This window comes from Anser cygnoides, chromosome 33, assembly GCF_040182565.1.
Source record: "Anser cygnoides isolate HZ-2024a breed goose chromosome 33, Taihu_goose_T2T_genome, whole genome shotgun sequence".
Lineage (NCBI taxonomy): Eukaryota > Metazoa > Chordata > Aves > Anseriformes > Anatidae > Anser > Anser cygnoides.
Genome location: NC_089905.1, coordinates 1,727,966 through 1,791,314, shown reverse-complemented (window position 1 = coordinate 1,791,314; position 63,349 = coordinate 1,727,966). Strand labels below are relative to the sequence as shown.

General features: G+C 68.8%; 7 protein-coding genes across 14 annotated transcripts; 3 read left to right on the top strand and 4 right to left on the bottom strand.

The window, feature by feature from the left end:
• Positions 1 to 2,863: 2,863 nt before the first annotated feature.
• Positions 2,864 to 6,290, top strand: CRABP2 (cellular retinoic acid binding protein 2). The gene is made up of 4 exons (XM_066986188.1): positions 2,864 to 2,964; positions 5,202 to 5,380; positions 5,601 to 5,717; positions 5,809 to 6,290. The coding sequence occupies exons 1-4, from the start codon at positions 2,895 to 2,897 to the stop codon at positions 5,857 to 5,859; spliced, it is 417 nt and encodes a 138-aa protein (XP_066842289.1). The 5' UTR covers positions 2,864 to 2,894; the 3' UTR covers positions 5,860 to 6,290.
• A 3,360-nt stretch (positions 6,291 to 9,650) lies between these two features.
• Positions 9,651 to 10,697, bottom strand: LOC136788073 (basic salivary proline-rich protein 3-like). The gene is made up of 2 exons (XM_066985871.1): positions 10,660 to 10,697; positions 9,651 to 10,344 (listed from the first exon to the last, which is right to left on the bottom strand). Exons 1-2 carry the CDS (start codon positions 10,695 to 10,697, stop codon positions 9,651 to 9,653), a joined length of 732 nt encoding a protein of 243 aa, XP_066841972.1.
• A 574-nt stretch (positions 10,698 to 11,271) lies between these two features.
• LOC136788154 (dnaJ homolog subfamily A member 1-like) lies at positions 11,272 to 17,426 on the bottom strand. Its single transcript, XM_066986183.1, is given in 9 exon segments — positions 11,272 to 12,195; positions 12,763 to 12,863; positions 13,015 to 13,245; positions 14,203 to 14,430; positions 14,515 to 14,619; positions 15,796 to 15,892; positions 15,894 to 16,001; positions 16,081 to 16,228; positions 17,316 to 17,426. Coding segments are annotated over 8 exon segments (1,230 nt in total). The 5' UTR covers positions 16,213 to 16,228; positions 17,316 to 17,426; the 3' UTR covers positions 11,272 to 11,967.
• A 6,077-nt stretch (positions 17,427 to 23,503) lies between these two features.
• Positions 23,504 to 30,834, bottom strand: NES (nestin). Its single transcript, XM_066986147.1, is given in 5 exon segments — positions 23,504 to 24,050; positions 24,052 to 27,443; positions 28,107 to 28,180; positions 28,785 to 28,909; positions 29,912 to 30,834. Coding segments are annotated over 5 exon segments (4,662 nt in total). The 5' UTR covers positions 30,788 to 30,834; the 3' UTR covers positions 23,504 to 23,855.
• A 3,856-nt stretch (positions 30,835 to 34,690) lies between these two features.
• On the top strand, positions 34,691 to 48,412 carry BCAN (brevican). 4 transcript variants are annotated; one of them, XM_066986156.1, is made up of 15 exons: positions 34,691 to 34,893; positions 39,373 to 39,465; positions 39,575 to 39,967; positions 40,155 to 40,329; positions 40,442 to 40,569; positions 41,304 to 41,597; positions 42,667 to 43,110; positions 43,635 to 43,808; positions 43,989 to 44,465; positions 46,251 to 46,358; positions 46,521 to 46,679; positions 47,246 to 47,328; positions 47,619 to 47,763; positions 47,936 to 48,118; positions 48,225 to 48,412. In XM_066986156.1, exons 2-15 carry the CDS (start codon positions 39,381 to 39,383, stop codon positions 48,248 to 48,250), a joined length of 2,874 nt encoding a protein of 957 aa, XP_066842257.1. In that variant the 5' UTR covers positions 34,691 to 34,893; positions 39,373 to 39,380; the 3' UTR covers positions 48,251 to 48,412. The 4 variants fall into 4 exon arrangements, with proteins under 4 accessions (XP_066842257.1, XP_066842256.1, XP_066842258.1 ...); XM_066986155.1 differs by having other exon boundaries at positions 43,635 to 44,465; XM_066986157.1 differs by lacking the exon at positions 41,304 to 41,597 and having other exon boundaries at positions 43,635 to 44,465.
• Positions 48,413 to 49,187: 775 nt separating this feature from the next.
• HAPLN2 (hyaluronan and proteoglycan link protein 2) lies at positions 49,188 to 51,958 on the bottom strand. Of its 2 annotated transcripts, none has more exons than XM_048054307.2 (6): positions 51,603 to 51,958; positions 51,281 to 51,516; positions 50,752 to 51,102; positions 50,467 to 50,583; positions 50,113 to 50,298; positions 49,188 to 50,014 (listed from the first exon to the last, which is right to left on the bottom strand). In XM_048054307.2, the coding sequence occupies exons 2-6, from the start codon at positions 51,483 to 51,485 to the stop codon at positions 49,731 to 49,733; spliced, it is 1,143 nt and encodes a 380-aa protein (XP_047910264.1). In that variant the 5' UTR covers positions 51,486 to 51,516; positions 51,603 to 51,958; the 3' UTR covers positions 49,188 to 49,730. The 2 variants fall into 2 exon arrangements, with proteins under 2 accessions (XP_047910264.1, XP_047910263.1); XM_048054306.2 differs by having other exon boundaries at positions 51,281 to 51,501; positions 51,603 to 51,957.
• Positions 51,959 to 53,234: 1,276 nt separating this feature from the next.
• RHBG (Rh family B glycoprotein) lies at positions 53,235 to 60,356 on the top strand. 4 transcript variants are annotated; one of them, XM_066986120.1, is made up of 10 exons: positions 53,235 to 53,552; positions 54,705 to 54,891; positions 55,464 to 55,614; positions 55,724 to 55,871; positions 56,157 to 56,323; positions 56,511 to 56,648; positions 56,801 to 56,934; positions 57,047 to 57,168; positions 57,339 to 57,400; positions 59,839 to 60,356. In XM_066986120.1, exons 1-10 carry the CDS (start codon positions 53,369 to 53,371, stop codon positions 59,902 to 59,904), a joined length of 1,359 nt encoding a protein of 452 aa, XP_066842221.1. In that variant the 5' UTR covers positions 53,235 to 53,368; the 3' UTR covers positions 59,905 to 60,356. The 4 variants fall into 4 exon arrangements, with proteins under 4 accessions (XP_066842221.1, XP_066842220.1, XP_066842223.1 ...); XM_066986119.1 differs by having other exon boundaries at positions 57,339 to 57,412; XM_066986122.1 differs by having other exon boundaries at positions 57,358 to 57,412; positions 59,839 to 59,858.
• The last annotated feature ends 2,993 nt before the right edge of the window (positions 60,357 to 63,349 follow it).

Sequence of the window (63,349 nt, the reverse complement as noted above, 5' to 3'; positions counted from 1 at the left end):
GGGGACAAGGCTCCTGTTACGCGGGGACGAAGGGGCTCAGGCCCCCCCAACCCCCCCCCCCAGCTCTGCCCGGTCCCCAAAAATGGGGGGCTCGGCCCCCTGCCAGCAGCCCGCGGAGCATCGGCGCGGCTGTAGGTAAGGTTTTGTCAGCGCCTTTGTTACAAATCCTGTTCGCCGGGGGATTAGAGGCTCGCTGCAAGCCGGGGCTTGGCTCCTGGAAATCACGGCCCAGAAATTTTGGGGGCGAGGGGGACGCGGCCGGGAGGCCGGGGGGGGGCAGGGGGGCGGCGGCGGCCCCTCGGAGGGGCAGGAGGGGAGGTGGGAGGCCGCCTTTCGGGCTGCACGAAGCGAGCTCCTCGTTCTTCTCCTCCTCGTTTTTCAGGCGGGCCTGAGCACCGGCGAGGCCTCCGGCGCCCGGAGGTGTTGGGGACACCCCCGCTGCCCCCCAGCACCCCAAATTTACCAACCCCCCCGGGAGCCGGCAGCGACCCGCGGGGCTCGGAGACAGCAGCGGGGGGGCCGTGGCCGCGGCTTTCCCTCCGCCACCTCGCAGAAGCCTCCATTTCCACCCCAAACCGGCGCAGCGATCCGGCTCCTTCCATTTCGGGGCTGCCCATGAACCGAGCACCGGTCGGGGCTGCCGATGGGTTCGGGCTGTGATGCCCAGACGGTGCCACAGCCCCATTTACCCCTCACAGCCCGATTTGCCCCACACAGCCTGATTTACCCCACACACCCCGATTTACCCCACACAGCCCCATTTACCCCTCACAGCCCCATTCACCCCACACACCCTGATTTACCCCTCACATGGCCCCATTTACCCCACACGGCCCGATTTTCCCCACACAGCCTGATTTACCCCACACACCCCGATTTACCCCACACAGCCCAATTTACCCCACACAGCACCATTTACCCCACACAGCCCCATTTACCCACACAGCCCCATTTACCCCACATGGCCCGATTTGCCCCACACAGCCTGATTTACCCCACACAGCCCCATTTACCCCACACACCCTGATTTACCCCACACACCCCATTTACCCCACACAGCCCCATTTACCCCACACAGCCTGATTTACCCCACACAGCCTGATTTACCCCACACATCCCGATTTACCCCACACAGCCCCATTCACCCCACACAGCCCGATTCACCACACACACCCTCATTTACCACACACGCCCCGATTTACCCCACACAGCCCAATATACCCCACCCCACACCTTACTCCACGTCTCAGCGGGGAAAAAAAGAAACCCCAGAAAAAGGATCCGTCCCCCTCGAACCGTGCCCGACCCCTCGGGGCTGTAATCCCGCAGTTAATCCCCTCGCCTTCCCCCGGCCCGCAGCCAAAGCAACCTTCCCGCAGCGCCACGCGGGCCGGGGGGCTTCTTGCACGGGGGGGGGGGGGAGCACGGCCGGGACCCCCCCAGCAGGGCAGGGATTAATCCCCAGGGATGTTCGGGGGACGCGGGCAGGTTTTGGGGTGCTGGAAGGTTTGGGGGGTGCGGGCAGTTTGGGGGGGGGGTGGGAGCAGTTTGGGGGGGATGCAGACATTGGGGGGATGCGAGGGGATTAGGGGGAGGGGGCAGATTAAGGGGAGGGAGGCAGATTAGGGGGTGTGGGCAGATTAGGGGGGTGGGGGCAGATTAGGGGGATGGGGGTAGATTGTGGGGATAGGGGCGGATGAGGGGGATCAGGGCAGATTAGGGAGATGGGGGGACATTGGGGGGATGGGGGCAGATTAGGGGGGTGGGGGCAGATTAGGGGGATGGGGGTAGATTGTAGGGATAGGGGCGGATGAGGGGGATAGGGGCAGATTAGGGAGATGGGGGGATGTTGGGGGGATGGGGGCAGATTAGGGAGATGGGGGGATGTTGGGGGGTGGGGGCAGATTAGGGGGATGTGGGCAGATTAAGGGGGGATGTGGGCAGATTAAGGAGATGGGGGCAGATTAGGGAGGTGGGGGCAGATTAGGGAGGTGGGGGCAGATTGGGGGGGATGCAGGAGGTTTGGGGGGACGCGGGCAGATTGGGGGATTTCAGGTACGGGGGGATGCGGGCAGCTGGGGGGGATGTGAAAGCTTTTGGGGGGGGCAGTTTGGGGGGGGGCAGTTTGGGGGGACGTGGCAGATTAATGGGGTGGGGGAAGTTTGGGGGGAGGGGGGCAGTTTAGGGGGGTAGGAGCAGTTTGGGGGGTGGGGGCAATATGGGAAGGACGGGGGCAGTTTGGGGGGGGGGGCAGTAGGGGGGATGGGGGAACTTTGGGGGAGATGGGGACAATTTGGGGGGTGGGGACAGTTTAGGGGGGAAGGGGACAGTTTGGGGGGGACCGGGGCACTTTAGGGAAAACGGGGGCAGTTCGGGAAGATGGGGGCACCCCGGGGGGGGGTGCCATCAGCCGGCCCCCCCCCCCCCCCCCCCCCCCCTTCCCGCAGGGTGTCCCCATCCCCGGGGAGGGGGTTGCGGGGGGGGGGGGGCTCCGGGACGGCTCCCCCGGTGCTGGGCCCCGCAGGTGAGCGCGGGGCACCCCCGGCAGCGGGGCCGGGGCCGGGGGCGGAGCGGGCGGCCCGGCCCCCTCCCGGCCCCCTCCCGGCCCCCTCCCGGCCCCCTCCCGGCCCCCTCCCGGCCCCCTCCCGGCCATAAAACGGCGGCGCGGGGCCGGGACCGGGAGCAGCGGCGGTGCCGGGACCGGGGCGGCCCCGGGGTGCGGAGCGGAGCAGCCGGTGCCGGTTCCCCCCTTCCCCCCCCCCCAACCTCGTTCCCCATCGCTCCCGGTGCCGGTGCCCCCCCCCCCCCCCATACACACCCCGCCACCTGCTCTCTCCCCCCCCCCCCCCCCCCCCCGCCCCGGTGCCCCCCCCAGCCCCCCCCAGCCCGCAACGATGCCCAATTTCTCCGGGAACTGGAAAATGAAGAGCTCCGAAAACTTCGAGGAGCTGCTCAAAGCGCTGGGTGAGTGCGAGCCCCCCCCCCCCCGCCCCGCACCCCCCGGACCCCCCTTTCAGGGCCTGCCGGTGCCCCCCCCCCCCCCCCCCCCCCCGGTTTCCCCGGAGACCCCCGGTGCCCCCCCCCCCCTTTTCCCCCGGTGCCCCCCAACCCCTCCCCGCTCTGCTGGAGGCTGGGGGCAGGCAGGGGCCGGGGGGTCCTGCCCCCATCTCCCCCTCCCCAAAACCCCATTTATTTATTTTTTTTTGGGGGGGGGGGGCCGAGCCCCGCTGCCCCAAACCCTTCCGGGGGGGGGGAAACTGAGGCACGGCGGGGCCAGGCTGCCTCTCCCTCCCCGGGGGGGGGGCAGCAGCTCAGCCCCCCCCCCACCTGCACCATGCCCCCCCCCAAGTCCTGCCTGCCTCAGTTTCCCCCCCCGCAGCGGCCACCCCTGGGGCAGGGACCCCCAAACTCACCCTGGGGACCCCGCTGCCTGCGCTGTCCCCCGCACACCGACCCCCCCGCACACCGAGCCCCCCCGCACCGACACCCCAAAACACCCAGGGGGGAGGTGTGATGCCCCCAAATCCCCCCCCACACACTGGGCTGCCTCCCCCCCGCCCCAGGGCTCGTTTCTGGCCCCCTCCCGGTGCCGTGCGCCCTCAGCTCGGGGGCGCTGGGGGTCCCCAGGGTTTGGGCAGGGCCGGAGCCCCCCCAGCCCCCCCCCGGCGCTCCCCTCTCTCTGACCCCCTCCCCGCCTGCCGAGGAGCCGCAGGAGCAGAATATTTTCCAGGTTAGGGGATCCGGAACGAATACTTCAGCGTAATTATCACTTTCTTGGATTTCACTCCCCGCTCCCCCCCGTCGCCCCCCTCTCTTCCCCCCCCCCCCCCCAGTCACGGTGAGGCTGGCGGGGGGGGGGGGGGGAAACCTCAGCAGGAAAATAAATCCACCAGCCTGCAGCCGAACGCTTTTCCTTTCCCACGCAGCTCGGGGGGGGGGGCTCCTGCCACCCCGCAGCCCCCGTTTCCACCTTTTTTTGGGGTGCAGCCCCCACCCGCGGGCGATGGGGCTGGGGCTTCAGCCCCTGGGGCGCCGTGCCCCCCCTCACCCCCCCCCCCCCTTCAGCTTTTGGGGCATTTTCTCCCTGTGCCCCCCCCCCCCCAGGGGAAGGTGCGGTTGTGGTGTGAAGCTCAGCATCACAGTGGGGGGGGCACAGCCGGGAGCAGCCCCCCAGCGATGCGTTTGTCCCCGGTGCAGGATTTGTCCCGTCCCCCCCCCCCCCCCCCCCGAGCTGCCCCGGCCCCTGCGGGGATGCTCAGCGCCACGTCCCCGTCCCTGCTGTGGGGCTGGGACTGACCGTGTCACCCCCCCACACACACACAGGGACCCCCTCTGGGGGGGTGTGGGTTTTTTTTTTGGAGGGGGGGGTCGGGGGGTCCTGGCCAGATGCCTTTGTCCCCCGGGGGTCACGCTGCAGAACAATGTCCCCAAAGAGCAGCTCCCCGGGGCGCGGGGCCGCCTCGGTGACGGGGGGGGGGGACACGGGGCCGTGATGGATGAGCCCCTCGGGGAGCGAGGACAAAGCCCCAGCTGCCTGCAGTTAGAGGGGGGTGCAGCGAAGGGCATGCCCTCCCCCCAGCCCACCAGATTGGGGAGGGGGGGGCAACCACCCCCCCCCCTCCCGGGGCAGGAGCCGGGCGCCTCGTCCCCAGCGTCACCCCTGCACCCTCCCCGTCACCCCCGGGCCCTCCCCACGCATCCTGCCCCCCCCCCCGCCCCCCCCCAGCCTTTGCCAGCAGGTAACGAGGGCCAGATGTGGCCCAGATGTGTCGGGGGGCTCACGGATTTCCTTCCCCCCCCCCCCCAAAAAAAAAAAATACGTTGCCCTGAGCTGGCCGCAGCGCTCGGGGTCCTTCCAGGATCAGCGCCAAGCGTGGGGGGGGGCGCAGCCACGTGCGTCCCCCCCCAGCCACGTGCTCCAACCCCACGGGGGGCTCCTGGCACCGAGCCTCGAGCGCAAAGGGGGGTTGTGTGACCTCGTGCCCCCCCCCCCAGCCCCCATCTGCAACCAATTGAGCCGGAGGCATCTGGGGCTTCGAAATGGGGCCGGGGGGCACCGCCACCGCCGCCTGGGGGTCACTTAACCTCCCCTCCGCGGGTCACGGCGCGGGGACAGGGAGGTCGGGGGCCCCCGGAGCTGGGAGGGAATGGTTGGGGGTGTGGGGGGGGAGGGCTCGGTTCTGAGCCCCCTACGCCCGCAGGCGTCAACATGATGCTGCGGAAGATCGCGGTGGCGGCGGCCTCGAAGCCGGCGGTGGAGATCAGGCAGGACGGGGAGAGCTTCTACATCCGCACCTCGACCACCGTGCGCACCACCGAGATCAGCTTCAGGATCGGCGAGGAGTTCGAGGAGCAGACGGTGGACGGGCGGCCCTGCAAGGTGGGGGCCGGGCCGGGGGCGGGGGGGCTCATCCCCACCCCAAATGTGTGTCCCCCCCCTCACATTCCTAAGCGGGGAAAAGCGGGGAGCCAACCGGCCCCATCCGTCCTGCGGCACGGGCACGGGTGGTGCCGCGTGGCCGGGGCGTGGGGGCTGATCGTGGCCCCCCCCCTTACCCTAAAGCCCCCCCCCCTCATTTTTTTGCCCCCGGTCTCTGCAGAGCCTGGCCAAGTGGGAGAGCGAGAACAAGATGGTGTGCGAGCAGCGGCTGCTGAAGGGCGACGGGCCCAAGACGGGCTGGTCCCGGGAGATGACCAACGACGGGGAGCTGATCCTGGTGGGTGCCGGGGGGGGCAGCTTTGGGGCTGGGGGGGGCACGACGGGGCCGGGGCCGTGAGCACCCCCCTCTTTTTTTTTTTTTTTTGCAGACCATGACCGCCGACGACGTCGTCTGCACCAGGGTGTACGTCCGGGAGTGACGCCCGCCGCCGACCCCCCACAGCATCTCCATCCCCCCCCCGCTCTGCCCAGCACCGTTCCCACAGCCCCATGGCCCCCCCTGCCCCCCGGTCCTCTCCACCTGCCCCCCGTGCACCCCCCCCCCTCCGACAGCTTGGGGGTGTCACTGGAGCAGCCAGGCAGGGGGAGCACCCCAAACTTTTATTATTTTTTTTAACCCGTTTTTGGTTCACTTCGGTCTCTCCCCCTGCAGCTCTGCTCGTTCTGCCCCCCCCCCCCGACCCCCCCCACAGTATTTATTTGTGAATATTTTATTGGAAAGGAAACACCAAACCGCTCCCGCCCGGTGGTCCCGCACCGCTCCGGCTCCGACCCCCCCCCAGGAACTCCTCCTCCACCCTCCTCCCCCTTTTCTCCCCCTTTTTTTTTTAATAAAGGTCCGACCCCCCCACCCCCCCTTTTGCTGTCCCTGTCCCCTCCCGCCCCCCCTCCCCGCGTGCACGCATCCTGCTCCTGCGGCCCCGGCGTTGCGCAAGGGGCCGGGGGCGAAGGCGGTGCTGGGCGCTGCCGCTTGGCTCAGCACCGCGTGGGAACCGGGCGGGCACCCCAATTTGGGGGGGGGGGCACCCCAATCCGGGGTGTGGGGGTCCGCGCGCCTGAGGGGGTCAGAGCACCCATGGGTGCCGCCTGCTGGGCCCCTCGGGGCGCCGCCTGCTCATTGCCCCCCAGTTACCCAGGTTGGGTTAATTGCCCCGGGGTGGGCATCCCATAATGGGGGGGGGGTCTGGGGTCAGCCAGGTGAGCCTGGGGGGGGGCTCTCTGCAACCCCCTCCGTGCTGGGGGAAAGGGGGGTGCTGGGTGGCACCAGGGCCCTCCGTGACCCTTGGGGGAGAAGCAGCAGGGGGCCTGGGTGGGCTGGGACCCCTCTGGGGGGGGGGGGCAGCTGGGACCCTTTGGGTGGGGGGCAGCTGGGGTGCCCCCACCCCCAGCACCGGGGTGCGGCCACCTCTGGCCTTGGGGGGGCCGTGCCAGGGTGGCGACCAGAAGCCTTGCTCTGGGGAGGTGCCGGGGGGTGGGGGGGGCTGCGGCTGCCTTTGGGGTGACACAAAGGGGGGGTCCTTGGAGGCGGGGGGGGCAGAGCGGCAGGAAGGGTGCAGAAACACCTCGGGACGGGGGGGGGGTGAGGAAGAGGAGGGGAGGTTGGGGGGGAAGGAGGAGGCAGAGCGCTGCTGGCTGCGGGGGGGGGCACCCCAAGCACCGGCCCTGGAAGGCGCCCCCAAACCCCTCTCCCCCAGCTGGGGCTGCCCCCCCGGCACCCCCCCCCCCCCCCCCACCGTAACCGGGACCAGGTGGCACCGGGAGCCGTGCCGGGGCCCGGCCGGGTGGGTGCTGGGAGCCGGCTCCGTCCCCCCCCCCCCCCCCCCCCCAACCCCTTTTTTTTTTTTAATTTATTTTTTATATTTTTTGTAATTTTTTAACCGAAGCGGCCGTTTTTCTCCCCCCGGAGATTCGGCGAAAGCAGCCACGGGCCCCGAGCAGCCCGTAATGAAAACCACCCGCTCCTGCCCGACCCCCGGCCCCCCCCCCCCCGGTGCCCCCCCGGCCCCAGCCGGATCCCCTTTCTCCCCGGCCGCCCTGGGGACGGCTCCGATTTGCCTCCCTTCCGAGCCCCCCCCCCCCCCGAAGGGGGGGAGCGCCGGGGGCGAAAGCGGAGACGGCAGGCGGGGGGGGGGGGGGGGCTCGGGGGGGGGGTGGGGTGGGCCGCAGGGGCCGTGTGCCCCCGGCTGGGGCGGCACATCTGGGTTTGGGGAGGTTTTGGGGGCTGCCTGCAGCTGCTGGGGGGGGGGTCTGGGGGGGGGTCTGGGGGGGTCCCATCCTGCTCCGGTGCCGCCCCGCGGTGATGGGGGGTCCAAGGGAAGGACGTGGCTGGATTTTGGGAGGTCTGGGGGGGGGCTCCTGCAACTCCTGGGGGCTCGGGGGGGGGGTCCCATCCTGCTCTCGTGCTGCCCTGCAGTGATGGGGGGGTCCAAGGGAAGGACGTGCCTGGATTTGGGGGGGGGGGGTGGCGTCTGCAGCTGCTGGGGGCTTCGGGGGGGGCAAGGGAAGGACATGGCTGGATTTCGGGAGGTCTGGGGGCTCCTGCAACTCCTGGGGGCTCGGGGGGGTCCCATCCTGCTCTCGTGCTGCCCTGCAGTGATGGGGGGGTCCAAGGGAAGGACGTGGCTGGATTTGGGGGGTCTGGGGGGGGGGCCACCTGCAGCTGCTGGGGGGCTCGGGGGGTCCAAGGGAAGAACGTGCCTGGATCTGGGAGGGCTGGGCGGGGGGGGCATCTGCAGCTGCTGGGGGCTTCGGGGGGGGGCGCCAAGGGAAAGACTTGTCTGGATTTGGGGAGGTCTGGGGGGTCCTGCAACTCCTGGGGGCTCGGGGGGGTCCCATCCTTCTCCGGTGCCGCCCCGCGGTGATGGATGGGGGGTCCAAGGGAAGGACGTGCCTGGATTTGGGGGGTTTGGGGGCCCCCTACAGCTCCTGGGGGGCTCGGGGGGGGTCCAAGGGCAGGACGTGCCGGGGGGGGGGGGGGGGGGGGGGGCTGCCGGGGGGCGGGGGGGTGAGACACTGCCTGGCTCTCGGCTGCCCCACGCCAGGAGCTGAACAAAGGCCGATTCCTGCTCCTTGTGCCGAGCCCGGGGGGGCGCTGGGCTCCGGGGGGGGGGGCGGGGGGGGGGCTGCTGGAGCACGGCCACCACCCCGGGGGGGGGGGGGGGTCCGGGATGGAGACCGGGTGCGAGGGTGGGGAGCGACCCCAAAGCACTGGGTGCTGGGGGGGGGGGGCTCCACCACGGTGCCCACCCCCACGAGGTGCCCAAAATATTTTTCGGGGGGGGGGGGGAATATTTTTTTTTGGGAGCCACTCCTGGCTCCGAGCCTCCCCGCGCGCCGTGGGGGCCTCGTGGGTGGCTTCGGGTGCTGCGAGGCGGTGCTGAGCCGGCACTAATCCCCCCGGCCCCCCCCGGGACCCCCCCGGGCCGGGGAGGGGGCCCAGCGCCTTTCATCTGCCGGAGACAAAGCCCCGCTGGGGCCGGGGGCCCCCGATTCCCCCCCCCCCCCCGGCCCCTGCGAGCCGCTTTTGTGCGCCGGGTGATGAATGCCTGACCCGGGGGGGCTTCGGACCCGCTCCCCCCCCCCCCCCCCCCCGTTTTTCGTGCATTTTTCTGGAAGGGAAGGCTCGGCGGGGGGGGGGGGGGGGACGCGGCCCCTTTGGGGGTCCCCGGGTTTTGTCTCGCCGGTGTCCCCCCCGGGGGGGGTGGGCTTTGTGCTGGGGGCTGAATGCCCACCCGGGGGGGGGGGGTGCAAGGCTTGAAAGGCTTTTTTGGGGGGGAACAGCCCCCCCCCCCCCCGGGCTTGGGGGGCCCAGCTGCATGGGGAGAAGGGGGCTGAGCTGGTCTGGGGGGGGGGGGAGCCCCCAGCCCTAAAACCCAGGGAGCTGGGAAGGAACCGAAGCGGCTCCGACCGCCCTGCCCCCCCCCATCACCACGACCCCCCCCCGGACCCCAAATCCGAGCATCCTCGGGGGGGGGTCGGTGGCTGCCGGAGCTGCCAGCCAAGCGGCCCCAAAAGGGGGCTTCTGCCCCCCCCCCCAAGAAAAAAAGCAGGTTTTGGGGTTTGCCCACGGAGGCACAACGCTCTTTGCCTCGCCCCCCCCCCCCCCCCCCCCCCCGCAGGGATTTTCGGGGTGCGCCGCGGCCTCAAAGGGGTGCCCGGTGCCGTGCCCGGGGCCGTGCCCGGTGCCGTGCCCGGTGCCGTGCCCCGTGATTCAGCCGGCACAGGCACGGCCCTGCCCCGCGGCCTGGGCAGGATCCGGCCCTGGGCACGGGGGGGGCACCGCCGGGGCCCCTCCCTCGGGGTCACCGGGGTCCCCTCCTTTGGGGTCACCTTCCTTGGGGTCACTGGGGTCCCATCCCTCAGGGTCCCCTCCCTCGGGGTCCCATCCCTCGGGTTCCCCGGGGTCCCCTCCTTTGGGGTCCCCTCCCTTGGGGTCCCCGGGGTCCCCTTCCTTGGGGTCCCCTCCCTTGGGGTCCCCTCCTTTGGGGTCCCCTCCCTTGGGGTTCCCGGGGTCCCCTTCCTTGGGGTCACCTTCCTTGGGGTCACCGGGGTCCCCTTCCTCGGGGTCCCCTTCCTTGGGGTCCCCTCCCTTGGGGTCCCCTTCCTTGGGGTCCCCTTCCTTGGGGTCACCGAGGTCCCCTCCCTCGGGGTCCCCTTCCTTGGGGTCCCCTTCCTTGGGGTCACCAGGGTCCCCTCCCTTGGGGTCCCCTCCTTTGGGGTCCCCTCCCTTGGGGTCCCCGGGGTCCCCTTCCTTGGGGTCCCCTCCCTTGGGGTTCCCGAGGTCCCCTCCCTCGGGGTCCCCTTCCTTGGGGTCCCCTTCCTTGGGGTCACCAGGGTCCCCTCCTTTGGGGTCCCCTCCTTTGGGGTCCCCTTCCTTGGGGTCACCGCGCGTGGTGCTGCAGCTGCTGGGGGTAGGGGGGGGGTCCCCCTTGTTTTGGGTGCCCCCTTTTGGGGTGCGGGGTCAGATGGGGACACTGGTGCCGCGAGCGTGGCTGCTCCCCGAGTGCCAGCAGCTGTGGGAGGTGACAGTTTTGGGGTGACCGTCACCTCCCTGTCCCCCCCCCGCTGTCCTTGGCCCCCCCCAGCCCCTCTCCTGTGGCTGCAGCTGGGGCTGCTTTTGGGGAGGGGGTGCCCGGTTGGGGGCTCTGTGGGATGGCTCTTGGCCCCCCCTCATTGCAGGGGGGTGTTTTGGGGTCCTCGATCCTGGCACTTCCCCCCACCCCCCGGGACCCGTCCCCTTGTCCCAGGGGGGCTCCATCTGCTCGGGAACTCCGGAGACCCCCCAGCCGCCCACCCTCCTGCTGGGGTGGGGGGGGGGGGGAATGAAGGGGCCACCCTGGGGGGCTCTGCCTGCGCTGTGAGGGGCTGGGGGGGGGGGCACTGGGGTGATGCCCAGGGTCTGGGTGGGTTGTGGGGGTGGGATTTGGGGTGGTGGCACAGCTGAAGGGGGGGGGGCGGCTGCCGAGCCCCGCCGGCTGCGGCCCCGCGGGGCCGTGCCTCAGTTTCCCCGTCTGCGGCCCCGGTAATGACAGGGCACGGGGCAGAGGCGGCTTCAAAGGGCCCCCGGTGCCCCGCAGCAGCGGCCGCCGAGGGTCAGGGATGCCCCAGGCCCTCCCCCCCGCCCCAACCCCCCGGGGTCCCCTCCCTCGGTGAGCAAGGCCGGGGAAACTGAGGCACGCCCGCAGATCAAAGCGCGCTGGGGGAAGGCGACGCCGCTCGGACTCGGGATTGCTTTTAATGCAATATACAAAGTCCTCCCCCCCCCACCCCCCCCCCCCCCCACTTCCCTGCTTTCTCCCCCCCTACCCCAGAAGAAAAAAAAAAAAAAAAAAAAAAAAAAATTTAAAATTCTTCCAAAAATAAATTAAAGGGCCGGGTCCCCCCCTACCCCCTGCTGTGCAAAGAGAAAAGAGAAAAGCCCTCCGCTGCCCAGCCAGACCCAGCTCCAGCAAGGAAAGAAACGGGCAAAGCAAAGTGACCGGGGGGGCCGCAGCACCCCGCGGGGGGCAGGAGCTGCGGGACTTGGGGGGGGGGGGACCCCGGCCCCACACCGGGGCAGAGCAGACGGGGACGGCAGCGGAGCCTGGGGGGGGTTCCCCCCTCCCCAAATCGGCTCCGTGGTGCAAATTTTCCGGAGCTGCGCGGCCCCCCAGCCCCGCGCCGGGCTGCGGGCGGGGAAACTGAGGCAGGCGGCGAGGTTGGCCCCCCCCATCGCCATCAGTCCAGGGCCACGCAGTCCCAGCACACGACGCGCTCCCCCCCCAGGGCTGCAGCCGCGGGCAGGATGCGGCCCCCCCACGGCGCACGCAGCTCCTCGGGGAGAGGAGAGGGCTCCCGAGGGTGGCTCTGCCCCTCCCCGGGGGGGGTGAGGGAGGGCAAGCGCTGCGGGAAAGGCGACCTATGTACATCCCTGAACGTGGCGGCTCTCCGAGCCCCTTCCCCGCCGCGCTGCCCCCCCCCGGGCCCCTCCGCGGGACGAGCCCGGCTGCTGCCGCCCCCTCTCCCCGGGGGAGGCCGCGGGGCCCCGGCTATGAGGTCTGGCACTGGACGTGCTGGCGCGAGCCGTCCTCCAAGTCGTCCTCGTGGTACGCCTCGCCCGTGTAGGGCCGCCGGCCGGGCCCGCCGTGGGACGTGTAGTCGCTGAGCTCCACTTCTTCCGTGTCCTCGGTGGCCATCACCTCCTCCTGGGGCGGGAAGAAGGCTTGGAGCTGCCGCAGGCGCTCGGTCGGGAGCCAGCCGGGGTCGGGGAACTTCACCTGCGGGCACAGAGCGCGTGGAGGCACGGCGCGGGCACGGGGTGGGCGCACGGGGATTTGGGCATGCGGGGATTTGGGCACAGAGATTTGGGCACACGGGGATTTGGGCACATAGGGATCTGGGCACAGGGTGGGCGCACGGGGATTTGGGCACGCGGGGATTTGGGCACAGGGTGGGCGCATGGGGACTTGGGCACGGGGATTTGGGCACATGGGGATTTGGGAACAGGGATCTGGGCACAGGGTGGGTGCACAGGGATTTGGGCACGGGGTGGGCACACGGGGATTTGGGCGCACGGGGATTTGGGCACGGGGTGGACACAGGGATTTGGGCACACGGGGATTTGGGCACGGGGATTTGGGCACGTGGTGGGTGCACAGGGATTTGGGAACAGATTTGGGCACGGGGTGGGTGCACGGGATTTGGGAACAGGGATCTGTGCAGAGGGTGGGTGCACGGGGATTTGGGCACGGGATTTGGGCACGGGGATTTGGGCGCACAGGAATTTGAGCGCACGGGGATTTGGGCATGGGGATGCCGGCTCCTGCCCGTCCCCAGCTCCTCACCTCGAACTTGAGGATGAGTTTGCCCTTCTGGAAGGGGCTCCTGTAGACGGGCATCCCCTCGTTGGGGACACACTTCATGTCCCCGGGCCGGATCACGTCACCTGAGAGGGGAAATGGGCGTCACCTCGCCGCGCCCAGCAGCCCCCCGCACCCTCGGCTTCTCACCGGGGGCGTCGCGGAGAAACCCGCGGTGCTGGGAGCTCTCTGGTCCCCGTCCCGGGCGCGATTGGGACCGAGGCGTCCCCGTCCCACCTGGCTGGGACGCGACGAGCAGGGTCCTGTTGTCCAGGGTGCGGATGACCTGGCGGCAGCCGCAGAGCGCGTCCGCCAGGCTGATCTCCCTCCTGACGATGAGGTCGTCGCCGCTCCGCCGGAACACCGGGTGCTCCTTCTGGTCCAGGACGATGATGATGTCCCCGGGCTCCAGGCCGGGAACCTGGTCCCCTTCCTCGTGGAAGGTGATCTTCTGCCCGTCCTTCATGCCTGGGGGGGGGAGGGCACAGGGAGAGAGCTCAGGGGGTGCGGGGAGAGCTTGGGGGACGTGGGGAGAGCTTGGGAGGCATGGGGAGCTTGGGGGGTGCAGGGAGAGAGCTTGGGGGGCACAGGGAGAGAGCTCAGGGGGTGCGGGGAGAGCTCGGGGGCGTGGAGGGCTTGCGGGGCATGGGGAGAGAGCTCAGGGGGTGTGGGGAGCTCGGGGTGCATGGAGAGTTTGGGGGGCATGGAGAGAGCTTGGGGGGCATAGAGAGCTTGGGGGGTGTGAGGGAGAGCTTGGGGGGAGCGGGGAGAGAGCTTGGGGGGCAGGGGGAGAGAGCTCAGGGGGTGCGGGGAGAGCTCGGGGGGCGTGGGGAGAGGTCAGGGGGCACGGGGAGTTCGGGGGCCATGGGGAGCTTGGGGGGTGCAGGGAGAGAGCTTGGGGGGCACGGGGAGAGAGATCAGGGGGTGCAGGGAGAGAGCTCAGGGGGTGCAGGGAGAGAGCTCGGGGTGCAGGGAGAGTTTGGGGGGCGTGGGGAGAGCTCGGGGGGCATGGAGAGAGGTCAGGGGACGTGGGGAGAGGTTGGGGGATGCAGGGAGCTCGGGGGCGTGGGGAGAGCTCGGGGGTGCAGGAAGAGCTTGGGAGGTGCAGGGAGAGATCGGGGGTTGTAGGGAGTTTGGGGGGCATGGAGAGAGCTCGGGGACGGGGAGAGCTCAGGGGGCATGGGGAGAGCTTGGGGAGCACGGGGAGATCTCGGGGGACATGGAGACAACTTGGGGGGTCTGGAGAGAGCTCGGGGGGCGCAGGGAGAGCTTGGGTAGCACAGGGAGTGCTTGGGGTGCATGGGGAGAGCTCGGGGGGCGTGGGGAGCTCAGGGTGAGCTCGGGGTGCTCGGCCCCCTGGCACGGCGCGGGGGCCGTTTCTGCAGCGCCCCCCCCCCCGCCCCGCCCCCGCCCCCCCAGCCTCACCTTTGTCCAGGTGCACGCTGAGGATCTTCTTCTCCCGCACGACCTTGCGGCCGTTGCAGGTGAGGCAGCAGTCGCGGGGCCGGATCCACTCGCCCTGGCCCTGGCACTGGGAGCAGACGGTCTGGATCTGCTGGATCATGCTGGGCCCCAGCTGGTGGATGCGCACCTCCATCCCCGAGCCGTGGCACTTGGGGCAGCGCCGCTGCGCCCCCTCCCGCACCCCGCAGCCTGCGCCGAGGGGCAAGGAGAGGTGAGGGCCGCATCCTGCCGGCCCTGCCGCCCCCCCCCGGCCCCGCCGCAGCCCCCGCTCACCTCCGCACTTCCTGCAGATGATGTTCTTCTGCAGGGACAGCTTGCGCGTGGCGCCGTTGTAGAGGTCCTCCAGCGACACCGAGAGCTGGTGCACCACCGTCTTCCCTGCGCGGGCCGAGGGCAGGCGCCCGGATCAGCGCCCCGAGGTGCGCGGCAGCCCCCGTCCCCCCCACCCCATCCCCCCACCCCCGGGGGGACCCTGGCTTTCGGCCGCTGCTCGCCCGGCTCGGCACCGGTTTCCAGCCGGGCCCAGCGTCGGGGCTCGGATCCCTCTCCCCGCCCCCCGGGGGGGGGCAGCCCTGCCCCGCGGCCCCCCCGGGGTGCCCTCGCCGTGTCCCGGCGGCTCAGCACCACCCGGGGAGGCTGCGCGCCAGCCCGGCCCTGCTAATTGCTCTTCCTCCTCATTAAGTCCTGCCACCTCAGCGAGAAGCGCTGCGGCCGAGTCACCCGGCCGCCCTCCTGCGTGACCCAGGGCCCAAGCTCGCCGGCGGGCCCGGGGCCGCCCTGCACGCCCTGCACACGCTGCGCTCCCTGCACGCCCTGCGTCACCCCGGGGAGCCCAGGGCTGAGTCACCCGGCCCCGGGAGCCGGCCGGGACCGAGCCTTTGAAGAGGGGCAGACGGGGAAAGTAATGAGGAGCCGCGCCGCGGGGACGGCCGGGGCGGCCCCGGGGTTGTCACCGCGGTGTCGGCACCCCTCGGGGCCGGTGACGGCGCTTGGGGTTCCTGCCCCGTACCCCGGTGCCAGTATTTGGGGTCTGTGTCCCGGTGCCACCACTTGGGGTCCAGTGTCAGCGTTTGGGGTCCATGCCCCATACCCCAGTGCCAGCATTTGGGGTCTCTGTGCCCTGTACCCCGGTACCACCACTAAGGGTCCCTGCCCTGGACCCCAGTGCCAGCACCTGGGGTCTGGCGCCAGTATCTGGGGTCTGTGCCCAGTACCCCAGTGCCAAGACTTGGGGTCTGTCCCCTGTACCCCCAGTGCCACCATCTGGGGTCTCCGTGCCCCGTACCCCAGAGCCAGGACTTGGGGTCCGTGTCCTGTGCCCCAGTGCCAGCATTTGGGGTCCCTGCCCTGGTGCCAGCACTTGGGGTCCCTGCCCCATAGCCCGGTGCCAGCATTTGGGGTCTGTGCACAGTGCCCCAGTGCCACCATTTGGGGTCCTTGCCCCATGCCCCAGTGCCACCGTTTGGGGTCTGTGCCCTGGTGCCACCATTTGGGGTCCCCGTACCCCATACCCCAGGGGTCCCAGCCGTGTCCCCCCCCCCCCTCGCCCCCTACCTCTCCTGTCCGCCCGGCCCCTCATCCTCACTCCGCCGCCGAAGAAGAGGTCGAAGATGTCCATGGGGGACCCGAAGCCGCCTCCGCCGCCGCCCCCCCCGGCCCCCCAGGCCGCCCTCCTTCATCGCCCGCTCGCCGCCGCGGTCGTAGAGCGCCCGTTTGTGGGCGTCCGACAGCACCTCGTAGGCCTGCGAGATCTGCTTAAACTGGGGGCAAAAAAAAGGGGGGGTGAGCTTAAAGGGGGGGGGAGGGGTCCGGGGGGGTCCGGGGGGGGGATTTACGCACCCGCTCGCCCTCGCTGGGGTTCTTGTCGGGGTGGTAGCGCAGCGCCAGGCGCCGGTACGCCCGCTTGATCTCGTCCAGGCTGGCGCCCGGGCGCACGCCCAGCAGGTCGTAGTAGCCCGTCTCCTTCACCATCGTCTTCCTCGCTGCGCTGGGGGGGGGGTTAAAAAAAGAGGGGGGGGGGGGGCACGGCGTGAGCACCCTGCGCCCCCCCCCCACCCATCCCCGGGAGCACCTCGGTGACAGCGGCGCCGTCCGTGCCTCAGTTTCCCTGCCCCCCCCCCCCCCCCCCAAAGGAGGGTGTGGGCAATGTGCCGGGCGCTGATAAGCCCCAAAGGGTGGGATTTGATAGAGGGGGGCACGGGGAGGGGGGGACACAGGGGGTGTCCGAACCTCTGGGTGCAGCCCCCCCCGGGGGTGCTGCGGCTATAAATGGGGGGGGTGGGGGTCAGCGGGGTGTCGGGGGGGGGGGGCAAAGGGGGGTGTCAGTGGGGAGGGGTCGCGGGGGGGGGTTTGGAGAGGGGGTGTCAGTGGGGGGGGCGACCGGGGGAGCGTGGGGGGGGCGTTAGTCGTGGGGGGGGGGCTCGGGGGGGGGTCAGTAGGGGGGTCGGTAAGGAGTGTCAGTCGTGGGGGGGGGGGTCGGGGAGGCATGGGGGGGGTCGGTAAGGGGGTGTCTGTCGTGGGGGGGGCTCAGAGAGGGGGTGTCAGCGGGGGGGTCGCTGAGCGGGTGTCGGGGGGGGCATAAAAAGGGGGGGGGGGGGGCAACAAGGGAGCTGTGACACAGCCCGGGGGGGGCACACCGAGGGCCTCCAGCCTGGCAGCGCCCCCCCCGCACGGACCGGACCCCGGTCACCGCACGGACCCCTGGGGGGGGGCGGGCAAATCTTGAGGGGGGGGTGACAAAAAGGGGGGGGGTGACACTGGGGGAGGGGGCACAGCGGGGGCCTGGCAGCGCCCCCCCGGCTGGCCCCGGACGGAGCCCACTGAGGGGGGGGTAAAAATTTGGGGGAGGGGGGGGTAAAATTTGGGAGGGGGGTGTTAAAATTCGGGGGGGGTGAAATGTGGGGGGGGGTCCCGGTGCCGGAGGAGCCCCCCCAGGACGGGCAGGGGACGGGCGGGGGGGGCCGGGCCCTGCCTGAGGGGGGGGTCCTGGGGGGGGGAGGTCACGTGACGGGGGGTCCCGGGGGGAGGTCACGTGACGGGGGTCCCGGGGGAGCCGCCCCCCCCCCCGCTCTCACCTCCGCTCCGCCGCCCGTCTCCGAACTCTCTGGAAGCCCGGCCACGCCCCCCGCGCGCCCCATTGGCTGCCGCCTGCCCCGCCGGCCACGCCCCCTTCGCCCCTCTCTCGGCTCCCATTGGCTGCCTCCTCCCCTCTCCCCGCCTCCCCCGCCCTCCAGGGGCCACGCCCCCTCTCTGAGGACCGCCCCGTTTCCGCCTCCACGGCCACGCCCACTGCCGGCCGCAGAATTCTTCCGGGCAGGCCGCGAGGGAGGCGGGCTGCGATTGGCTGAGGCGGCCGCGCCCGGGCAACGCCTCCTTTTTCATTGGTCGAGCCGGGCGGCCAATGGGGTGAAAGGGGAGGGGCGGGAGGCGGAGCTCCGCCCCTCGCCGCCAGGGGGCGCCCTTGGGGGGGGGGGCGAGGGGGGCCGGGACCCCCCCAAAATGGCGGGGGGGGCCGGGACCCCCCTGGGACCCCCCCGGGACCCCCCCGGGGAGCTGGGGGGCCCCGTCCTGAGGGGACAAGTTGGGGGGGGTCGGGGGGGGGTCTTGTTTTTTTTTGGGGGGGGTTAGGGGTTATTTGGGGGGGTTGGGGGGGCTTTGGGATTTTTTTGGGGGGGGGTTGGGGGGTTTATGAGGTTTTGGGGGGTTTTGGGGGGGTTTGGGGGGGGTTGGTGATTTTTTGGGGGGGGTTGGGGGGTTTATGAGGTTTTGGGGGGTTTTGGGGGGGTTTGGGGGGGGGTTGGTGATTTTTTGGGGGGGGTTGGGGGGGTTTTGAGGTTTTTGAGGGGTTTTGGGGTGGGTTTGGGGGGGTTGGTGATTTTTTGGGGGGCGCTTGGGGGGGTTTTGAGGTTTTTGGGGGGTTTTGGGGGTTGGGGGGTTTGGAATTTTTTGGGGGGGGTTTGGGGGGTTTGGGGATTTTTTGGGGGGGTTGGGGGGGTTTATGAGTTTTTTGGGGGGGTTTTGGGAGGGGTTGGGGGCTTGGGATTTTTTTTGGGGGGGAGTCGGGGGGTTTTAAGGTTTTTGGGATTCTTTGGGGAAGGTTGGGGGGGCTGGGATTTTTTTTTTGGGGGGTGGCGGGATTTGGGGGTTTGGGGGGGTTGGGTTTTTGGGGGGGGTTATTTGGGGGGGTGAAAGGGGGGGGCGCGATGCTCTCCAGCAGAGTGCAGTGGGGGGGGGTCCCGAGGTATTTTTGGGGGGGGGGACTTTTTTTTTGGGGGGGACGAGGGGGGGGCACGACGCTCTCGGGCAGGTTTGGGGGGGTCCCGTGGTGGTGGCGACCCCATGGTGCTGGGGACCCCCCCCCCAGGCCCCGCCGCTCTGCCCACGCTGCTTGGGGTTTTTTTTTTGGGGGTGGGGGCACCGCTGGGGGTGGCACTGGGCGTCACTGGGCGTTACTGGGAGTTAGTTACTGGGAGTCACTGGGTGTCACTGGGATTTACTGGGTGTCACTGGGATTTACTGGGTGTCACCGGGTGCCACCGCCCCCGGACCACCTCCCGGGGTGGGAGGGGGGGGTCCCAGCGGGGGGGGTCCCGCACCCCCCGGCCATTTTTGGGAACTGCCGCAGCTCCTGGGGGGGCCCCGACCCCCCCGGCCCCCGCCCCGAAACCCAACCCCGCAGTTGTCGCCCCGCTGGGGTTTCAGAGCCCCCCACCCCCCCCCCACCTGCCCCGGGGGGGTCGCGGCGAATTCCTGCGGGGTGGGGGGGGCCTGGAGCGGGGAGGGGCCCTGGGGGGGGGGAGAGGGGCCCCAAAGCTTGAAGAGGGTCCCCAAATTGGGGCTGCGGTCCCCAAATCCGGGAAGGGGTCCCCGAATCAAGGCTGTGGTCCCCAAACTGGGGGTGCGGTCCCCAAAAAGGGGCTGCGGTCCCCAAATCAGGGATGCTGACCCCAAATCGGGGCTGTGCTCCCCAAATCAGAGCTCCAGACCCCAAATCGGGGGTGAGGTCCCCAAACAGGTCCTCAAAATAGGGCTGCAGTCCCCAAATTGGGGCTGTGGTCCCCAAATTTGGGATGCAGTCCCCAAATCAAGGCTGAGGTCCCCAAAAGAGGTCTGAGATCCCCAAATCAGAGTTGAGGTCCCCAAATCCAGGCTGATGTCCCCAAATCGGGACTGTGGTCCCCAAATTTGGGATGCAGTCCCCAAATCAAGGCTGTGTTCCCCAAATCAAGGCTGTGTTCCCCAAATAAGGGCTGAGGTCCCCAAATTGTGGCTGAGGTCCCCAAATCCGGGTTGAGGTCCCCAAAAGAGGTCTGAGATCCCCAAATCAGGACTGAGGTCGTCAAATCCAGGCTGATGTCCCCAAATTGGGGCTGTGCTCCCCAAATCAGGACTGAGGTCCCCAAATCAGAGCTGAGGTCCCCAAATCGGGGCTGAGGACCCCAAATCCGGGCTAAGGTCCCCAAAACAGGACTGAGATCCCCAAATCAGAGCTGAGGTCCCCAAATCGGGGCTGAGGACCCCAAATCCGGGCTGATGTCCCCAAATCGGGGCTGAGGACCCCAAATCCGGGCTGATGTCCCCAAATCGGGGCTGTGCTCCCCAAATCAGGACTGAGATCCCCAAATCAGAGCTGAGGACCCCAAATCGGGGCTGATGTCCCCAAATCGGGGCTGTGCTCCCCAAATCAGGACTGAGATCCCCAAATCAGAGCTGATGTCCCCAAATCCGGGCTGATGTCCCCAAATCGGGGCTGTGCTCCCCAAATCAGGACTGAGGTCCCCAAATCAGAGCTGAGGACCCCAAATCGGGGCTGAGGACCCCAAATCGGGGCTGCGCTCCCCAAACCGCGGCTGCTGGGGCACGGCGGGGGCTCTTTGGGGCCGTGGCACCTTCCCGGGGCCGGATCCCTTTTCCAGCCGCCCTCAGTGCTTTGGGGCTGGGGGGGGGGGGGGGGGCGCACCGCCAGCCCCCGGGGGGGCGTTTATGGGGTTTCGGCCCCGTTTGGAGGGGGGACCCTATATTGTCCCCGTGCCACCTGCGGGGCCAGGAAGGAGACGCTTTGTTGGGGCTTCCTGTGGGGCCGCGTCACCTCCGGCCCCGCTGTGGGAGGGGAAACTGAGGCACGGCGCTGGCACGCGTGGGGACCCCCCCCCCCCGGCTGGCCCCCCCCCGGGGCTCAGAGCCCATCCTGCCCCCCTATTTTTGGGGGAGAGAACGGGGTTTACATCGCCCCGGGGTTGGGGTTTCATCGCCCCGGGGTTGGGGTCTCATTGCTCCGGGTTTGGGGCTGCATCGCCCCAGATTTGGGGTCTCATCGCCCCAGATTAGGGGTCTCATCGCCCCTGTTTTGGGGTTTCATTGCCCCTGTTTTGGGGTTTTCATCGCCTCGGGTTTGGGGGTCTCATCACCCTGGGTTTGGGGTCTCATTGCTCCAGATTTGGGGTCTAATTTTCCTGAGTTTGGGGTCTCATCTCCCAGGATTTGGGGTCTCATCCCCCCGGGTTTGGCCCCCCCCCCCCGCTGATGGACGGCCCCAGGCGCGCATTCCGGCCGCGGGGCTCGGCCGCAGGCATCCGCGCGGCCCCGATTTGGCCGCAGCTGTCGCGACACCGGGGCACGGCACTGGGGGGGGGGCACGGCCTGGCAGCTGGGCGAGCCCCCCAAAAACGGGACCGAGCTTATTATAGCCACCGGGAGCTATTCCGGGGAGGGGGGGGGGGGGGGGGGGAACGACCCCGGTGAAGGGCAGGTTATGGGGTGGCGGGGCCGGACCCCACGGCACGTCCCCGGGGGTCTCGGGGGGGGGGGGATGGATGGGGCCGTGCCACCACGGGTGGCAATTTCTGGGTGGGGGGCACCTGCTGCACACCCCTTTTGGGATCGGGTCTCCTTATGGGGTCACCGTGCCCCCCCCCGATGTCCCCCATCGCCGGTGGCCCCGCTGTGGCTCCCCCTCGCCGAGCATCCCTCATTTTGGGGAGGGGAGCGGGGGCCGCCTGCACCCCTCCGGGTTGGGGGGGGGGGTTATTATTTTTAGTCCTTCCCTTATAAGGTTCCCGTGATTTTTTTGGGAACTGCGAGCCGAGTGAAGTCATCGCTGAGGTCATCCCAACTCGGTCCCCCCCCCCCACTTTGTTTCCCCCCCCCCACCCACCCAAGCTTCGTGCCGGCGCTGGGCTCGCCCCACGGGGAGGTTTTTGTGTGGGCTCCATTGAAATCCTCCCTCTCGGCCCGGGCTGCGAGGAAACAAAACCCGTCATTGTCTGGCGGGGGGCCAGGCCGCAAGGAAAGGGGGGGGGCTTTTTTTTTTTGGGGGGGGGGGGGGAGCTCTTAGCGCTCCCGCTTGGCCGGCACCGTGCCGTGAGCCGTGCCCGCGCCGTGCCCGCTGGCCCTCGTGCGCTGGCACCTCGTGGTGGGGGGGGGGGTGAGCGGTTCCGGGGGGGCACCGCTGGCACCCCAAAAGCCCCCCCCAAAATAAAATTACGGCTGGCCGGGTTTAATAAAGCGGGCGGTGCTGGCCCCCGGTGGCCCCCGGTTTGGGTCGGTGGCTTTCGGCGCGCCCGTGTGTGCTCTGTTGGGCATGGGGTGACCCCGGCACCGGGGGGGGGACTGGGTGTGCTGGGGGGGGGCTCTGTATGGGGTTAGGGGCATGGGAAGGGGGGGGGGGGCCACGCTCGTCCCGTCTGGGGACACCCGCTTTAGGATTTTGTGCAGCCTCGGGTCGAGCATCGCTGCAGCCCCTCGCCGAGCGCCCCGTGGCCGTGTCCCCCCCCCCTCCACCGCTGACCCCCAGCCCTCGCTTCTTCCTCCTCCTCCTCCTCCTCCTCCTCCTCCTCCTGGGGGCTGCCCCCCCCCCCCCCCCGCCATCTGTCCCCCCTCGTCTCTTTGGCAGCCCCGGGGCCGGCAGGAATGCGGATTAATTTCGGGAGGAATGCCGCCCCCCGCCTCGCTCGGCTCCGAGCCCCTCGGCGGGGCCCCCACACCCCCCCGGCCCCATCCCACGGCGCCCCCACGGCCACGACCCTGCTTTTTTTTTTGGGGGGGGGGGGTCCGGGGGGGCACCCGGAGCTGCCGCCGGCTGACGCTGCCCAGGCCCCGCTGCGGGGCCGGATCGGGGCCAGGGGCTGATTGAACGCAGGCTCCGGCGCCTGATTAAAGTAATCGGCGGGGATTTTTTTGGGGGTATTGCGACGTTCGGGATCCGCTCGAGTTTGGCCTTAAAAGGAAGCCGTCGCCCGTATGCAAGGGAGGGGGCCGGGGGCTTCGGGCGGCCAAGGCTGATAAACGGAGGGTCCTTATCTGATAAACGGAGGGTCCTTATCGGCGCCCGGCCCCGCGTGCTGCCAAGGGCACGGCCGGGCCAAATCCGGCACGTGGGCGAGCGGCGCGGCCCCGGCGGCCGAGCAGCGGCGCTGAGGGCACCCGTGGGTGCTGAGCGCCGCCGCCACCCGCGGCCCCTCCATGCCCGCCGTGACTCAGCCCTTTGCTGGCAGAAAGGCGCCCGTCCCGCGCCTCGTCCCCGTGCCCGGCACACAAAGGGGCGATTGAGGCGCCCCGGGCAGGGGGGGGGCGGGGGCACCCACACCCCTTGGGGACCCCTCGAAGCGGGGTGGGAAGGGGCAACGCTTGGGGTTGGGGTGCTCGGGGTCGGGATGCTTGGGGTCAGGATGTTTGGGGTTGGGATGTTTGGGGTCATGGTGCTTGGGGTTGGGATATTTGGGGTCGGGGTGCTTGGTGTCGTGGTGCTTGGGGTCGGGGTGCTTGGGGTCAGGGTGCTTGGGGTCAAGATTCTCGGGGTTGGGATTCTTGGGGTTGGGATTCTCGGGGTCGGGATGTTTGGGGTCAGGATGCTTGGGGTCGGGGCGCTTGGGGTCTGGATGCTCGGGGTCGGGATGTTTGGGGTCAGGATGTTTGTGGTCGGCGTGCTCGGGGTCAGGATGCTTTGGGTCCTAGGTAGCTCCGGGGCAGGGCGGCCCCGCAGGCACCGTGCCCGGCCCGGGCAGGGCTCGCAGCCACTTTCTGCTGTCTCATCGCTGACTGTGCTGGCACGGGGTCGGGGGTGGGCTGGCGTCCCGTCCCCCCCCTGCTCTCTGCCACCTCCAAGCCCCGAGCAGCACCCCCGGGGGCGGGGGGATTCAGCTTTGCCATGCAGCCCCCGCCGTGCCCTCCCCGCACCCCCAGCCCCGGCCCCGAAGCCGTGGGGCTCCCGTCCCGCTCCCCCCCCCCCCCCGCCCCCCCCCGCAGGAATGAGGGACGCAGCAGGTCCAAGTGGGAGGACGAGGCTTTATTAAATTAGTGTCGAGGCAGCGAATGCGTCCGCCGTGGGTCAGCGCCGCCAGCGTGGGCGGGTTGGGGACGGGCACCCCTGGGTGCCCTCGCCCAGAGGTGACACAGGGGAGCGCGGCCCCAAACCCCGCTGCCCCCCCCCCCCGGGCCGGGCTGAGCCGGGAAGGAGGAGACGTGGGGTTTAAATTAAATAGTGCGGTGGAGAGCGCACCTGGGGGGGGGGCATGAAACGAGGCTGAGCCCAGCGGGGGCCGTGGGGTTCGGGGGGGGCACGGGGTGAGCCCGGTTCTTCTCCGCTCTCGGGACGCGACCTTCCGCCGGGCATCCGCTTAAGGAGGCAAAATCCACATGAAAAGTGTTAAAAACCACAAGGAAACGGGCGTGCTACGCGGGTGGGGGCTACGGGAGGCGTCCGATTGTCGAGAGGGAGCGGGGCTGCGGGGGGCGGGGGGGGGCCGGCCACCCTCACTCGTCCCCCGAGGCCCAGGGCTCCGGCTCCAGACGCGGGACCTGGTCCCCCGGGGGGGACAGCGCGGGGACGGCGTCGGCCCCGCCGTGCTTGCCGGGCAGGGGGAGGCTTTGGGGGGCATCGGCGGGCTTGGCGGCGGGGGCTTCGCCGGGGGGGGCGATGCCGTTGAGCCCCTCCTCGGCGAATTCGGCCAGGTCCTCCAGGCTGGCCTGGCGGTGCAGCCCGTTCAGCTCGCCGCCCTCGGCGCGGCACGGCTCCGCCGGCGCCTCCTGCACCGTCGGCTGCTCCTCGCTGGACGAGGAGCCCCCCTCGTCCTCCTGGGGGGGCTCGGCGCTGCCGCCGGCCCCCTGCCCGCCCGCCGCCAGCCTGGCCCCCAGCACCAGCTCCTGGTTGAGCTCCAGGGCTTGCTCCACTATCTCCAGGATATCCGAGTCCTGCAGGACGTCCGCCGGCAGCTGTGCGGGGAGAGCGGGCGCCTCGGGGCTGGCCTCGGCCTCCGCAAAACCTCCCTGCTCCAGCGGGGAGCCTGGGGAAGGCGGCTCGGCGTCGGAGGGCCCCTCGTCCGGGGGGCTGTCGCCATCCTGCGCGTCCTCCTCCAGGGGCAGCTGCTGGGCTGGTGCCTGCTCCGCTTTTCCGGGCGGTGGAGACACCGGAGCCGCCGGTGGCTGGAGCTCTGCCGGGGGGATGCGCTCGTCCTCCTGCCCCGGGGGGGTCTCCCCCGGTCCCTGCGGCCCCGGGGCGTCGCAGCCTGGGACTGCAACATCTTCGCCGCTGGCCCCGTGCTCCTGCTCGCCCGTGCCATCGAGCTCCTCCTCTGGCTCGGTGGCGGAGCCCTCGGAGTGCCCCCGTCCCTCGTCACCCTGGGGTGCCTCGGCGGCGTGCCCCACAGACGGCCCCTCGGCCGCGGGGGAGCTGGGCTGTGCCGCTGGCGCGGCCGAGCCTTCCTCCAGCTCGGCGGCAAAGCCCCCGGCATCATCCTCGTCCTCATCCTTTGGCACCTCCTGTTCTTCTGGGGGCATCTGCACATCTTCGTCTTCACCCCCAAAAGCCTCCAAGTGCTCATCGGCCTCTGGCTCCGGAGATGCGTCTCCAGGAGCTTTGAGATCTTCCTGGCCGGCTTCAGCCGCTTCAACTTTAATTTCTTCAAAGTCCTCCGAGATCTCAGCTTCCTCCGAGCTGGACGCCTCTTGGCTGGGAGCAGAAACCATGAAATACCCTTCCTCTTCCTCGGCACACTCCGTCGCGGGGGCCAGCTCCGTCTCCGACTCCTCTTTGTGGCTCTCTGGCACCGAGGCAGCTGCTGCCTCGTGGCTCCCTCCCAGCTGCTCGTCGTCCTCCAGCTCCGTTTCAGCTCCGGGCGCTGTCTCCGTGGCCTCCTCGCTGGCCACGGGGTTTGGGCTGGCTGCGGCCACCATCTCCCCTTGGTAGGCGCTCAGCGGCGTGCTGTCGGGCAGGGTGTCCTCCAGCTCAATCCCGCCCGTCCCCGACCGCTGAGCGTCCTCTTCTGTGGGCTCAGCGCTCCCCACGCCACTGCCCGGCTCCTGCTGAGGTGCTGCGGGGTCGGTGCTGCCGCTTTCCAGCTCCGCTGGCTCCGAGCCGAGCTCACCTGCGGCGCCCTGTGCCTCCCACACCTCCTCCAGCGCCTCGGACGGGTCCTGGGCGTCCCCGGGTGCCTCTGTGGTGCCCCCCTGCTCAGCCTCCTCCAGCCCCGGGGCCGGCTCAGCCTCCTGCTCCTCTTCACCTTGTGTTGGCGCCTGCTGCTGGCTCAGCACCTCGCTCCCAGCAGCTTCCTCATCCTCCTCCTGCGCCTCCTTCACCTCCGCGGGCGACGTGCCGCCGGCTCCCTCCTGGCTTTCCGGTGCCCCCGTGCTTGGTGGGTTGTCGTCCGCCCGGGCTGGCTCTTGGGGTGTGACGTTGGCGTCCCCCCCTGTCCCCTCCGCGTCCCCCGCTGCCCCTTCCCAATCCTCTGCTCGCTGCTCTCGGCCGTTGTCCTCGTCCCCCGTGCCCCAGGCGTCCTCTCCCGGCTGCGGCTCCGTGTCCTGCTCCAGCCCGTCCTCCTGCAGCTCCTCCGGCTCCTCCAAGCCGCCACTCTCCTGCCTCAGCTCCTCGCCCCCCCAGGCCTCCCCTGCCCGGGGGTGCTCTCCCCTCATCGCCTCTCCTTCCTCTCCCTCTTCTTCCTCGCCATCCCCTGCTCCGTCTGCGGTCTCCCCTCCTTCAGCCCCCAGCGAGTCTTCTTCTGCCGGCCCGGCCTCCTGGCTGCCGGGGGGCTCCAGCTCTGGGCACGTCTCCTGCTCCCTTTCCCCTCCTGCAGCCGCAGCCGCCCCCCCGGGGGGCATCTCCTGGTGCCCAAACTCCTCCTGCTCTCCCCCAACCAAGTCCTCCTCCTCCAGGCTGCTTTCCGAGGGGAGAACCGGACGGCTTCCCACCGGCAGCGCGCGAGCGGCTTCGATCTCCCCCTGCGGGCACTCCTCCTCTCGCCTCTCCCCCTCTTGCTCCGGGAGCTCCTCGTCCTCCCTGGAGGGGCTCCAGGCTCCCCTCGGCTCCTCGTCCTCCGAGAGGTGCAGCGCCTCCGTGCTGGTGGCCTCCACGTCGTCCTCCCCCGGCTCCGGCTCCTCCTCGCCGGTCCCTGCCTGGATGGGGCCGCTCACGTCCCCTTCCCGGGGTGCTCCCCGCAGCCCCCCGCTCTGTGCTGGGCTCGGTATCTCCTCCTCCTTGCTTCCTTCCTCCTCCTCCTCCTCCTCCTCCTCCCAGGGTCCCGTCTCCTCCTGGCTCTCCGTGTCGCTGGGGGACGCGGGCGCAGCGCCGCGGGGACCGGTGCCGTCCTGCTGAGCGCTGCCCTCGCCTCCCAGCCCCTCGGGGACGCCTCCTCCGCCTTCCTCCTCCTCCATTTCGGGGACCCCAACGCTCGGGGCCGGCTCTCCCCCCTCCTCCCCGGCCTCCTCGGCCTCGCAAGCCTCCACGGGCGGAGAGGGGCCGGGGGAGCGGGCGTCCCGGGGGGCGCAGGCGGCGCTGAGCGCGGGCTCCTCTTCGGGCTGGGCATCGTCCTGCATCGCCTTGAGCGCGTCCTGCAGCACGTGGCTCACCAGCTGCTCGGGGTACAGCTGGCCCTGGGCCGGCGGCGTCCCGGGGGGCTCCTCGGGGCCTTCGGGGGGCTCCTCCGGGTTCCTCTCCACCGCGTCCCCCCCTGGCGGGGCAGGACCCTCTGCCCCCGGGCTCCCCGGGGAGAGCAGCGGGGCGGCGCGGGTAGGGGCAGCCGGCTCCCTGGCCCTCGGTGCCTGCAGGACCGAGCTGATTTTTTGGAACTCCCTGGCGCCGGGGCTCTTGGTTTTGGGGCTCGGAGCCTTGAGGGCGTCCCCTGGGGCTCTGGGTGGCTGCGCTGTCCCCTCCGGCCAAGGGAAGGCGGCGGGGCCGGCGCGGTGCTTGCAGCTGCTCGCCTCCAGCTTGACATCTGCAAAGAGCCAGGGGGGAGCGCCGTGGAGGGGGGGGGCACAGCCCAAAAAGCCGGGTCGGCCCCAACGGGACCCCGACGGGGCACAGCAGCACCCGAAACACCGCGGGGACCGCAGCGGGAAGGCACCGGGTGAGGGGGGGGGGGCCTGGGGGGCACGCTGGGTGCTTGGCTGGGGGAATTTCAACCCAACAGCTCCTCTCTCCCCTCCCGCTGACCCTGATCCTATTTTTAAAACAGCCCCTCCACGGAAAGTGGGAAATTCCTCCCCGGAGAGCTGCCGGGAGCAGCACCGGGGGCCGGGTCGGGAGCGCAGCGGGGTCGCGCTGCTGGGGCAGCAAAAGGGTGGGGATGGGAGAGGGGGGTCTTTTTTTTTTATTATTTTTTTTATGGAAAAAAAGCAATTCTCAACCTGCTGCTGAGCCCGGGGTCCCGTGCTCGGGCTCCTCGTGCAGGAATTTAATGGGAAAAAATAAAAAAGGAGGCGCCGAAGGAGATAAGCCCTTATCTGCCCCGTGCCGAGGTGCCAGCACCCCGCCGCTCACACCTCCCTGCCGGGGGGAGCAGCGCTGCCAGGAAAATGCTGGTGCCCCCCCCCTTTGGCCCCGGCCCCCCCCCTTACGTCTGCACTGGGTCTGGTCCCAGCACCCCCCCCCCTTTTACCTCGCAAGCCGTTGGCCAGCTTGAACTCCCCGGGGGCCATCTGCAGCCGGGTGCTCTCCGCCTCCAGCAGCGTCCTGCAAGGAGAGGAGGTGGCGGGGGGGGGGGTGGAAGGGGGACACAAGGGGGGGTTTGCACCCAGAGCCGCCCTCACCGCCGGCTCAGCTGCCCCGGAGGCTCCCAGCACCCCCCCCCCAGTAGGCTGAGCGCGGGGAAACTGAGGCACGGAGGGGCTAAGGATGGCTTTGCTCATGCCAACCCATTGGCAACCTCGCCGCGTGGTCCCAGCTCGGCGTGGGCATGGGGGGGGGACCCCAAGGGTGCCCCCTCGCCAGCCCCTGGGCCCCCTCCCATCCCCCCCCGCCACTGGGTGACATCAGCTCTGCCGGGGAGGCCCCTCGGCTGGGGACAGCCCCTATTGTCATGCTAATTGTCCCCCCAGCCCTCTGCAGCCTGCCTTTGTCTGGGGCCATCTGGAGGGGCTGGGATTGGGGCTGGGGGGCTGCAGGGTTCGGCCCCGAGAGGGGGCAAAGGTCCCGGCCCCGCCGTCCGGCCAGGCTGGGAGGTGCTGCAAGGGGGCTGCTGGCCGTGGGGAAGGGACTGGGGGGGCACTGGGGTTCCCCCCCCCGCCCTGGGATCGCAGGGTGCCCCGCGGGTGCCCTCCCACCCGAGGGACCTCACCTGTAGGTCGCCACTTCCAGGCTCAGGGACATCTTGAGGTGCATCAGCTGCTGCCTGTCCTCCAGGACCTGGGCGATCTGCGCCCGCAGGCTCTGCTTCTCCTGCTCCAGCGCCTCGATGGCCAGCTGCGGGGACAAGCAGGGGGTCGGGGACCGTGCCACCGGGACCCCCCCCATCCCCCCGAGACGGGGACGGGAGCTTCGGCGGCACCAACGGCTCCTGCCCGGATGGTGTTTCCCACCACCCCCATCACCGCTCTTCCTCCCGGCCCTGACCCTCTGGTCCCGTGGGAAATGATAGGAAATTATTGCTCCGTCTCCTTCCGGCCCCGGCAGCCCCGGAGGATGGGGGTGAGCGGCTGGGGCTTGGCTCCGGGAGCTGCCCGCAGCCCGAGCCGCGGCGGGGACAGGGTCCCCGGGTCCGTCCCAGGCCCAGCACCCCATGGGGTGACCCTTTGTTCCACCCGTGGGTGCCCAGCACCCCTCGGGAGGTCACGGGGAGAGGGGTCCTGGGGGTGCCTGGGTCCTCAGCACCTCTCAGGTGTCCCAGGGGCGTTCGGTTTTTGCAGGGGGGGGGATTTGGAGAGGGGAGAGGTGGGCGAGGAGAGGAGCCGGGCAAAAATTCAAGAGGGAAGCAGCTGCTGGAGGAGGGATGGAGAGGCTGGAAGGGGGGCTCAGGACCACGCGATGCCAGCGTGGGAAGGATGCGTCCTTTGGGGCGGGCGGCTGCGACGCCCCCTTCCCCATCCCAAACCTGGAACAAAGAGGGACCCTTCCCCGCGCGGGGGCTGCAGCTCCAGCCGCCAGCCGGGGCCATTCCTGGCATTTCCAGCCCCGTCCCCCCCCCGTCCCCCCCCCGCAGCCTCCCTTTCCTCGATGAGTTTCGCAGCTGTGTGCCTGCAGCTGTGCTGCAGCCGGACAAAGTTTTTCCTCCCCGACACCATCAGGACGCCGGCGGCAAGGGGCTGCCGCTGCCCCCGGGGCTTGCAGCCCACCCTGGGGCCAAAAACCCACCCGTGGGGGCTCCTGGAGCTGCGGGGCGCTGCTGTCCCCTCTGCCTGTCCGTCTTGGGGTCTTCTCATCCTGCCCCCTCCCCACCAGCTCCCCCTGCCCCCTGCTTCTCCCCACCTGGAACTTCTCAGCCTCCCCGCGCTGCTCCTGCCACTGCCGGGCCAGGTTGTCCTCCAGCAGCTCCTTGCGCGCTCTGAGCGCCGCCAGCTCCTTGTCCAGGTGCTGCAGCTGCAGCTGGCTCTGCTGGTTGTCCTCCGCCGCCTTCCAGAGGCTCTCCTTGGCCTGGCCGAGCGAGCCCTCCAGCTGCGCCACCTCCGCCTTGTAGGTCTCCACCGCCCCTCTCCAGATCTCCGCGAGCCTCCTGGAGTAATCCTCCACCTCCAGCGGCTGGAAAGCCGCCGGCGCGCAGCGCAGGCTCTCCAGGCTCAGCGAGAAGCCGGCGAGCTCCCGGTCCAGCCCCGCTTTCTCCTCCTCGTGCACCTCCAGCAGGGCTCCCACCTCCTTCTCCAGCTGCACGGCTCGCTCCTTCAGCCAGATCTGCGCCCTCCTCTCCTCCTCCAGCTCCTTCTTGCCGGCCGCCAGCTGCCTCTTGGCTTCCTCCCGCGCCGCCTGCTCCTTCTGGCACCTGCTCTTCACGTGCTGCACCTCCTCGTAGAGGTTGTCCCTGGCCAGCTCGGCCGAGCACTTCTCCCTGAAGGCGCGCTCCAGCGCTGCCCGCAGGGCTCGCAGCTCCTCCTCGTACTTGGCCCTCCACGGCTCCGCGGCGGGGCCGCTCTTGGCGCCGCGGATCTCGGCTCGCAGCCCCTCGTTCTCCTCCTCCAGGAACTTCACGCGGGCCAGGTAGGCCTCCAGGCGCTTGTTGAGGTCCCACATCTGCAGCGACTCCTCGCCCAGCAGCCTGGCCCCCACCAAGCCCTCCATGCTCAGCGTCGGGGGAGCCCGAGGACGACGGCAGGAGCGGTGCGGGCGCGGGCGAGCGCGGCAGCTATTCATACTCACCCCGGGCGAGTGGGAGGCCCCCGAGACCCGGGCAGAGGAGCGGCTTTAACTCTTCCGCAGCCGGCGCAGCTGCTGCCCGAGCCGTCCCCGTGTCCCCCCCCCACACTCCACGTGTTCCCCCCCCCCCTCCCCTTGTCCCATCAGGACATCCGGCACTCCTCGAGCGGGGACGCCGACGTGCCAAGCTGGAGGGACGCAACCAGGGCGGGGTTGGGCTTTGCCGTGCCTCAGTTTCCCCACCAAGCACGGCACAGTTTGCAAAGGGGGAGCTCGGAGCTCCGGGGTGCGGTGCCCCCCACGGCTCGGATCCCGCTGGGGAACCCCCCCCCCCCGAAACGTCACGTCCCTGGCACCTCGAGGTGCTGGACCGGCTGCTGTGGTGCTCAGCACGGAGCTATTTGGGGCTTTCCACGGGCAGGCTGGCAGACACCTGTCCCCTAGGGCTTGGCCGCGGGGACCCTTTTGTGCTGCTCCAAAACCCGGGGGCTGAGCAAACCGAGATGGGGCCGTGGAGGGTTTCAGCGCCCCGGGGAGGAGAAGTCCCCGTGGGGATGCTCCGAAACCTGGGGTGAGCAAACCACTGTGGGGCTGGGGAGGGATTTAGCGCCCCGGGGAGGAGAAGATGTCCCCGTGGGGATGCTCTGAGCAACCCCAGTGCCCCTTGGTGGCAGGTTGGGGCTCAGCCACCGGCACTGCTTCGGCACCGATCCTGCCCCAGCGCGGCTCAGGGTTCACCCAGCACCCCGGCTCCATCCCAAGGGGCACGGGGAAAACTGCTGGGGGGGGCAGGAGGCGAGCGGAGCAGCAACCCCCAGCCGCCCCCCCTGCTTCCAGCCGCTCCCCCTGCTTCCAGCTGTGCCCGTTTCGGGTTCCAGATGTTGTGCTGCCGGAGCTGGGAGCCCCGCGGGGCTCGCGCCGCGGCTGCCGATCGCCGCAGGTTCCGCTCGCAGCCGCCGGAGCTCGGCGAGGAGCAGCCCAACATTCGGGTTTGTGCCCCGCGTCCGTCCGTCCACCCGCCCAGGGCTGCTCCCATCCTTCGGGCGAGGAACTGCGTCGTGGGGATTGTTTTCCTTTTTTCTTTTCTTTTTTTTTTCCTTTTTATTTCCCCCAGCTGATTTATTTGGGGGGAGGGAGTTAAAAACGCAAGCTTGCTGCGAACAAAAGAAAGGAAAAAAAATAAATAATGATGAAATCATCTGGGGAGAGACTTTTTGCCAGCTCTTTCTCTCCCAGCCCTTCCTCTCCCGGAGAGGCGGTGGGGAGGGTGCCCGCTGGCCCCTTCCAAGGAGGAAAAGGGCAAAAAAAAGGCAATGTCCCCTCCTGAGCTGGCCCGCGGCCGGCTCCCAGCCGGCTCCCACCCTGCTCCAAGGAGAGCCGAGCAACAGTCCCCTCTGCTGGCAGCACCACCCGGAGCCACCCGGAGCCACCCGGAGCCGCCCGGAGCTTTGCGCCCATCCAGGGGCTGGCTGGGACCCCACAGCCCCCGTGCCATGGCCTGGGGGGCACGGGGGTCCCCAAAAGTGTCAGTTTTCCACCTAATCTCCAGCCAGACATGCTGAGATTTCCTCCTCCTCCGGGGCCTCCCCGGTGCCGGTCCCTCGGGACGTGGGGCAGGAGCGTTGCCTTCCTCCCTGCCCTCGCTCTCCTCTTCCTCCCCGAGGCTCTCCTTTGGCTTTCCCTGCCGTGCCCCCGTCCCCTCGTCCCCGTGACAATCCGGCAGGGCTCAGTGGGACACCCCAAAACCCCCGTGGTGGGCAGCGTGCCCCCTGCTCCCCTGCTTGGGGGCTGCACAGGGGGAGCTCCCCGGGGTGGGGGGGTCCGCGTTGCCCCTTCCCCTGTGGGGTCAGGGGTCACCGGGGATGGGGATGTCCCGGTGTCCCTACAGGGCAATCCCGGGGTGGGGATGTCCGCGTGTCCCCGAGGATGCTCAGGGCCAGGAGCTGCTTGGGATGGGGACATCGGTGTCCCTGGGGGGTGCTCGGGGTCGGGAGCCTCCAGTGTGGGGACATCCGCGTGTCCCTGGGGGGTGCTCGGGGTCGGGATGCCCCCAGGAGGGGAACATCCACGTCCCCGGGCGATGTTTGGGGTTGGGATTTGGCCCCAGACGGGGACACCCATGTCCCTGAGGGGTGCTCCGGGTTGGGCCCCCCAGGACGGGGATGTCCCTCCCTCTGCGGGGTGCTTGGGGGTGGCAGCGGAGGTCAGTCGGGGGGCAGGAGGTTTTGGGGGGGCCACAATCCCCCGGCCCCCAGCGCGTGCTGTCGCAGGGCTCAGCGGGGTGCCAGCGGGCTTGGCACGGGGTGCTGCTACGTGGCTTCGAGCAGGGCCCCGGCAGCAGCAGCAGCAGGAGGAGGAGGAGGAGGAGGAGGAAGAGGAGGAAGCACAGCTGGGCACGGGGACACTTGCAGCCTCACCACGAAGGGGACGCAGCTGGGGACCACCGGTGTCCAGGGGACACTTTTTGGATGGGGTCCCCACGGGGCCTCCGGTGCTGGGACAAAGGGAAGGGCTGGGAGGGCCCCGACGCCTCCTGTGGGGCTGCGGCAGGGGACGGGGATTCTCTGATGTCTGATAGGGGTTGTGCCCCGTAGCCGCCTTGCACTGACTGCTCTCCCTTCCAGGCACCGGCTGTCCCCGGGGCTGTCCCCTCTCACCAGGACGCCCCGGGGGCGGCGCGGTGGCCCCGGGGCGCAGCGTGGCGGAGCCGCTTTGCCGAGCCGGCGGGGAACATTTGTTCCCAATTAGGACGGGTAAGGCTCCTCGCTGAGCAGGCGCTTCGCCTTTCCCCCCATCCCCGAGCGTTTGGCCACAAAGTCCCGGGCGCAGGATGTGAGCTCATGGCCGCGCCGGGAGCGAGCGGCCGAGGATCCGCTGGGGGGGCCCGGCTTCACCCCTACCCACTGGGACATCCGTCCCTGTGTCTGTCCCCGTGTCCGTCCCCACGTCCGTCCCCGTGCCCATCCCGCTATCCGTCCCAGCCCCGTGCCACCACGCCGCGCGCATCGCCCGCCGGCCGTGCCGCTAACGAGACCTTCTCCGCCGCTCCTAATTATTTCCCAGGGCGACGGATGATTAATTCTGCTCAGGAGCTGCGGCTTTCTGCAAACTCACCCGAGCAATTATCCGGCAGGCGCCGCGCCGGCCCCCCCGGGGTGGAGGATGCTGCACGCCAGAGAAAGTTTTGAGCGAGATCTGGTTAAAAAAAAAAAGCTCCGTCGCGGAGCTCGGCTCTGTGAGGGGGGCAGACCCCAATCCTGGCTGCACCCAGGGCCCCGAATCCAGCCCAGCCCCATCCTGCTCCGCGGGGAGGATTTGGGGCTTGGCGTGCTTAAAGCATCCCCCCCCGGGAGCAATCTGTGAGCCGCCAGACCTTGAGACGCGTTCATTATCCCAGCCCCGTTGAGATGTCCCTCTTCTCCCATCCCATGGGCTGCAGGTGGGGAAACTGAGGCACGGCGTGTGCCGGGACGCCAGCTCTTTTAGGGCTGGTGGAGCCCCCGGACCCCCCGGCCCCACACTGTGCCTCCAGCACATGGGGCTGGCACGGGGTGGGGGGGGGGGGTTTGCATGACAAAGCCCCAGCAACCAGGACCCCTGCCCTCAGCCCCCACCCCAATCCGGCTGAAAATGCCAAATATTGGGGTAAGCACCCAAAAAACCGAGGGGCTGCGGTGGGGAGGTTGGGGGGGGGGGCGGGGTTGGGGTGCCCCTTGCATCCATGGGGTTAACCAACGTGCCCGCCCGGAGCATCCACCGCCCGCCGCACGGGTCCCGTGCCGGCTTTGCCAGGAGGGAGGGAAGGGGAGGGACGAGGCGCCTGCCAGCACGGTAATATATTTTTTTTTTTCCTTAATTAGGGGAAGGAATAAAATATAAAAGGAGGAGGGAAAGAGGAGGAAGAGAAAAAAAAAAAAAAGAAGAGCCGCGGCCACGGCCACGCGCGCACACAGAGGGCTCCTCTCTTCTCGCTGCCCGCACTTATGCCCGGTGCGGCTCGCTCCCAGCCCCGCTGCCAACCTGCTGCCGAGCGCTGCCCCGGAGAAGCCGCAGCTCAGCCCCGTGCCGGACCCCCGGAGCCCCCCCCGAGCGCAGCGAGCAAGGTGGGAGACGGGCAAAGGCGCTCGGGGAGCCGGCCGGCGCGGCTGCCGTATTGCGCTATTAATTGCGATTTCTCTCCTCACCTCCGCGCTGGAAGGAAAGCGAGGGGGGGGGGCCGGGGGGTTCGGCTCGCCCTGCTCCCAAGGGGGTGAGGGTTTTGGGGGGTGACCCCCCCCCCCCGGCGGGGATGCTCCGTTCGGTCCCCGCTTTGTCCTTGGCAGCGTGCGTGCGCTCCGCAAGTTTATTTCGGCGGCTCTGCAGAGCTCGGGAGGGCTCCTGCGAGGAGAGACGGAGAAGAGGCTTCGGGGGGGAGATGCCGGGGAGGGGGGGGGCCGGAGGCTCGCAGCCCCCCAGCGCCCCGTTTTGGGGTCCCCTCCCCACGCGGCCCCCGGAGCCTCTGCACGGGTCCTCGTGCCGAGGAGGCTGCGGTCGGGGCAGCGCCAGGGAGGGAAACTGAGGCACGGAGCCGGGCAGGGGCCCGGCCGCGTCTCCCCGGGGGTGCAGGGGACAAAGTTGCCCCCCGGGGAGAGCCCGGGGCTCGGGGCGGCTGCAGCACCGCAGGGGTTTTCCTTTTTTCCTCCTGGCTCTGCCGGTGTCCCAGAGGGGACAGGAGGGGCCGGGGGAAGACGGGAAATATTTTGCAGCATTTTTATGGATTTTCCCCGCTGAGCAGCCCCGGAGCGTGCACACGGAGCACCCAGGGCTGGGGGATTTTCCTGCAAGCCCCTTCCCCAGGCTGGGCGGTTTGTCCCCGGGGGGAGGGTGCTGCCCTTGAGCATCCCCCAGCCGGGGGGGGGGGGGGGGGGGGCAGAGCTCCCCTTGCCCCCATCCCACCGAGCTCTCGATGCTCCCTGGCCGAGAAAAGCCCCAGCGAAACCCAGAACCTGTTGCTTCTCCCCCTGGAGGGGCTGCTGCCCCCCCCCGGCAGGTCCTCGCCCACCTCCTGCGCCACGGCGCGAGGGTGCTCGGGGCATTTTGGGGCTGCTCTGCAGGGACTGGGTTTAACTGGGCAAACTGGGAGCCTGGCTCCTTCCTCGGGGTGCCGTGATCTTGTGCTTCGAGGGAGCATCTCCAGGCGAGGGTGCTGAGGGGGCCGGGCGGCACCGCTGAAATCTGGGGCACCCCCCGCTGCTCCTGCCCCTCTTCGTGCCTCAGTTTCCCCGCTGGAGCCCCGCAGCGGCTGGGGGGGGGGGGGGGGGCACAAAACCTCCACGTGCGTGTCCAGGGGGGGTCCCTCGGGGGGCTGCCCACCCGGCTCTGCCCTCCTCGGCTCCACCTCGGGAGCCTCCCCGAGCATCAGGGGCACGTCCCGACCCTACAACAAGGAGCCCCTTTTTCCCCACGCAGACTGGGGGGGGGGGGGGGCGAGCGGCTCCGGCAGCCGGAGGGACCCCCCCCCTTTTCCTCCCCACCTGCTTCCTGCCTTTTAGGCTCTGCCAGCGGCCGCTGCCAAGAGGCCGCCGGGCGCTTCCCGCAGCACCCCCTGCGCAGAATGCGACCCTGCCACCCCATCCCACACAGGGGGGGCTTGGCGCTGGGAGACCCCCCCCCCCCCCCCCCCCCCCAAGGCCCCGAACAGGGCGCAGCAGGCGGTGCAGGGTGCGGGAGCGCTTTGCAGCAAGGGGTATGGGGGGGGGACCGGGACGGGGGAGGCTGGGCACGTGCGCGGGGCCGTCGGGGCGCCCGCAGCCCGGTGCCGGTGGGGACATCGGGGCAGGCTGGAGCGGGGCCAGGCTCTGCCCGCGGCTGCTGACTCATTCTGCAGCTGAGCATCCCTGGAAAGCCGCTGCTCCGCGGCGCTGCCTCGCTGCGGGCTGCCAGGGCACCTTGGGAGCGGGGACGCATCCGGCACGTGCGGGGACGCGGGGGGGGACAAAGCCCCCAGAGGGGTGGCGACGGGGAGGGGAAGGGCCTCGGCTGCGGGGTGCCCGCTCGCAGCAGCTCCCGTGCTTCGCCGCGGCCGAAAGCGGGGCTGGGCTCGGGGGAGAGAGGAAAAGAAAGATCGCTCCCGTCCCGAAGGAGGCCGCGGCTCCATTTTCCGCCCGGTTTCCCACGGAATCGGAGGGCGGCCGGCGGCGCCGTCTGTGCGCACGCGAGCGTCTCGTCGCCGTCCCCCAGCCCCTGGCTGTCACCGCGGGGCCGGGATCTCGGAGGTGCCCAAGTCCCGCTCCCTGCCCGCCGAGCGTTTTGGCCACCGTCCCCTGGTCCTGCTCCCAGCCTTTCCCCTCCTGACGTGTGGCCTAAAAAATTTTTCCGTTTGTGGCAAAAAAAAAAAAAAAAAAGATTCAAACCCCAAACCTCAGACGGTGACGCCTGAGAGTCTCCTGCCATCACGGGACCCTGTGGGCAGGATGAGGCCAGGTTTAATCCCCCCGCAGCCCCGGCCCCTCGGGCACACGCCGTCCCAGCCGTAGAAGGGGAGCAGATGCCCGGTGTCCCCAGCTCGCTGCCTTCCTGCAGACTTTTTATCCCTTGAATTTCCTCCCTGGGGCTTCGTGGGCTGCTCCGGCCGCCGCTCACGCCACCGCGGCGCCTTGGGAACGGGGAGAAAAGGAGCCCGCGACAAAAGCCTGCCTCGCTCCGCCGCGCTGGGGGACGGCGGCCAGCCCCCGCGCTGGAGCCCGGCCACCGTCACCGGGCAGGGGGGAATGGTCCCTCGCTCCGGAGCCATGGGGCTGAATTCAAATGATCCGGCCAAAGCCGAAAAAGCCCCTGGCTTGGCTCTGGCAGTGCCGGCCAGGTTCTGGGGGAGGTCATGCTGGGGAAGGGGTGCTAGGGACTGGATGTGCAGGGTGCTAGGGGCTGAATGTGCATGGGGCATGGTTCTAGGGGCTGTACGTGCATGGTGCACGGTGCTAGGGACTGGATGTGCATGGTGCAGGGTGCTAGGGGCTGGATGTGCATGGTGCAGGGTGCTAGGGGCTGGATGTGCATGGGGCATGGTGCTAGGGGCTGTACGTGCATGGTGCACGGTGCTAGGGGCTGGATGTGCATGGGGCATGGTGCTAGGGGCTGTACGTGCATGGTGCACGGTGCTAGGGACTGGATGTGCATGGTGCAGGGTGCTAGGGGCTGTACGTGCATGGTGCACGGTGCTAGGGACTGGATGTGCATGGTGTAGGGTTCTAGGGGCTGGATGTGCATGGTGCAGGGTGCTAGGGGCTGGATGTGCATGGTGCTGGGGGCTGTGCATGCATGGTGCACGGTGCTAGGGGCTGGATGTGCATGGTGCATGGTTCTAGGGGCTGTGTGTGCATGGTGCACGGTGCTAAGGGCTATATATGCATGGTGCATGGTGCTAGGCTGTCTGTCCTTGCCACTTGGGCTGTATTCACACCCAATTCCCGATGCATCGGCCCCATGGGAACCCCGGGAGCAAGGTTTGCAGAGGGATGTGGGCAGCGAGGACATCCTCCCGTCAGCCTGGTTCTGGCAGCCGGCGACCTGGGCCAGAGCTCACCGCGGCGGTGCCAAATCCCCTTCGGCGGCTGCCAAAATCGATTCAGCACAAAGAGCTCGTAAATTACAAAGCCGCTCCGAGGCTCAGGGGCGCTGCGCTCCCGTCCCGGGGCGGCACCGTTACGGGGAGCCGAGGAAACCACCGAGCTCCGACGTGCCTCTGCAGCGGGGTGCAGGGATAACGGGGCCGTGCCCTCCTCCTGCAGAGCCAGGCACCGCTCAGGGGCCTCTCTGCATCCTCTCCGCACAGCTGCGAGGTGCCACGGGTGGCCGGAGCCCCTCGGTGACGTCCCCGGCGTCCCCGGGGCTGCTTCTCGGGGCTGGCGACGGCCGCGCTAGCTGCGGGGCTCTCCTTTCAGAGCCGCTCCCCAGCCAGTGGGGGAGAGCCCTTTGTGCCAGGCAGCCTTGAGAGAGGCCCGGGACATAATGGCTGCTTTGCTCGGCCCCGCTTTTCCCAGCCTGAGCGCGGGGAACCTCTGCCGTGAGCTGAATGGCAAAGAGAAGCCCTCCTGCTCCGTCCCTCCCCCTCCGCCCCGCGCTTTTGTGCGCCCTCGGCATCCCCCGGCAGCTCTCCGACCAAAGCCCGCTCCCACACGTGCACAAGTGCATGTGCAAACACGCGTGTGCACCCATGGGCGTGCACGCACACGCATGCAGTGAGGCACGCCGATGTGCGGGCACACCGAAAAGCCCCCCTTGCACACGTGTGCACATGCGCTCGCCGCCCGCTCCGGGGCTCGGCGGCTCGTTCCTTCGGCCCTGCTCGACACCAGCTATTAAAATCCCGCCGGAGGTTTCTAACTGCGGTGCCTCCGGCCGCGCAGCCTGGCTCTGGCATCGCCTCCTGCCTGGCTGCGCTCAGACTTTCCGTGCCGCCGGGGCCAGGCTGGGCTCTGCCGTCCCCAGGGGACCCGGGGTCTGCGGGCTGAGGTCTCGCCCTCACCCCCATGCTCAGGGAATGGATGTTTTAATTCTCCTTTCCACTTTAAGCACCGCTGCTGGGTTTTGCCTCCCCCTCGCAGGGCACAGGATGGCCTCAGCCCTCCCGCTGCTGCTGCTCTGCGCCTTTGCCCCCGCGGCGGTCCCGGAGGTGCTTGGCCCCGGAGATGGCACAGGTAACGGCGTCACCGCACCTTGCGCTTGCCCCTGCCCCACAGCCGGGCTCCGGGGGGGGGGTTTCCACACGCCGGCCCCACTCACGTCTCCTCTCCTCTCCCCTCCCAGATGACCTCAAGGCGCTGCAGGTCTCCATCCCGCGGCACCCGGCCCTGGACGCCGTGCTGGCGGGGGACGTCACCATCCCCTGCCTCATCACCTACCTCGGGCCCCTGCCCACCGCCGGCACGGCCGGGCGCAGGGCGGTGCTGGGCGCCCCCCGGGTCAAGTGGACCTTCATCTCCGAGGGCAGGGAGGTGGAGATCTTGGTAGCGCGGGGGGACAGGGTGAAGGTGAGCGAGGACTATCGCCTCCGCGCCTCCCTGCCCATCTTCCACCAGCGCTACACCAACGCCTCCCTGCTGCTCACCGAGCTGCGCCCCAACGACTCGGGGATTTACCGCTGCGACGTGCAGCACGGCATCGAGGACGGCCACGACATCCTCGACCTCAGAGTCAAAGGTACCTGGGGGAGAAGCGACGGTTTTGGGGGCTGGGGGCACAGACATCCACACCTCGGCTCCCATTTCTCAGCTCTCCGCGGTGGGGCTCAGCAAACCCCTCCGGCGCCCGCACACGGGTGCACCCACGTGGGTGGGAGGCCGCTGCGAAGCCCCTCGCCCACCCCGTGCCTCCCTCCCTCCCCCAGGGGTTGTATTTCACTACCGCGAGGGCTCCATGCGCTACGCCTACACCTTCGCCGAGGCGCAGGAGGCGTGCGCCAGGATCGGCGCCCGCATCGCCACCCCCGAGCAGCTGTACGCCGCCTACCTGGGCGGCTACGAGCAGTGCGATGCCGGCTGGATCGCCGACCAGACCGTCAGGTGGGCACCCCCGGCACACGTTTGGCACCCGTGGCACGCGTTTGGCACCCACTGGGGCCCCCTGCGCCCCCCCTGCCATCGCCAACCCCCCCCCTCTCCTCTCGTGCCCCAGGTACCCCATCCACACGCCCCGCGAGGCTTGTTACGGAGACATGAACGGCTTCCCCGGGGTGAGGAACTACGGGGTGGTGGACCCGGAGGACATGTACGACGTGTACTGCTACGCCGAGGACCTGCCAGGTGCCCACAAACCCTGCGCCCTTCCCATCCCTGCTTTTGCGGCCGTGCACTAACCCGGCCCCATAACCCCCCCCCCATCCCACAACCCGACGGGCACCAGTGCACAGGGCCAAGAACTCGGAGAAAATTCCCCAAGCTGTAGGCGCTGCTCACGTCTCCAAAGCCTCTCCGAGACTTTGGGCGCTCCGGTGTGTGCAGGAGGTGGGTGCTGCTGCGCTGCTCCCAAAGCAGGAGCATTTCTGGGGTGGTTTTGCCTCACTCAGCTCCTGGCAGGGGTGCTGGGCTCTCCCCTGCGGCTTGCAGGTCCTCTGAGAAATGTGCCACGTGTGTATTGCTCCGGGCAGGGCATGGATTTGCTCCTCTGCGGTCCTTTTTAGAGGTGCCTCAATGACTGTAGCGAAGCACTGATGCTTCACACGGCCAGGGGACCGCTGGTGACTCGGGGCCGTCCCCCTGTGCCACGTCCCCGCTGCGGATCTGTTCGTGTGTGCATGGAAGCTGCTGCCAGGTGGAAGCAGCAGCCCCCGCGTCGGTCACGTTGTGGTTTTGGGAAGCTTTGGGTCCGCAGCGGGCTTCAGGCAAAGTGCAGGCGGCTCGGGAAAGCAGAGCAGGACACTCAGCAAGGACAGACCATGCCCCCCCCACCCCGATCCAGCCCTCGCAGCGTGGCGGCCCCGGTTGCGCCCTCGTTCCTGAGCCCTCTCCTGACGCCCTCCTCCTTCCTCTCTTGGCAGGGGAGATCTTTTTGGAGACGGCCCCAGACAAGTTCACGCTGGAGGAGGCGGAGGCGCGCTGCCGGGCGCGGGGCGCGGTGCTGGCGAGCCCGGGGCAGCTCTACGCCGCCTGGAGCGCGGGGCTGGACGCCTGCAGCCCCGGCTGGCTGGCCGACGGCAGTGTCCGCTACCCCATCGTCACCCCGCGGGAGCGCTGCGGCGGGGCGCTGCCCGGCGTCAAAACCATCTTCCTCTTCCGCAACCAGACGGGGTTCCCCGATGCCCAGAGCAGATACGATGCGTACTGCTTCCGAGGTAACCGGGGCACCCCTGGGGCACAGGGCAGGGACTCGGGGTGCAACCTTGCATGGGGACCCCCCCGTGCGCTCGCCGTGCCGCCGCGTCGCGATGGAGCAGTGCTGTCGGCACCGCCTCAGTAGTGCATGACGACCCAGAACAGGAATGCCCTGCATGAGCTCGGTTTTGCACGCCGGTGCGTTGGGATAGGGAGGGGTAACCTGCATGGTCTCAACGCTGCATGCATCGTGACGCAGGACAGGCGCTCTGCATGGTCCTAATAGCGCATCGGGACAGAGCGGGGCTGGCCTGAATGCTGCGTGCCGCTATATCGCGATAGAGCAGGGATGTCCCTGTGGCGCCGTCCTTCTGCACGAGCTCAGGGCCGGCTCCGGGGGGCAGCGGCTCTCCCAGGTCGGTGCCGCCAGCCCCGGCCTTGGCGCTGAGGGGGCTGCGTGGGCATGGTTTGGCCCCACACGGCTGCTGGGGGCATTTCGGGGCTCCCTGTGGGCTGCGGGGCACAGCCTGCCCGGGTTGCAGGGCACACACATCGCAGCCGTGGGTAGGGAATGAGACCGGTGGGTAGCGGCCGTGAGCTCAGCCGGGGTGCCGAGGGCACCCTGCGCATTGGGGGACATCTGCGGTGCCCCAGGAGGGGATGAGCGAGGACAAGGATAGCAGGCAGAGGGACCAACCATCCTCCTGCTGAACCTTCCCCATCCCATCTCCCTGAGAGTCCTCTCAGGGCCATGGGGGCTCGTGGGACGGGACCCCAGCGCTCTCTCCTGGATCAACCGGACACCACATGCCTCTGTGCCTCAGTTTCCCCCTCAGCAGGGAATCCCACTGCCTCCGAGGCTGGGGCTAGGCAGGATGGACCCGTCCCACAGCGCCGCGACGCCGTCCCCGTAACCCACTAACTCCCGGGAGCTGCCAGCTCGGTCAGGGCAAGGGGGGCCTGATCCTGCCCTTTGCGGAGGGGCTCGGGGCTCGAGGAGCAGCGGGTCCCCGAGCGGGTGCCAGGTTGTCCCCAGCTGCCGCGGGGCCAGGACAAGGCAGTAATACCCCACTTTCTTTCTGCCCACAGAAGGGACAAACTCTATCCCTGAGGCCGCAGGAAAATACGGAGCCAGAGAGCCCGAGGGCCTCCAGGAGATTGTTACAGTGGCAGAAAAGCTGGAGGAGCTGCAGCTGCCCAAAGCGCAAGTGGAGATTGAGTCGCGAGGGGCTATTTACGCCGTCCCTTTCTTTAAGGACGTGGCTGACGCTGAGCTGGAAAAGCCGAGCCTGTCCCCCGAAGATGCCCCGGGGCCGGGGGCCTGGCACTCCCCGCTAGCTACCTCCGTGTCCTCAGCTCGAGGACGTCACCCAACCTCTGCCACCCCTTCCCCCATGGCCCCGGCCGTCCCCGAGGCAGGCGTCCCGCTTAGCTGTGGTGCAAAACCGGGGAGCCCGTCCCCTGCAGACGAGGAAGGGGCAACAGGGACGGGTGGAAAGTGCGCAGAGGCCGGGCGAGAGCCGTCCCGCACGGGTAGGTGGAGCGGCCGCTGCAGCGCTCAGGGCTGGGGCGCCGAGAGGAGCCGCAGGGATGCAGGCGCAGAGCTCGCCCGAGGAGCTCGGGGGTGGCCGAGCCGCCTCTGTCCCTTCTGCACCCCACGCAGGGCGCACCCACGGCTGGGCTGGCTCGGCGCAGCGGTGCCAGGCGATGTCTCCGGCGCGCACGTCGCTGGCTTGGGGATGTTGCTCCATCCCTCCCGCGGCCGGGGCAGCGCGGTGCGTTGGGCAGGGTCGGCACCGGAGGGTGCTTTAGCCATGCCAAGAGCCCGAGGAGGGAAAGGAGGTGGCGAGGGGCTGAGCACTACCCTGTTGCGGTGCAGCACGAGATGGCCGAGCCGGAGCATGCCGCCAGTTCGGAGGGGGAAGCATCCTGGAGCCCTGGGGCTGTTTCTGCCTCCCTGAGCATCTTTGTGCCGGTGTCTCCCTCCCAGCCCTGCGCGCTGAAGCACCCGGTGTGGGTGCAGGCGTCTCACCCCAATTCTGCCTTGCCCTTTGCAGGGGAAGAGGGAGCAGCGCTGGAGCGGCCGCTGGGCTCCGCACCGGGCAGGGACCCCGGGAACACCGCAGCAGAGAGCCCAGGGGGACGGCGAGACCCCGGCCAGCCCACGGAGCCAGACACGGTGGGAGCAGAGGGACCCTCTGACGCCCCGTCCCCGGCGGTGGCCACAGCAGGTGACACAGAGCCACCTGACGGGCAGCCCCGGCCCCCCGGCCCCGCCGCCCCCTCGAGCCTCCCCAGCCGCCCGTGGGAAGCCGTGGGGCGGCCGGCCCTCACCAGGAGCCCCGGGCCACCCGGGCACAGGGACAGCGGGGTGACACCTCCGACCGGTGCCGCTTCTGCCGCCTCGACAGATAGCCAAGAGCCAGCCCTCGGGCCGCACGGCCGCGGGTCCGGTGGGACGAGCAGCCCCGTCCCTGCCGCGGGGGCTGCCGAGGACGCCGAGCTGTCCGGAGACGTGGCCGAAAGCCCCCGGGGGGCGTCCCCGCTGCCCCCCTCACAGCTGCAGGAGGACGGCGAGGAGCAGTCGGGGGCCCTGTGGCTCCCCTCGCCCACGGCCCCAGGGGACGGGGGCACGGTCCCCGCGGCGGGGGCGACGGTGGTCACCCCGTGGCACACCGAGGTGCCCGGCGGCAGCGACGCAGCGGCCACTGGACACGAGGCTGTGCCGCAAACCCCGGGCACTGGAACACCTGCTGCGTCTTCGGAAGAAGAGGAGGAGAAGAAGGAAAAGGAAGAGGAGAAGGAAGAGGAGGAGGAAGAGGAAGAGCGACCCGTGCCCTCTGTCGCAACCGTGGAGGGTTTCCTTGCAGCCGTTCCCGGAGAACCAGGTGGGACCCTCGGGGATGGCCTCACCTCTCCCCGTGCTGGTGTCCCCGGGGTGTCTCCGGCAGGGACCCCGCTGGGGGACCCGGCCCCCAGCACGGCCGCCCCCCTGCCCGCCCTCCCCACGGAGCGTGCCAGCCTCGGGGCGGGGGCGAGCTCGGCCGGGGACCCCCGGCACCGCGCCGCCCTCGCGCTGGGGGCAGCGCTGCTGGCTGTGCGCTGGCACTAGACAACAGCAACGCCTTTCCTTCACGCTGTGCTTCCCTCTGTCCGTCCGTCCGTCCGTCTCTTTCCTCTCTCTTTCTCTCTCTCCTCCTCTCTTCGGGTGGGTAAGGGAAGGTTAAAGGTCCGGAGAAGCGCATATTTGTCAAACAAATTGGTCTGAGCTATGCATGCACTTAATTCTCTTCTACTTCTGTGAAGTGTTTTAATGACTGTTTCCATGAAAAAACAATATATATCAAAAGAAGGCCCCAAACCCTCCTCTGACTAACAGTGGTACTAATAAAGGGAATTAAAAGCTTTCTAGAACACGCACCTCGGCTAGCTCTTCCCTTCGTCCTCGCGCCTGCTGCCTCGCTCGCGTTCCCCACTGACGAACTAATCCCCCCGGCCCTGCACCCCCGGCCCTGGACGAGGGCTTTTGGGGGCTGAGCATGATGTGAGCCGGGCGGCTTCCTGTCCCCTATGCCCTGGGGGGGGGACACCCACGTCCTCGTGCCAGGGAGCACCCCCAAAGTGCACGCAGCCAAGCGCCCCAAAGCGCTGCAGGGTTTTAGGGGGTTGTGGGGTGCACGGGGGCAGTCCCAAGCCCCTGGGGGCTGAGGTGGGACCCCCACGCCGCGGGAGGCCGGTGGATGCATGAGCTGTGACCTCAACCCAAATCACCCCGGTCCCCAACTCCGGGATGCTCCCAGCTCCGCGATCAGGCGCTGCCCTGCGTCCCAGGCGGGGTCCCCGGCTGTGCCCCCCGCACAGACGATGCTCTGCAGGGAGTGCCCGGGTCCTGCAGGACCCCCGCACCTTGCAGGACGGCTGCATTTGTCCTGGCAAGGAGAGAGGCACTCAGAGAGAGCCGGACGTGCTCGAGCCTTAAATAGCTCATTCTTCGCCCCGCTGCGCTCCGCTGGAGCTGATCCGCGTGTCCCCAGCACCACGGGGCTGGCACGGAGGGGATGGTAGCGGCAGCAGTCGGGGGGTGTCAAGGACTTTTGCTCCCCGCCCTGCTGGAGCCCTTAATCATGCTCTTGAACCAGGGACGGGTTAATGACCGCGTGCCTTAATGACCGGAACGAGCTGGTGCCAGCCAGGGAAGGGCTTTGCGGGCTGGGGCTGGCGCCGGGCGAGTTCTCAGCCCCGGCCAGGCTGAAGGTGAGAGCGGCGGGGCTGGGGGACAGGCACGAGGCTCGCCTCGCCCCCAGGCTGAGGACGTGCGGCCAGGACGTGCCCAAGGGCTTGTCCTTTTTATGTCCCCTCCAAAAGAGCCATCGCGGCGCCGCTCCGACAGCATGAGCTGTCCCCATCCAAGGGCTTGGCACGGCGGTGAGCCCGCCGGTGCGAAGGATGCGCCCAGCTCCCGGATTTGCGCTCCTGGGGGACATCAGAGCCCCAAACCCGGCCAGATGCAAGGGCTCCGGGCACGCCACCGTGCCCCAGACTTTGTGCACGTGGTGGCCAAATCCCGCACCCCGTCGCTGTGGGGTCTGCCCTCCTGCAGCGAGGAGGGGGCCGCGGCGATGCCGGGCGCTACCAAAGCGCCGGCGCTGAGCGGGGCCGCCCGTGCCTTGCAGGTGGCTGCGTCCCCAACCCCTGCCTCAACGGAGGGACCTGCACCGAGGACGGCGCCCGCCTCGCCTGCCTCTGCCTGCCCGGCTACGGAGGGAGCAGCTGCGAGAGACGTGAGTCCCGCGGGGCCAACACCATGCCGACCCTGCACGGCAGCCCCGGAGACAGAAGTGTGGGGATCTGGGGTATTTTTTGGGGGGGTTGCTCTCGGGCTGGGCTCCGTGGTGCTAATCCTGTCCTCTCTCCCCCCCCTCTTGCTCCCCACCGCGGTTCAGCGCTGAAGAGGTGCAGCCCCGGCTGGGAGAGCTTCCAGGGAGCCTGCTACAAGCACTTCTCCACCCGGAGGAGCTGGGAGGACGCGGAGACGCAGTGCAGGCACTACGGGGGGCACCTGGCCACCATCCTGACCCCCGAGGAGCAGGACTTCATCAACGGTACGTGGGGCCGGCCCAGCCCCTGCGGACCGTGGGAGCCGCAGGCAGGGGCACACCGTCACCCCCACCCCGCTGGGTTTAAGGTCTGAAAGCTGAGCCAGAAAGTGGCCGAGCTCCTCTCCCCCGGCTGTGCTGTACAGGGACAGGGGGCAGTTGGGACAGGAGGGACAGAGGGACAGAGGGACAGAGGGACAGAGGGACAGAGGGACATGGGACACGGGACAGTTGGGACAGGAGGGACAGAGGGACAGCAGGGACAGCAGGGACAGCGGGGACAGAGGGACAGAGGGACAGGAGGGACAGAGGGACAGGAGGGACAGAGGGACAGAGGGACAGAGGGACAGAGGGAACCAGGGCTCACTGCCCAGGAGGAGCAGCCGGGGACACCAAAGCCACCAGGGACAGGAGGGGACACCGGGGCTCTGCTGCCCTCTCCCGGCGACCCCCCCCCACCCTCCCGGCCTCGCCCGAGCCCCCCCCCCCCCAGATGCAGCCTCCAGCCCTTGAGCCCTGTTTTGGGGGTGCTGGGGGCCGGCTGTGCCCCCCAAGCCCCCCCGTGCCCCCAGACCAGTACCGGGAGTACCAGTGGATCGGCTTGAACGACCGGACCATCGAGGGGGATTTCCAGTGGTCCGACGGGAGCCCCTTGGTAAGTCGGGCTGCCGGCCCTCGCTCCCGTCCCCCCCGGGACGAGAAGGCCCCCCCCGGGCACCTCTTTGTCCTTCTCCATCCTTTGGGACCGATCCCGCGGCGTGAGTCAGAGCCGGGCTTTGAAGCCGCTGCCAAAACCGCGGCGGCGCCGAGCATCGCGCCACACCTCGGGCACAGCAGCCCCGGGGTGTCGGGGTCCCGGGGCCGGCAGCACGGGGATGGGGCCCCGTGTCACCCCAAAAAAAGCGGTCCCCAGCCCCCGTCCCTTCCTGTCGCCCCCCCCTTCAGCTCTACGAGAACTGGCACCCCGGGCAGCCCGACAGCTACTTTCTCTCCGGGGAGAACTGCGTGGTCATCGTGTGGCACGACGGGGGGCAGTGGAGCGACGTCCCCTGCAACTACCACCTCTCCTACACCTGCAAAATGGGGCTGGGTAAGCCGTGTCCCCCCCCCCCCCCGCCCCGCCCCGGCCCCAAAACGGGAAGAGGAGAGGGTCTGGGGGCACCCTCCGCTTGCTTGGGGTTTACGCTGGGAACCTGGAGGGTGGCCTGGGGGGGGTCTGTCTGGCACAGGGGTGCCCACCCTCGCTCCCCCCCTGCCTGCAGTGCAGTGCGGGCCCCCCCCCGCCGTCAGCAATGCCCACGCCTTCGGCAAAGCCAAGCCGCGCTACGAGGTCGGCTCCACCGCCCGCTACGAGTGCCGCCGCGGCTTTGCCCCGCGCCGCTCGCCCGTCATCCGCTGCCGCGAGGACGGGACGTGGGAGCAGCCCCAGCTCTCCTGCCGCCCTGGTGAGCGCGGTGGGGGGGGCTACAACCCCCTCCCCCTGCATCGCACCCCAGCCTCTCGCCCTTCACCTGGGGATTTTTCTTCTCCTGTTTCCCCCACCTCGTCTAGGGCTGGCTCAGCACCCCGGCGACTGAGCGGGTCCCCGAGGCAGGAGGCTCCCCGGTGGATGGGGATGGCACCGGGACGCCAGCGCGGGCACCGGCGGGGCGAGGAGCCTGCCCTGTGGGTGCCCGCCCTCTGCTTGTTTTATATCTGTACAAAGAAACCCCGATAACTAAAGATCCCCTGAAAAGGAGTCAGCAGCGACCCGCGTGGCGTCTCACCTCGCACGAGGGCTGTTGGGGTCCTGGAGTGACCACAGAGCCAAAATTGGGGGGGATCCTGGGGCGGGGGGGGTCACAGCTTGGAGGTGGCAGCGTCATCTCCAGCCACTTGCTACCACCTTTGCCCCGTGGGTCCTCACCCTACAAGAGCAGGATGGGGACACCGAGGCGGTGTCCTGGACACGGCCACGCTGCTGGGAGCGGGCGCACGTCGCCCAAGCCCCCCCGGTGCTGCTGTGGGATTAAAGCAGATAAATGGGTGGCACAGAGCCATGCCTCGGCCCTTCGGGGCAGCCGAGAGGCAGGGGTACCCAGCCCTGAAATTGGGAACGTGGGGTGCACACCAGTGCTGCTGGCACAGCGACGTCCCCACGGCCACGGAAACGGGGAGGCACAGCCCAAAGTGTCCCCAAATGCCGGCGGCCGCGGGGACCCGGCAGGGTTTGGGCTGGGAAGCTGCTGCTGGCAGACGTGCAGGAGGCAGGGGGCACCTCGCAGGGCTGGGGCCACCCGTGTCTCCTCACGCTGCTATCTCCAGCGCCAGTGCTTTTTATAACTGTCCCCGGCTGTGTCACCAACCCAGAAACCCCCCCAGTGCGGTGCCAGGGACACCGATAACACCAGGACACCCCGAGGGGGGGGGTCCCTATAAGCTGTCCCCTGCTCGAAACAAGAAGTCCTTGGAGATCCCCATCGCTGAGAGCCCAGGAGGTCCCGGGGGCAGAGGGCACATGAGGGCACAGCTTCGTCATGCAGCTTTACCGTCGCTTTATTAATTAAGAAAGCGAAACTCCATTAGTCACGCTCGTTAATGCCCAGCTCTCCAGCGCGCCTGCACCGGCCAGTCCTCACAGCTGCGGGGAGCGAGAATGGGGCGAGGGAAACACCGGGGGTGGGGGGATCGGGGGGTATTGGAGCCCCCTTTCCTGGGCTGGTAATGGGACCGGCTTCTCCAGCGAGCCCCCAGTGCCAGGCGAGCCCTGGAGCAGCTGGGATGGGGGGAGCAGCTCCACCAGGGGATGCAAGAGCCACCTGAATTCAGCCCCATCACTCCGTCAGGGGATGCATGGCTCCACCAGAGGATGCACAAACCACCCGAATTCAGCCCCACCGCTCCCCCAGAGGATGCACAAACCATCAGAGGATGCACGAGCCACCCCAATTCAGCCCCACCGCTCCCCCAGAGGATGCACGAGCCACCCAACACCACCCCGAGACCCCCAGCCCCACCTCGAGCTCCCCACCTGGGTGCCGAGGGCCGGCGCCGTCCCCTGGGCTCAGCCCACCTCTCCTACGCCCCCGCGAAGCAGTAGGTGCCGTAGGTCCGCTGCTCCTTGCTGGGGAAGCCGAAGCTCCGCACGCCGGGCTCGGGCAGCCCCCCACAGCGCTGCCGGGGGGCGGTGATGGGGTACCGCACGCTGCCGTCCGCCAGCCACCCCCCGTCGCAGCGATCCAGCCCGGAAAACTTCCAGGCGGCGTAGAGCTGCCCCACTTTGGCCATGGCGGCCCCGTGGTTGCGACACGCCTGCCCGGCCTCCTTGAAGCTCAGGTGGCCCCGGATGAAGTAGACCTCACCTAGGGACACATGGGGACATGGAGGGTGAGCGGGCACCGGACCCAGGAGGGGCCCCCGGTGGGCTCCGTGCCCGGGGACGGGGGGGCGCCGGCGGCACCTTGCAGCGCCGAGGTGAAGCAGAAGGCGTCGAAGCGGTCCCGCTGCTTGTCCCTGGCCCCGTAGGTGCGGACGCCGGGCAGGAGGAGGCGGCCGCCGCACGGCTCGCGGGAGTTGATGATGGGGTAGTGCACGGTGCCGTCGAGGACCCAGCCCGCGTTGCACCAGTCCAAGCCCTCTGTCCAGGCTGCGGGGCGAGCGGAGGGAGGACAAAATGAGGGATGGGGCTGTGCTGCCCCCGGGGACTTCAGCGTCACCGCTGCCATGCAGCTCTTCCCTCCTCCGCGGCCCAGCAGGGCGTGTTTTGGGGGCAGGAAGGGTTTTTTTGGGTCCCCCCGCAGCAGCAGGGCGGTACCTTTGTAGAGCTGCTGGTAGGTGGCCAGCCGGGCGTCCTGCTGCTCGCACGCACGCTTGGCCTCGTGGTAGTTGAACTTGTAGCGCCCGTTGCTGGGCTGGTAGGGGAAGACAACGCCTGGGGGGGACAGGGACAGGGATGGAGGGGACGGAGATGCTCTCCCCGAGTGGGTTTTGGCTCATTCCCCTCGAGAACCTGGTGCTGAGGAGCAAGGGGCATTGCAAAGGGGGGGCACGGCGGGGACCCGCGGCCTCCTCTCCCCGCCGGGAGGCAGCCGAGGCTCACCCTCGAGGTGCAGCGTGAGCGAGACGCTCTCGTCCTCCAGCCCGTTGACCAGCTGGCAGCGGTAGCGCCCCTCGTCCTCCAAGGCCACGTCCGTGATGGTGAGCGAGGCGTCGTAGCGGTGGCTGTGCCGCAGGCGCACCCGGGGGCTGAGGGGCCCGTAGTTCTTGTGGTACAGCCCGTTGGTGATGATGATGACGCTCTCCCCGTAGTTGGCCGGCTCCACCTTGCTCCACTTCACCCGGTAGTTGCGGGGCAGGGCGCGCAGGACGCAGGGCAGCGTGGCGGTGGCACCGCGCTGCGTGTGCACCGCGCCGTGCAGGGGCTCCAGCAGGTACTGCAGGCGCGGGGCGGCTGCGGGGAGCCGGGCACCGGCTCAGAGCACCTCAGCGGCCCCAGACATCTCCCCACCGCCCTCATCAGCACCCCCAGCTGGCTTCCAGCACCCATCCTGGCTCAGCGCAGCTCAGCCCCCAGCACCGTTCCCAAGCAGCAGTTCCCTGTGCCCCCCGTCCCCGTCCCCGCTCCGTACCCGGGCTCCCCGTGGGCCGCTGGAAGATGCTGGAGGCTGGGGACGCTGCCAGGAGCCAGAGGGAGCTGAGCAGGAGAAGCCGGAGCATCTTTGGAGCTGGGGGCAGGAGGGTGCCCGGGGGGAGTGATGGGCTCAGGGACGTGCAGCGGGATGGCCCCCGGCCTTGCTGGGGACCAGAGGACGCGGTGGGGACATCCGCAGCCATCACCTCAATGCTTGCCCTGTGAAGGGGACATCTCCACGTGGGATGCGCACAGCACTGAGCCGGGCAGGATTGGACCCCCCCAATGCCACCCCGCCCTCGGTCCCTGCCACCTCTTACCGTCCCCAGGGGAGCCGCCGTGGCCATCCACCCCTCCAGCACCCAGCGCTCGCGTCCCGGCTCCGTCACAGCCGCCCCGACATGGCACCGAGGGCTCTGGGAAGCTCAAACCTGCGCCGTGGTGCTGCCGGGAAGAGGGGACGCGGGGCTGCAAGGGTGGCCTCGGGTGTTCCCAGCTGGCCCCTGCCCTCCCCGTGGGCCAACGCTGCTGTCACCGTCACCGTCACCGTCACCGTCCGTGGGCTGGCAGCGTCCCGGCAGCCCCACGGCCCCGCGGCCCCTTCGTGCCTGCTCCCATGGCTGCGCCCTCGCTCCCTGCCCCGTCCCCGTCTCTTCCAGCTTTCTTCTCTCTTTTTTCTATTTTTTTTTTTTTTTCCCCAAACACCTCCCCGAGGAACGCACGGGGAGGAGGAAGCACAATTTCCCATTGTGAGCATCTTTCTCTTTATTGTTCTGCTGGGCAAAAACACAGCGCTCCCGGCTAACAAGCGTGCTTTTATTCGCAGGCCACAGAGCCGGGGAATTCAGGGGAAAATGTCAGCACCATGCAGGGCTCCGCAGCCCCTAGTGCGGGCAGAGACCCCCTGGGAACCAGTTCCCCCCATGGGGACGCTGCTCCCTGCCACACAGATTAAATTCCTGCCCCCCACATCGAGTTCCCAGCTCACCGATGCCATCCTGCGGGGCTCCTGTGTGTGTGTGGGGTCCCTCCTGCCACCCCCCCGGCCTCACCCAAAGCCACCCGAGAGGCTCCCCTGCTGTCACCTTGGGGCCGGGAACAAAGCAGGGGCGCACAATGGGGCTGTGTGCTGGGCCCCCCCTTATCAGCTCCCCCCCCCCCCGGGTCCATCTCCAGGGGAGGACGAAGCTCGTGGCCAACGAAGCGCGAGACAAGCGGCCGTCTGTCCCCGGAGGACACAGCGCTCCCGGCCTCGCACGGCGCAGAAAATAACCCTCCTGGGGGGGATCAGCACCGCGTGCCCCCTCCCTGGCTCGCTGTAACCCCCTCAGAGCTGCCCGCATGAGCAGCCCCCCACAACCCCCCCCTGCAGCTCAAGCCATTCAGTGATTTTTACGAGCCAAAGTGGGGACAGAAAAGTGCAAAGAAAGGCAAAAACAACGCGGGACAGCCCGGCACGCTCCTCTCCGGGCTGCTGTGGGCTCTGTGCCATGTGCGTGGCTGCCAAAACAGACCCTAAAACCCCCCCCAGCAGCACCTGGCTGAGGTCTGGGGCCGGCTGCTTCTTCCCAGAGCCGCGGCACCACGAAGGGGCTGTGCCAGTGCTCGCATTTTCCCAGCAGCTGCGCCCAGCGGCCCCGCCACGACCACAGCCCCAGCCCTGAGTCGTTCCCCGCGCGGGGACCCCGGCCCGGCTCTGGGTCCCCGAAGTCCCAGCTCGGCACGGCACGGAGTCACCGCAGCCGCTTCCCAAACGCGGGCTGCAACGCGCTTGTTTGGCTCCTTTCTCTTCCTCTTCCTTTTTGGGGTTTGCACTCCGGGCGCGCAACAAACACGTCCCGGCAGCGGCAGCCAACGGAAAGCCGAGCGAAGGAGAGCAAAGCAAACAAAACCCTCGCCTTCCAGCTGGCCCGGCTGGGAGGGGATCCCCCCTCCTTTGCCGACAGCAGCCTCCGGCCCCTCTCCTCGCCCTTGTTTGCCTCCTTCCTTCCGGGGCGCGGGCTGGAGCCGGCGGCCCCGCAGGCAGGGTTTGCAGGCAGCTGCCCGCACGCTGCCGGCCCGATCCGGGGTTCGCCGCCCCCCCGGCATGGCCGAGGGCACTGCTGCTGCCTCGAGGCTCCGGCTGGCCGGGCTGTGCTTCTTCCTCCAGCTCCTCACCATCGTCCTCTTCGCCGCCTTTGTCCGGTACGGCCCCGAGAGCGGCCCCGGCCTCTGCTCCCCGCAGTCCAACTGCAGCCGGAGAGACCCCGAGCCCGGGTCGGGGTACGCCCGTGAGTACGCCATCCCCGAGGGGCGCAGGGGCCGGCTCTGCCCGTCCCCCTGGGTGCTGCTGGATGTCGCCGTGCTCGGCGCAGGCTCAGCTCCGAACCGGACCCTAAAGGGGAGCAGGGGGCACGTGGGGCTCACCAGGGTGCCCCCCGGGGAGGGCCGGTGGTTGGGAGGAGCATGTGCTGCCCGGCACAAGTCCCCAGGTGAGCTGAGGATGGGCAAGCCCTCAGCACGGATGGCTGCTGTGGGACACACACACGTTGGCGGCCCCGATCCTGCCCCCATCCCCTGATGGGAAGCCCAGGAGCTGCTCCCAGCGCTTGGGGGGCTTCAAAACCAACCACAGGGTTCGTAGCACCGAGGGAACTGTGCCAAGCCCCTGCCACAGGGTGTTTGTCTTTCCAGGGGCTGATCCTGACCGTACCCCTCAGCCATCACAGGGGGCTCAGCACCCTGCACAGACCCTTTGGGGCAGCGCCGGGGCCAGGCAGGTGATTCAAACTCACCCGGGACCAGCCCTTTGCCCCGGCGCGGGCGGCAGCCGGCAGGTTCGCCCGGTTTCGCCGCGTAACCGCACCCGGTGCTGAGTCACCTGTCCCTGTGGGGCAGGCACGGCACCGGGCCCCGAAGGACACATCCCCCAAGGGAGACATGGGTCCCCACTCCTGGGTTTTGCTGCCAGCTGTGGGGTGACGCCCCTGGGTGTTTGCGCTTCGGGTCCCCTCGTCCCCCTGATGTCTCCAGGGGCAGCAGGGGGGTCCCCAGCCGTGGCTGGCACCTCTGGCCACCTTCGTGCCCGTGTCACCCGCCCCAGGAAGCTTCCAGGCTGTGGGGCACCCCACATGGGGTTTGTGGAGGCTGCTATCTGCGTGGGGCTGACGCATGTGGGGTGAGCCAGAGCCGCAGGAGGCGCACGTCGGGCAGGGACAGGCGTACGCCCGTGGTCCCCTCCGGAAACCTCCAAGGGCGGTGACACATCCACCGTGGGCGCTGGGACACGTAGGCGGGGAAGGCTGAAGGCTCCAGCACCCCAAAACCTGTTTGAACCCTAAAAGGTGGCCGAGCAGGCTGGGCGAGCATCGCTGCCGCCCATGGAGAGGACCCTGTGCCTGCCCCCCATGCCCCAAACCCCCCCTTGTGCCTCTCCCCGCCAGGTTTCCGCGATGCCCACCTCCAGGCTCTCCTCGGCTTTGGGTTCCTGCTGGCCTTCCTCGGCCGCTACGGGCCAGGCAGCGTGGCCACCAGCCTCCTCGTCGTGGCCTTCGCCGTGCAGTGGGCCCTCCTGGCCCAGGGGCTTTTCTACTTCTCCCTGAAGGGCAAGATTTACGTGGGTGCTCAGAGGTAAGGCAGGGAAGGGTGCTGCCACCGGGACGGTGCCGATCCCGGCTCCATCCCTTGCACGCTGGCTCCCTCCTCTGTAAAACTCACCGCTGTGCTCCGGAGGATGGGGAGGCCAAGCAGGACCAGGCTTGCGAGCCGTCAGCCAGCTTTTAGGGGGCACGGTGGCCCTGCCTGCCCCAAGCCACGCCGTCCCCTTGGCACCAACGCTGCAAGAAGCCGGCCGCCCGCTCGGCCTGCAGGAGCAGCGGGATGCAGGGTGCAGGATTTGGGATGTAGGGGTCGGGATGCAGGGTTCGGGATATAGGGGTCAGGACACAGGATCTGGGATGTAGGGGTCAGGATGCAGGATTTGGGATGTAGGGGTCGGGATGCAGGATTTGGGATGTAGGGGTTGGGACGGGATGTAGGGGTTGGGACGCAGGATTTGGGATGTAGGGGTCGGGACGCAGGATTCAGGCTCACCTCCAGGATTTGGGATGTAGGGGTCCGCAGGATTCAGGCTCACCTCCAGGTGCCTGCACTCGCAGCCAGCAGCGCCGGATCCCACCCCACGCCTTTCCTCTCCTTCCCAGCATGGTCAGTGCCGACTTCTGCACTGCCGCCGTCCTCATCTCGTCCGGAGCCGTTCTGGGCAGGGTAAACCCCATCCAGATGCTGCTGATGACCCTGCTGGAGGTCCCCCTCTTCGCCTGCAACGAATTCATCCTGCTCAGCCTCATGGGGGTGAGTCGCCCCTCCAAAAACAGGGTGGCCGCGGGCCTCCTGTCATCACGACCTGCCTTATCCATCGGGACCGATCCTGTACCCCGTCCGTGTTTTCTGCACCCACCAGATAAGCGACAGTGGGGGCTCCCTGACCGTCCACACCTTCGGAGCTTATTTCGGCTTGATGGTTTCGCGAGCCCTGCGCCAGCCCCGCGCGGATGAGCAGGAGGAGCAGCAGGACGCGGGGCGCCAGCCCGATGTCTTCGCTGTGCTCGGTATGGAGCTCGAGCCCGGCAGCACCGGGGTCACGGGGACGGCGGTGGGAGGACCGGCACCGGAGCTAGGATGGGGCAACTGGAGGCCACCAAACCTCCGAGGACAGAGGGCCTCCACCTCCCTGGGGATGGGGGAAAAAGCTTTTCCTCCTGCCCAACGTGACCCTCCTACGCTGCCAAATGGGGCCTCGGTCCCTTTTTGCGTCCCCTGGCACTAGCGAGAAGAGTTTTTCCTTGGAGGGAGCGTCCTCGGTGCCAAAACCTGCCTGGCCCCCTTCCCCGCAGGGACCCTCTACCTGTGGATCTTCTGGCCCAGCTTCGCCTCGGCCACCACGGCGCAGGACAGCGCCGAGCCCTGGGCAGTGCTGAACGTCTACTTCTCGCTGGCAGCGAGCACCCTGGCCGCCTTCGTCCTCTCGCCCATCCTCTACGAGGAGGGCACGCTGCAGGCGGTAGGTCCGCTCCTGAGCTGAACCCAAACCCCTGTCCCGTCCCGCGGGGCACATAAAGGGGCAAGGGGATGCTGTTAGGCTCCCTCGGCTTTGTTAAGACCCAGCTTGAGCCCTGTGGCATGCCAAAATCCCAGCCCAAAGGTGACGTTCTCCACGGGAACAGTGCCCTGACCGTGTCCTCCCCCAGGCCCAGATCCAGGATGCCGCCCTGGTCGGCGCGGCGGTGATGGGGATGGCCGGGGAGATGCTGCTCACCCCCTTCGGGGCCCTCGTGGCAGGGTTTCTGGCCAGCCACCTCTCCCTGCTGGGCTCCAGGTTCCTCTCGGTGAGTCCCCCCCCTGACACCAAGGACGTGGGGATGTGGGGGACCCCCTCCGGGTGCGCTGGGGGGGCCGCATCAGCTCTGAAACGAGCAGCAGCCCGGCTTCCTTGGTGAGCATCCCCCCCGTCACCTCCTCTCCGTGCTCCCCCCCCCAGCCCATCCTGCGCTCCAGGCTGAAAATCCAGGACACGTGCGGGGTCCACAACGTCCACGGGCTGCCGGGGGTCCTGGGCACCTTGGTGGGGACGCTGCTGGCGGGGCTGGCCACCGCCGACGCTTACGGCGGCAGGTGAGAAGAGCCAGAATTTGGGGGGGGGGGGGGGCTGCCCCACGACCCCCCGAGCTGGGGGGCTTCTCCAGCCACGAGCAGAGCCCCCCCCCCCCACCTTCCCCACCCTCAGGCTGGAGCGCGTGTTCCCGCTGGTGGCCCAGGGCAGCCGCACGGCCGGCGGCCAGGCGTGGTGGCAGCTCTGCGCCCTGCCCGTCACCCTGATCCTCGCCGCCCTGGGGGGCAGCCTCACGGGTGAGTTTCTCCTCCGGGAGCCCCTTCCCCGGGACCCCCCCCCCCCCCCCCACGCGTGTCCGCGGCCCTGCGGCCCCCCCGGGCAGCCGCTAGGTGGCAGGGGAAGGCCGGGGAGCGCGGCGGGACCCCCGCGCTCAGGGCGCCCCCGGCCGGCTCCGGCCGTCCCCAAGGTGCCCTCCTGGGAAGCAGGGTGCTGAGGTGGGCCCCGGAGAGCCCGGAGGCGGAGAGCAAGGTCCTGAGGGAGGTAAAGGGGGGGGGTGGGGGGGTAAAAGTGGGTTTGGGGGGGGACGGGACCCTCCCTGGGGGTTTAGTGGGGGGAGCCTGGGGGTGTGTTGGGGTGGGGACTCTCGCTAGGGGTTTATTGGGGGGGACCCTGGGGGTTTGTTGGGGTGGGGACCCTCCCTAGGGGTTTAGTGGGGGGATCCTGGGGGTTTGGTGGGCTGGGGACCATCCCTGTGGGTTTACTGGGGGGGACCCTGGGGGTTTATTGGGGTTGGGACCCTCCCTGGGGGTTTACTGGGGGGGGAACCTGGGGGTGTGTTGGGGTGGGGACCCTCCCTGGGGGTTTATTGGGGGGATCCTGGGGGTTTATTGGGGTTGGGACCCTCCCTGGGGGTTTAGTGGAGGGGATCCTGGGGGTTTTTGGGGTTGGGACCCTCCCTGGGGGTTAACTGGGGGGGGACCCTGTGGGTTTTTGGGGTTGGGGACCCTCCCTGGGGGTTTATTGAGGGGGGACCCTGGGGGTTCATTGGGGTGGTAATCCTTCCTGGAGGTTTACTGGGGGGGACCCTGGGGGTGTGTTGGGGTGGGGACCCTCCCTGGCGGTTTAGTGGGGGGAGCCTGGGGGTTTGTTGGGGTTGGGACCCTCCCTAGGGGTTTATTAGGGGGGATCCTGCGGGTTTTTGGGGTTGGGGACCCTCCCTGGGGGTTTAGTGGGGGGATCCTGGGGGTTTTTGGGGTTGGGGACCCTCACTGGGGGTTTAGTGGGGGGGACCCTGGGGGTTTGTTGGGGTGGGGACCCTCGCTAGGGGTTTACTGGGGGGGATCCTGGGGGTGTGTTGGGGTGGGGACCCTCCCTGGGGGTTTACTGGGGGGAGCCTATGGGGTGGGGACCCTCCCTGCGAGTTTACTGGGGGGGATCCTGTGGGTTTGTTGGGTTGGGGACCCTCCCTAGGGGTTTAGTGGGGGGGTCCTGGGGTTTTATTGGGGTGCAGACCCTCTGTGTGGGTTTACTGGGGGGGACCCTGGGGGTTTGTTGGGGTGGGGACCCTCCCTGGGGGTTTACTGGGGGGGATCCTAGGGGTTTGTTGGGGTGGGGACCCTCCCTGGGGGTTTATTGGGGGGGATCCTGTGAGTTTGTTGGGGTTGGGACCCTCCCTGGGGGTTAATTGGGGGGGGGACCCTGGGGGTTTGTTGGGGTGGGGACCCTCCCTGCGAGTTTACTGGGGGGGATCCTGTGGATTTGTTGGGTTGGGGACCCTCCCTGGGGGTTTAGTGGGGGGGATCCTGGGGTTTTATTGGGGTGCAGACCCTCTGTGTGGGTTTACTGGGGGGGACCGTGGGGATTTGTTGGGGTGGGGACCCTCCCTGGGGGTTTAGTGGGGGGACCCTGGGGGTTTGTTGGGGTGGGGACCCTCCCTGGGGGTTTACTGGGGGGAGCCTATGGGGTGGGGACCCTCCCTGCGAGTTTACTGGGGGGGATCCTGTGGGTTTGTTGGGTTGGGGACCCTCCCTGGGGGTTTAGTGGGGGGGATCCTGGGGTTTTATTGGGGTGCGGACCCTCTGTGTGGGTTTACTGGGGGGGACCCTGGGGATTTGTTGGGGTGGGGACCCTCCCTGGGGGTTTACTGGGGGGGGGACCCTGGGGGTTTGTTGGGGTGGAGACCCTCCCTAGGGGTTTATTAGGGGGGATCCTGTGGGTTTGTTGGGGTGCGGACTCTCCCTAGGGGTTTACTGGGGGGGACCCTGTGGGTTTATTGGGGTTGGGACCCTCCCTGGGGGTTTACTGGGGGGAGGACTCCGTGGGATTATTGTGGGGGACCCTGGGGATTTATTGGGGTGGGGACCCTCCCTGGGGGTTTACTGGGGGGGACCCTGTGGGTTTATTAGCATGAGGACCTTCCCTGGAGGTTTACTGGGGGGGACCCTGTGGGTTTTTGGGGTGGGGACCCTCTGTGTGGGTTTACTGGGGGGGACCCTGCGGGTTTATTGGAGTGGGGACCCTCCCTGGGGGTTTATTGGGGGGAAGTCTATGGGTTTATTGGGGTTGGGACCCTCCCTGGGGGTTTATTGAGGGGATTCTGGGGGTTTATCGGTGTGGGGACCCTATGGGTTTATTGGGGTAGGGACCCTCCCTGAGGGTTTATTGGGGTGGGGACCCTGGGGGCTTATTGGCATGGGGACCTTCCTGTGGGGACCCTGTAGATTTATTGGTATGGGGTTCCTCCTTGTGAGTTTATTGGGGTGGGGACCCTCCATGGGGGTTTATTGGGGTGGGGACCCTCCCTGTTGGTTTATTTGGGAGCACCCTGGGAGCTTATTGGCGTGGGGACCCTCCGTGTGGGTTTATTGGGGTGGGGACCCTCCCTCTTCCCAGGGTGGGAAGCAGCTCCGTTAAAGGCCCCCCCCCCCAAAATCCACATCCCTCTCCACATCTCCACATCGCTGCAGGGGCCCGAGGACGGACGCGACCCTGGGGCGAGCGACGAGGAGCTGGGTGGCAGCACCCTCGCCTGACGGCCCCGACGCCACGGTGAGGTCCTGCAGCACCGGGCTCGACGCCTCCAGCAGCATCGCCAGCGCCGGGCGGTGCGGGCAGCCCCAAATCCCCGGCCCAGGCAGCCGGGCTCGTCCCCCCCGTGGGACCAGCACCCGGTCCCTAAGGCTGGGGAGCAGCGGGGTGCGTGGCGAGGAGATGCTGCAGCGGTTCGGGGGAGGAAGGCACGGCCCGGCTCGCTCCGGGGACGCGACACGGACCCAGACCTTGCTCAGCTTGGCGTGAGAGGTGTTGCTCCCGTGCCTCAGTTTCCCCGCCCGCTGCTCTCTGAGACGTGGGGGAGAGAGGAGAGCTACGGGGGGGCTCTTCTCCTTAGGGGAAGGGGTGTACCTAGGTAAAAGGCAAGCAGCAGCAGAGACTTTTTCGATGGACGCTTTTGAACACCACAATTAAAATACCTTTCCTTTCGTAACTTCAGGGCTTCCCCGTGAATTCACGCATCGGCTTTGCTGGCGGATTTGCCTCCAGGTTTCTTTCCAGGGGGGAAAGCAAGGCCCCCAGGCGCCCCCCCCCCGCACCCTATACGGCGATGCTGTGGGGCCCCAGTCGGGCCCTGTGGGTTTTGTGCCTTGCTCTGATCCTCGCCCGCAAGGGGGGGGGATCCTCCAGAGCTTCGCCACCAGAGGGTGCGATGGCCCCGGTGAGCCCAGGGTGACATCAGGGTCCCCAGCACGGAGGTGGCCCCTGCCTCCCCCTTCCCACCCCGCACCGCACACGGGGACTGTGGCCGAGCAGAAGCCCCCCAAACCAGGAAAGCGTCGCCCCTTTGAGCGAGGGATGCTCCCGCGGCCAAATCCTCATCCGATCCGGGGGCTCGTGGAGGGGGCCGTGGTGGCCGTGCCGGGGTCCCCCACAGGAGGGTGCCTGGGGGGGCCTCATCCTGCCGGCAGCTGCCAGAGGCTTTCACACCTCTGGTGCCAGACTCTGGCGCTCGCCAGGTGGGACCCCCCGGTGCTGTCCCCTTGGGGGGGGGGGGGGGCAGCTCCATCCCACCCAGGGCTGGCACCCGGGTGGGGGGCAGCGGGAGGTGGGGTGACACCGGTGGGAGACGGGGCTCTGCGCCCTGCTGCCCACCCGACACGGCCACGTGCGGCACCGCCGCCTGTTAACTCCTGCTGCTCTTGGAGCACCTGAAACGACTGCATCAAAGGTGGAAGGAAAGGAATCGCTTCACAGCAGAAGTTCCCGGCTTTGGGCTCTGACGCGCGTCAAACCCCGCTTGAACCTGCCTGGGGTTCGGTCGTTCCTTACAGGAAACCCGGTGAAACCGAGACAGTTTCAGGGCTTCGGTGCCACTGAAACCCCACAAAAAAAGCGCGTGGCAATGGGACACGCGGCTCCGTCCCCGCTGCCACCACGGCCACTGGGGGGCTTCTGCTGCCCTCGCCCCACGCAGAGACCCCAGCCCCACTCTGTTCACTGGGGGGACGCATCCCACGGCCAGGACCCCCCCCGGCACGCACGGGGACGCGGGATGGAGAAGCAGCAGCGGGGCAGGGCTCCGGCCAGCAGCCCCCAGCCCCTTCCCACCCCACCTTCCCCTCCCCTCCTCTCTTTCCCAGGCAGCCCCTTGCCCCTTTTTCATCCCCTCCCGGCACGTTTCAAAAGCAACCCACTGCGAGGGGAAGAAAAGCCCCTCCAGTGAGATCATTGCGAGACCCCTGACGCAGGGGTCGGGCGCGAAGCCCACCTCCCTCCTCCTCCTCCTCCTCCTCCTCCCCTCGCCCACCCCGGCCCCTCCGAGGGCTGTTATGTTTGGTAATCGGATTAGGGAGCCCCGCACCCTCCCCACGGCCGGCTCGCGCGCCGCCGCGCTCCCCGCAGGATTGTTTAAGCCGGGCGAGCGCGCCGAGAGCTCGCCTGCGCGGCGGCGAGGGTCGGGTGGGACGGCGAGAGCCTGAAAGGTTTCGTCAGCGAACAAATTGCTTCTCTGTAGGGGCCGTTTTCTTCCCAAGTTGAACATAATGATGGCAGTTTGGCGAACAGATGGCGCGGCTGAGCGGATAATCCCGGAGCCCCGCTTCTGCGGGGAGAGGCAGCGCCGGCTCTTCCCGCGGCACCGGGGGCCCGGGACGGGTGATGGTGTTGGGGTGACGGTCACATCCCCGTGGGGCGCAGCCTCAGCTCCTCACCCTGATGCCTCTCCAGCCCCGAGACCCCTCGTGCCTCAGTTTCCCCGCCTGGCAGGGCACGCTGTGCTCCGTGACCCCTCACAACCCGCAGCCCAGCCCAGGGGGACGCAGCACGGCCCAGGCGCAAAGGACGGGGCAGAAAAGCTGATTTTGCTTTTTGCTATAGCCACGGGCTCATCTAACTCACGTCGCCCCCCCCTGCTCCCAGCCCTGTCCCCCGGGAGCCCCGACTGCGCCAGCTCTCTCGCCCTCTCCCGCGGCAGCCCAGCTGCCGAGAGCCCTGCCTGAATCACCTCTTCTTTTTTTTTTTTTTTTTTTATTTAGCTCAATCAGCTGCTCCGAGGGTGTTTCACACGGCGAGGCAATAACAACATCTCTCTGCTACAGCTGGGGAAACTAAGGCACACAAAGGGGTGCCCACGAGTGCATTGGAATTAGGGACAGGACAAAGCCTGGGCTCCCGACGTGTCCTTACACATCGGCGGCCCCCGCCGCCTCCCCCCCCCGGCCCAGCTGATGCCGTGTGCGGGTTGATAGAAAGCCAGCTAATCATCTTTCCCACCTTCCTTGGAGTGTGAATCGTTATCCGAGCGACACCTGTAAAGCTCCGTGTCAGACGGGGCTGGGGCACGCGCCTGATAATGGGCGCCATATGGGAGAGGGGAGGCTCCGGAGAGGAGCAGGGGCCCGAGCATCCCCGCTCCGAACAAAGAGCAGCGCCTGGGGGCTCCCCGCGGCCACGCGGCATCACCGGTGCTGGCATCGGGGCCTCGGCAACACCAGCGGCGCCGTGCCCGAGGAGGAGCCCCGGCAGCACCCCCGGTGCTTGACACCAGCACCCCAAAGCACCCCATGGCACCCCGGCACCACCCATGGGTGCAAATCCCCCTGGACCCCTGCGTTATCTGGCGACAGGAGGACACGGAGTGAACGGATCCTGACCCAGAGCCCCCCAGTTTCCCTCCCTGACCCCAAGCCGGGGGGGGGGTAAAGCCTGGCCCCGCTGCCAAGCCACCCCCAGCAGGAGCACCCCTTTGACCCCTTGCAATTACGGAGCTCCGTTTGCTCGTTGCCAGCAGCGTAACGAGCCCCCGGGTGCCAGCACCGGGGGCACAGCAATTAAAATCGCTGGTGCCACCGGGTGAACAATCGGCTCCTTCTTCCGCCAGGTCCCGAGAACGATAAAATAAAATCAAGGGGGAATAAAGGCCCCGGCAAAAAGCGGGAGTCAAGTCTATTTACAAGGCGAATATGAAGCGAAGGGCCGGGAACA

Excerpts from the sequence above, each read along its gene's own strand:
- CRABP2 (XM_066986188.1), top strand. The coding sequence starts at position 2,895 with ATGCCCAATTTCTCCGGGAACTGGAAAATGAAGAGCTCCGAAAACTTC. Across the intron at positions 5,381-5,600 it reads TGGACGGGCGGCCCTGCAAG|AGCCTGGCCAAGTGGGAGAG; the intron begins GTGGGGGCCGGG and ends CGGTCTCTGCAG. Across the intron at positions 5,718-5,808 it reads ACGACGGGGAGCTGATCCTG|ACCATGACCGCCGACGACGT; the intron begins GTGGGTGCCGGG and ends TTTTTTTTGCAG.
- LOC136788073 (XM_066985871.1), bottom strand. The coding sequence starts at position 10,697 with ATGGAGCCCCCCTGGGACAAGGGGACGGGTCCCGGGGG. Across the intron at positions 10,345-10,659 it reads AAGGGGACGGGTCCCGGGGG|CAGCTGCAGCACCACGCGCG; the intron begins GTGGGGGGAAGT and ends CCCTACCCCCAG.
- BCAN (XM_066986155.1), top strand. The coding sequence starts at position 39,381 with ATGGCCTCAGCCCTCCCGCTGCTGCTGCTCTGCGCCTTTGCCCCCGCG. Across the intron at positions 46,359-46,520 it reads AGGGAGCAGCTGCGAGAGAC|CGCTGAAGAGGTGCAGCCCC; the intron begins GTGAGTCCCGCG and ends ACCGCGGTTCAG. Across the intron at positions 46,680-47,245 it reads GGAGCAGGACTTCATCAACG|ACCAGTACCGGGAGTACCAG; the intron begins GTACGTGGGGCC and ends CCGTGCCCCCAG.
- HAPLN2 (XM_048054307.2), bottom strand. The coding sequence starts at position 51,485 with ATGGCTGCGGATGTCCCCACCGCGTCCTCTGGTCCCCAGCAAGGCCGG. Across the intron at positions 50,584-50,751 it reads GCTCACGCTGCACCTCGAGG|GCGTTGTCTTCCCCTACCAG; the intron begins GTGAGCCTCGGC and ends TGTCCCCCCCAG. Across the intron at positions 50,015-50,112 it reads CTTCACCTCGGCGCTGCAAG|GTGAGGTCTACTTCATCCGG; the intron begins GTGCCGCCGGCG and ends ATGTGTCCCTAG.
- RHBG (XM_066986119.1), top strand. The coding sequence starts at position 53,369 with ATGGCCGAGGGCACTGCTGCTGCCTCGAGGCTCCGGCTGGCCGGGCTG. Across the intron at positions 53,553-54,704 it reads GCCCGGGTCGGGGTACGCCC|GTTTCCGCGATGCCCACCTC; the intron begins GTGAGTACGCCA and ends TCTCCCCGCCAG. Across the intron at positions 57,413-59,838 it reads AGAGCAAGGTCCTGAGGGAG|GGGCCCGAGGACGGACGCGA; the intron begins GTAAAGGGGGGG and ends ACATCGCTGCAG.